General features: G+C 51.9%; 1 protein-coding gene and 2 long non-coding RNA genes across 9 annotated transcripts in view; 1 reads left to right on the forward strand and 2 right to left on the reverse strand.

The window, feature by feature from the left end:
- Positions 1 to 13,319: 13,319 nt before the first annotated feature.
- LOC117796324 lies at positions 13,320 to 44,765 on the reverse strand. 5 transcript variants are annotated; one of them, XR_004620719.1, is made up of 4 exons: positions 26,052 to 26,186; positions 25,701 to 25,845; positions 22,494 to 25,307; positions 13,320 to 13,369 (listed from the first exon to the last, which is right to left on the reverse strand). It is a non-coding gene; the product is annotated as an uncharacterized LOC117796324 (long non-coding RNA). The 5 variants fall into 5 exon arrangements; XR_004620716.1 differs by lacking the exon at positions 13,320 to 13,369 and adding an exon at positions 16,445 to 19,535; XR_004620718.1 differs by lacking the exons at positions 13,320 to 13,369; positions 26,052 to 26,186 and adding exons at positions 30,363 to 30,593; positions 44,265 to 44,765 and having other exon boundaries at positions 22,047 to 25,307.
- On the forward strand, positions 28,675 to 37,196 carry LOC117796325. Its single transcript, XR_004620720.1, has 3 exons — positions 28,675 to 28,899; positions 35,649 to 35,793; positions 36,871 to 37,196. It is a non-coding gene; the product is annotated as an uncharacterized LOC117796325 (long non-coding RNA).
- Positions 44,766 to 64,646: 19,881 nt separating the features above from the next.
- Positions 64,647 to 70,385, reverse strand: part of TXN2 (thioredoxin 2) — an 11,829-nt gene continuing 6,090 nt past the window's right edge. The window contains exons 4-5 of one of the 3 annotated variants that reach the window (XM_034643730.1): positions 65,372 to 65,492; positions 64,647 to 64,893 (exon numbers count right to left, since the gene is read on the reverse strand). In XM_034643730.1, the coding sequence (XP_034499621.1) occupies positions 65,379 to 65,492 (114 nt within the window). In that variant the 3' untranslated portion in view covers positions 64,647 to 64,893; positions 65,372 to 65,378. Of the gene's footprint in view, positions 65,493 to 70,385 lie in introns of all 3 variants that reach the window. The other 2 variants (XM_034643729.1, XM_011218802.3) reach the window with 2 other exon arrangements.

The raw sequence follows: 70,385 nt of genomic DNA on the forward strand, positions 1-70,385 counted from the left end.
CATTTATTTTTGTGCAATGTTTATGTGTCTGACTGGGGGGTGTGTGTACATACGTGTATGTCTCAGAGAGACAGAAAATGAAATTTAAAAAGCTTATATTAAAGTGTAAATAAGGTTTATGTCTCGGTAGAAGATTTGTGACTGATTTTTTTCTTTTGCTTATCTGTGTTTCTGACACAAATATCACTTTGCATAATTTTATCAAAAGTAGAAGAAAATTACTCACTTCTATGTCACCTCTTCTAAAATGTCTTCCCTGACCCTGCAGGCCAGGTAGGTGCCTGTCCTTTGGACAATCACATCACCTTTCCTTTATCTCCCTCACTGCATGCTAGATTTTAACCCTCCATCCCCTGGCTATTTCCTCTGCCCAGGCTGGGAGCTGCCTGAAGACACATAGGGAGGGGGTGTCTGTGCCTTATTTTTCTCTGTGGACCTGGAACTAACACAAGGCCTGGCATAAAACAGTCCTCAGTGAATACTTGAGCAGGACTCAGCATGTTTTCTTATCTGTAAAATGGGTATAATCGCTGGCTCTCTTAGCCCCAAGGACTGTCGGGAAGAACACAAGAGACCCAGACCTCAAGTTGTTTTGTAAACCATTAAGTAGGTGCGCCAGGGTGCTCAGTTGGTGAAAGCATCTAACTCTAGATTTTGGGGGCGCCTGGGTGGCTCAGTCGTTAAGCGTCTGCCTTCCGCTCAGGGCGTGATCCCAGCGTTCTGGGATCGAGCCCCGCATCAGGCTCCTCCACTATGAGCCTGCTTCTTCCTCTCCCCCTCCCCCTCCTTGTGTTCCCCCTCTCGCTGGCTGTCTCTCTCTCTGTCAAATAAATAAAATCTTTAGGGGCGCCTGGGTAGCAGTCATTAAGTGTCTGCCTTCGGCTCAGGGCGTGATCCGGCGTTCTGGGATCGAGTCCCATGTCAGGCTCCTCTGCTGGCAGCCTGCTTCTTCCTCTCCCACTCCCCTGCTGTGTTCCCTCTCTCGCTGGCTGTCTCTCTGTCACATAAATAAATAAAATCTTAAAAACAAAATCTTTAAAAAAATAAATAACTCTAGATTTTGGCTCAGGTCATGATCTCAGGATCCTGAAATCGAGTCCCGCGTCAGGCTCCGTGCTGGCTGTGGAGTCTGCTTAAGATTCTCTCTCTCCCTCTCCCTCTTCCCCTCCCACCCTCCCTCTCTAAAAAAATAAAATCAAATCAATAAACAGCTAAGTAGTTTATTGTTGATAGTGTTCATTTCCATTTTCCTCATATCCCCAGCCTCCTGGCTCCACCCTTTCTAGGGAACTGAGGTTGCTAAGAAGATGGAAGGTCTCTGTTGGCCAGGCGCTCAATCTCTCCTCCCCATCCACTAGCCTAGATGCTTCTCTAACTCAGGAACCCCCCCCCCACCTGCTATCCAGCCCGGTAACCCCTCCTGTATCTCCCAAGAACCTGTATCCTTGACAGTGTCTACTTTTGAAAAATTTTAGGAAAATATTTCATCTATTTTGTCTGAGAATTAAAATAATATTATGGTTGGTATAGAAAATACTAAAAAGAGAGAAAATTTACATCACCCATAAACTTAACCACCACAATATTGCAACTATTTACAAACGTTGTTGTTTCCTTCAAATCTGTATACACACACATACATATTTGAATAAAATTGAATATATACATGGTCACCTGATATATGACAAAGGTGCCACTGAAATAAGTGAAGAAAAGATGATCTTTTTAATAAATGGTGCTAGGTCAATTGCATATCTACATGAACCGAGAATCTTGACCCCTACCCTCACACCATTTATGGAAATTGTTCAGAATGGATCAGAGTCCTAAATATGAAAAGCAGACAACAAAACTTCTAAAAGAAAGCATAGGAGAATTTCTCCATGACCTTGAAATAGGCAAAAATTTCTTTTTTTTTTTAAGATTTTATTTATTTATTTGACAGAGAGAGACAGCTAGCGAGAGAGGGAACACAAGCAGGGGGATTGGGAGAGGAAGAAGCAGGCTGCCAACAGAGGAGCCTGATGTGGGGCTCGATCCCAGAACGCCAGGATCACGCCCTGAGCCAAAGGCAGACGCTTAACGACTGCGCCACCCAGGCACCCCAGGCAAAAATTTCTTAAGACACAAAAAGTATAAACTATAAGAAGGGACTGTTAAATAGAACTTAATTAAAATTCAGAACTTCTGTTCATCAAAAGACACATTTAAAAAAGTGAAAAATTGGGGCACCTGGGTGGCTCAGTTCGTTAAGTGACTGCCTTCGGTCCGTGTCATGATCCGGGGGTCCTGGGATCAAGCCCCACATAGCGCTCCCTGCTCCGAGGAGGAACCTGCTTCTCCCTCTCCATCTGCCTACTGCTCCCCCTGCTTGTGCTCTCTCTCTGTAAAATAAATAAAAGCTTTAAAAAATGAAAATAAAAATAAATAAGTGAAAAATCAAACCACAGACTGGGAGAAAACAATCACAATACATATATATCAAAGGACCTGTATTCCGAATTTATCAAGAACATCTATGTTAAGAAAAAGACACGGGGCACCTGGGTGGCTCAGTCGGTTGTCTGCCTTTGGCTCAGGTCATGATCCCGGGGTCCTGGGATCGAGCACCCGTGTCGGGCTCTATGCTCAGTGGGGAGCCTGCTTCTCCCTCTCCCTCTGCCTGCTTCTCTGCTCTCTCTCTGTCAAACAAATATATAAAATCTTAAAAAAAAAAAAAAAGAGAGAGAGAGAAAGAAAAGAAAAGAAAAGACAAGACAGACAAGGTGCCTAGTGGGCTCAGTTGGTAGAGCATGTGACTCTTGATCTTGGGGTTGTGAGTTCAAGCCCCACATTGAGGGTAGAGTTTACTTAAAAATAAGAAGGAGAAGAAGAAAGAGAAGACAGCCAACCCATTTTTTTTTAAATGGGCAAATTTGTATGGGCACTTATAAAAGAGGATATCTAATTACCCAGGAAGTCATAAAAAGTTGCTAAACACCATTAGTTATCACAGAATGCAAATTAAAACCACAAAGAGGTACTGCTGTCCCCAACCAGCATGATTAAAATGAGATACGAAATGTTGGCAAGAATGGGAGCTACTGGAACTCTCATAAATGACTTGAGGGAGTGAGTGTAAGTTTCTACAACCACTCTGGGAAAGCGTTCGATCGTATCTACTCAAGTTGAATATACGTGTATACCCTACGACCCAGCAAGTTCACTCCTAAGTATATACCCAACAGAAACAAGTGCTTAGGCCCAACCACAGTATGTACAGAAACGTTCATAGCAGCTTAAAAAAGCCAAAAGCAGGAGGAGAAAATTATATCAACAGTAAAAAGAATATATGGAGCATGTTCATACAATGGACTAACATACAGAAAGGAAAAAGAACAAAGTAGACTTAACATGTGAAGAAATGAGATGTGGGGCACCTGGGTGGCTCGGTCCGTTAAGTCAGCTCAGGTCATGATCCCAAGGTCCTGGGATCGAGTCTCTCATCAGGCTTCCTGCTTAGCGGGGAGCCTGCTTCTCCCTCTCCCTCTGCCGCTCCCCCTGCCTGTACTCTGTCTCTCTCTCTCTGTGTCAGTTAAATAAGTAAAATCTTTAAAAAAAAATAGGAAGATGTAAATGTCCGTGAACCGATGAATGAATGAACAAAATGTGGCATCATCATACGGTGGAATATTAGTCAGCTAAAAAAAGGAATGGAGCCCTGATGCCAGCTACAACACAGATGAGCTTAAAAACACAATGTTGAGTGAAAGTAGCCAGTCACGAAAGAGCACATATTGTCTAATTTCATGTATATGAAATGTCCAGAAGAGGCAAATCTATAGAGACAGAAAACAGATTAGTGGTTGTCAGAGGCTGGGGAGGAAGAAATGAGAAGTTACTGCTTCTAGCTTCTAGCTAATGGCTAGCAGGGTTGAGTTTCTCAGGGGGTTTTTTTTGTTTGTGTCTTTGTTTTTTTGAGGCAATGAAAATCTTCCGAAATTGGATTGTGGTGATGGTTACACACTCTGTGACTATGCTAAAAGCCTACCGAATTGTATCCTGGAAAGAGTTGGCTTTGTTTACTTTTTTTTTTTTTTAGACAGAGAGAGAGCGAGCGAGCAGGGGAGGAGCAGAGGGAGAGGGAGATAATCTCCAGCAGATTCAACACTGAGCCCAGAGCCCAACACGGGGCTTGATCCCAGGACCTCGAGATCATGACCTGGGCCAAAACTGGGAGTCAGATGCTCAACTGACTGAGCCACCTGGGTGCCCCTCAATTGTATACTTTATTTACTTATGTATTTTTTTTAAGATTTTAAATTTATTCATTTGTGAGAGAGAGACAGAGAGAGCACACAAGCAGGGGGAGAGCAGAGGGAGAGGGAGAAGCAGACTCCCCGCTGAGCCAACCGGAAGACTGACGTGCGGCTGGATCCCAGGACCTGAAGATCATGACCCGAGCGGAAAGCAGACACCCAACCATCTGAGCCACCCAGGCGCCCCCTCTATTTATTTTTAAGTAGGCTCTACACCCAACGTGGGTCTTGAACTCACAGCCCTGAGACCAGGAGTCACAGTCTCTACCAGCTGAGGCTGGTACCAGTCAGGCTCCCTCTTCCCCTCTCTTTTTTTAAATTGAATACTTTATTTATTTATTTTTTAAAGATTGTGTTTATTTGACAGAGAGAGACACAGCAAGAGAGGGAACACAAGCAGGGGGAGTGGGAGAGGGAGAAGCAGTCTTCCCGCTGAGCAGGGGCCTGATGTGGGCCTCGATCCCAGGACCCTGGGAAGGCAGACGCTTAGGCACCCAGGCGCCCCTAAATTGTATATTTTAAAAGGATAAACACTATGGTATGTGACATATCTCAATTAAGCTGCTGTTTTGTTGTTTTGAATGAATGAAACTCACAGACATACTGTTGAGTAAGAGTTTGGATACAAAAAAAAAGTAGCTACTGTATGAGTCCATTTATGTGACGTTCTAAAACAGGCAAAATCAGGGTCTACTGACAGAAGCCAGAATGGAGGTTCCCTCCGAAGAGTTTGTGAATGGGAGGGGCCCACAGGAGCCTTCTGGAGTACTGGAATGTTCTAGATCTTGATCCGGTTGGTGGTTACTCTGGGTCTACACATGCAAAATTTATTGCTTTGTGGACTTAAGACTTGTGTGCTATGCTGACTGTAAATTATATGTCAATGGAAAGGAAAGTAATAAAATAAAATTGGAGCAAAATATAAATAATTGGTAAAGATGAATAAAGACCATAAGAGTCCTTTGTACTATTCTTGCAATTTTCCATAATTTTTTAATTCCTTTTTTTTTTTAAGTAGGCTCCATGCCCAGCTTGGAGCTGAAGGTGGGGCTTGAACTCTCAACCCTGAGATCAAGACCTGAGCTGAGGGGCGCCTGGGTGGCACAGCGGTTAAGCGTCTGCCTTCGGCCCAGGGCGTGATCCCGGCATTCTGGGATCGAGCCCCACCATCAGGCTCCTCTGCTAGGAGCCTGCTTCTTCCTCTCCCACTCCCCCTGCGTGTTCCCTCTCTCGCTGGCTGTCTCTATCTCTGTCAAATAAATAAATAAAATCTTTAAAAAAAAAAAAAAAGACCTGAGCTGAGATCAAGAGTCAAACGCTCAACTGACTGAGCCAACCAGTGCCCCTTGTTCGGCGTTTTCAATCTCAACTCCACCGGAGCTCACATTTATTGAGTGTTTTACCGTGTGGCAGGCACTCTGCTAAATGCTTCATTTAATCATTATCTCCGCTAATCCTCACAATCACTGTGAGGGTAGATACAAATATCATCCCCGTGTTACAGATGAGGAAGCGGAGGCTCAGGGAAGTTGAGTGGCTTACCAAATTCACGAATTCATGCATCTACTAAGTGGCAGAGCCCGGCAGCAGCCTGCGTCCGTGGAATTTCAGCTCTCCTCCTCTCCTCCCTTCTTGGTCTGTGCCCTCTCTCCTGAGCTTCCAACCCATTCCCCCACTTTGAGATATTATCTCCATGGGAATGACTTCCAAATCCGTATCTCCCACCTCAGCCTCATCCTGATGTTGGGTCTATTTTTTTTAATTTGTTTTTATTGTCGTATAATACATACATAATATAAAATTTACCACCTTAACCATTTTTGAGTCCACCATCCATCTCCAAAACTCTTGTTATCTCACAAAACTGAAACTCTGCACCCACTGAGTAGTAACTCCCATCCCCTACCACCTCGTCCCAACTCCTGGAAAACCACAATTCCACCTTCTGTCTGTCTGATTTTTGACTCCTCTAGGTACCCTCGAATCATATAGTATTTGTCTTTTTGTATCTGGCTTATCTCACTGAGCGTCATGTCCTCAAGGTTCATCCATGTCGTGGCACGGGTTAGAATTCCTTCTTTATTAATGCTGGATTATATGCCGTTGTATGTATACACCACATTGTGCTTCTCCGTTCATTCATTGATGGACATTTGGGTCACTTCCGTATTTTAGCTACCGCGAATAATACCACTATAAACACGGCTATACAAATCTCTCTTCTGTTTTGAATACTGTGGGGTATATACTCAGCAGAATTGCTTGATCACACGGTAATTCTATTTCTATTTATTTATTTGTTCGTTTGTTTATTTACTTACTTACTTATTTATTTATTTATTTATTTTTAGGACTTGCCATACTGTTTTCCATAGTGGCTGTACCACCTGACCTTCCCACCAACAGTGCGCAAGGGGTTCGGTTTCTCCACGTCCTCCCAACACTTATTTCCTGGTATCTTTTCCCTTAAAAAAAATGTACTGTCAACAAAGGATATACGTACAACAGGAAAATAGGTGACATTTTTTCTGGCTTTTTGACAGTAGCCATCCTAATCGACGTGAGGTGGTACCTCATTGGAGCTTGGATTGGCGTCTCCCCGATGACGAGCGACACTGAGCATCACTTCATGGGTTTTTGGCCATTTATATGTCTTCTTTGGAGAAACGTCTACTCATGTCCTTAGCCCATTTTTGAATTGGGGGGTTTGTTTTTTGGTGTTGAGTTTTCAGAGTTGTCTACGTGTTCTAGATATTAATCCCATATCAGATATATGATTTTCTCTCAGTCTATGGGTTGCCTTTTTACTCTATTGATAGTAGATTCTGATGCAGAAGGTTTTTTGATTTTCAAGTTTAATTTGCCTATGTTTTTGTTGCAACTGTTTTCAGTCTTTTTCTCTTAATCAACATTATTTTTTAATGCTAGAACAATACACCCTAGACTAGACAGAATGCCTTGGGAAGGATGTACAAGAAGTGAGTGACATGGGGGTTTTTCTTAGAACTGGTAGGAAATTGGGGTGGGAGAATTTTCACTGAAAAACACTTTAATATCTCTTACATTTAGACTCATCTGAATGTATTATCTATTTATAAATCAAATTTAAATATGAAAATATATCTACACATTAAAATATACATATTATAGGGACACCTGGGTTAAGTGTCCTGGGATTGAGCCCAAATCAGGCTCCCTGCTCAGTGGGAAGTTTGCTTCTCCCTCCCCCTTCTCTTGGCGCTCTCACTCACTCTCTCTCTCAATCACCCTCCTCAAATAAATAAATAAAATCTTAAAAAAAATAAAATATACATATAAAATAATATGAACTCATTATTTAAGTTACAAAATATTTTTTTAAGATTTTTTATTTATTTATTTGACAGAGATAGAGACAGCCAGCGAGAGAGGGAACACAAGCAGGGGGAGTGGGAGAGGAAGAAGAAGGCACATAGCAGAAGAGCCTGATGTGGGGCTCAATCCCACAACACCGGGATCACGCCCTGAGCCGAAGGCAGATGCTTAACTGCTGTGCCACCCAGGCGCCCCTACAAAATATTTTTTAAAAAAACAGAAAAATATCTAAATTACCTACAGTTCTCTTTCCCAAGATTCTCTATGTGTTTCCCTATTGTTCAGTGTCTAAATGATGAACTCCCACCATCCTGGTTCTTTCCAAACCCGTCTGTGCGCCTGACTTCCAGCTCTGCTCACATTTCCAGCCTCTCCATGCCAACCAGACTCAAACCCAGAGGACTCCGTCATCCTCCCTCCTCCCTGAGAGCCTTCAGCCTTCCCAACACCATCTCACCCAGGCTTCCTTTCCTTCTCTCTGGACTCTCACTGCCTTCTCTCACTTGCCCTTCCCTCCTCCCCTCCAGACAATGACCTTAGTGCCCAAGTTCTCCTCCCTCTTCCCCCCTCCCCAGTATCTTCCACATCCTGAGTCGCTTGCCCTGAAACACAGATCTAAGCATCAGCCCAGCCCAGATTTACTGAGCTCTTCTGTGCAGGCCTGGTGCTAAGGACTTGGCACAGAGATTGCCTTACATCCTCATCTCGGTCCTTTGATTTGGTTACTCTTATTCTCCACCATTTCCCAGATGAGAAAACCAAGGCACAGAGGAGTCAAATAATGTGCCTGAGACCACATTGGATCTCTCAGATTCTAATATAATTATGATTATGATTTGTTCATTACTCTCAACAACCCAATTTTTTTTAAAGATTTTATTGATTTATTTGACAGAGAGAGAGACAGTGAGAGAGGGAACACAAGCAGGGGGAGTGGGAGAGGGAGAAGCAGGCTCCCAGCGGAGGAGCCTGATGTGGGGCTCAATTCCAGGACCCTGGGATCATGACCTGAGTCAAAGGCAGACGCTTAACGACTGAGCCACCCAGGCGCCCCCAAAACAACCCAATTGTTATTATGACTTTTTTCCTCCTCCTTTTCACAGAGGAGAAAACTGGAGCACGGGATGTTAGGTAACCTGATCAAGTCTTTGGGCTCATAGGTGGCCAGGCTGGGATTTGAACCCAGATATTCTGGTTGCACAAAATCCAAAACCTCTCACCTGGCAGACTGCCCTGGCCTTCAGTGACCCTAGAGCACCTCCCCCTTTACACCAGCCAAAGAACCTTTCTAGTGCTTTCGGTGCAGCCTGGTAGCCACGGTGGGGGGGCGGGGGGCGTGCAATTGTCTCCAACCTCCTGGTAAGCCCTGTCTCTCCCTGGTTCTCTGCAGGGTCCTATACCCCAAGCAGCAGCCATTCCCTGAACCGTGAACCTGCCCATTGTACAGACGGGCCCTGCTGCCACACCTCGCCTTTCATGCCTTTTCTGCCAATTCTGCCCCCTGAAGCCCCCACCCACCGGCAAGACCCCATCCCCCACCAGAAGGTGGCTTCTCCCTTCGCTGGACCTACAGCAGGTTTTCAGCCCTCTCAGGGTGCCTCTTCCTTTCTGTCCCTTCTGTCTTGGGCCGTCAGGGTCAGAATCCAGGCTCCGCTCCTTCCTGCACCTGTCTGTGCCTCAGTGTCCTCATTTGTCAAATGAAGACGATGCCGGTCATTGCAAAGTTGGCTGGTTGGGACCATGAAGACAATTGGGGTCAAACACCCACCACGCAGTCCAGTCTGAGGGAGTAAGCCCCAGCAGGGTTTGCTGTTGTGATGAGGAATGCATGTTGTCTTATCTCCTCCAGGGGTGAGCCCCTGAGGGCTTAGGGCTTGCCCCACCCTGTGGCAGGGTTGGTGGCTGACCACCTGCAGTCTCTGCTCTTGCGGGGCACACACTAATAGGACGGCCTATAGGATGACACCTCAGGGGCCTGGAAGGGCAAAGGGCGGCACCTGGGGGAGGGGTAGGAGTTCATTCCAGTCCGAAAAACTGGGCCCAAGGCCCAGTGGGGAGAAGACGCACACGGTGCGGGACTCCGAGCAGCCCAGTGTCGGGGTGGGAAGAGCCAAGGGGCAGGAGGGGTTGGCAGGGCCGAGGGCCTGCTGCAGAAAGTGGGGTCCTGGCACCTGGGAGCTTCTTAAATGCAGGGTCTCCCTACCTAGCCCAGACCCACCGGAACCCAAAGCTGTATGGTAACACGCCCCCTCACCCTGGGGTGTTTCACATCATATTCAAGTGTGACGAACACCGGGCTCCATCAGGGGGTGTCCTGTGGTCATGCTGAGGGCTCTCCACGCCATCCCATATTAGAATCGCTGGCGAGATTTTAATGAAATCAGAGTCTCGGGACATGCATCTTGAGGACCTGTATTTTATAAATCCATTATTCGTTCGTCAAACAATTACTGAGCCCCACATGTACTCTATCACTGGGACCATGCCTTCTCTTTCCCTGGAACGGCATTCAAGGCTCTGCCTCCAGCGTGTGCCCAGGGAACCTAGTGCAATGTCTCCCATGCCCAACTGACATCTTCTGTCCGGGCGCACCCGGCCTCCAGGCCTCCACTCAAAGATCTCCACGTCCCCCTTCCTCTTGAGTCTTTGAGTGTGATGAGTCCCTCAGGAGCCTCTCAAACCCTCCCCGGGAGGCGGGGGGCAGAAGTCCTCCCCTGTGCTCCCACTGCACCCTGGGCTTGCGTCAGTCACGGGCCCCTCACGCCCTGAGCTTACCGGCCTCCGAACAAGGAGGCCAGGCGCTTCTGAAGGCCAGCGCATGGCTTTATTCTTACTGATATCCCCAGGACCTGGCCTGGTTAAATGTTTGTGGAGCAAATGAACAAATAAATAAGCTAATAAAATATGAATAGGGGCTCCTGGGTGGCTCAGCTGGTGAAGCGTCTGCCTTCAGCTCAGGTCATGATCTCAGGGTCCTGGGATCAAGCCCCACGTTGGACTCCCTGCTGAGTAAGGTGTTGGCTTCTCCCTCTCCCTCTGCCCCTCTCTTTCCCCCACCCCCTCTGCTCATGCTCTGTCTCTGGCTTTCTCTCTCCCAAATAAATAAAATCTTTAAAAAAATAAAATAAGAATATATGGGAAACCGATACATGAAAACTAAGGAATACAATTATCCATTCATGGGTGCCCTATGGTCTCTTACCACAGACGGGTGCTGGCGAATAAATAAACATATGCTTCTGGGTTTGGGGGGGTTTTTTTGGACAGCTTTATTGAGATATAATTCACATACCATACATTTTACTCATTTAAAGTATATAGCTAGTTCGGTGGTTTTTCGTACATTCACAGGGTTGTGCAACCATCACCACTCTTTAATTCCAGAACACTTTCATCCCTCCAAAGAAACCCCATATCCATTAGCAGTCAGTCCCCATCACCCCCCTACCTTCTCCCCCAGCCCTAGGCAGCCACTCATCTACCGTCTGTCTGTCTTTGCCTATTCTGCACATTTCACAGAAATGGAATCATGCAGTCTGTGGTCTTTTGTGTCTGCACGAGTCTTCAAGGGTCGTGCCTGCTGCAGTCCGCATCCGGGCTTCATTCCTTCCTATTGGTCAGCGACACCCCATACCGCGTTTCCCCCACTCGGCCGATGACAGTGCCCGAGCTTCATGCAGATACGCAGCCTTTAGCTTCTGCAGCAACATTTTCAGCCCATGTCACTGCGTCCTGACGTCTACTGCTGGAGGAGGGTGGTGTTTATCCCCATTTTGCGGATGAGTCAAGTGAGGCCAGACAGAGCAGTTGCGACTTTGCCGGAGACCACAGGCTGTTCAATGGCAGTCGTAGCTTGAAGCCCTTTTTCTCTGTCTCCCTCCCCAATCCAGTGTATATCACGTGTCTCTTTTTCCCTCATAAGCGCACTGCTCAGGGCGTCCACGGTGCCCTACGGCCACCAGGCCTTGGGCACACAGACATTTGGGCGTGTGCTCAAGGTTTCAAGCCTTTATCTTTCTTGTCTGGGTTTACGAGCCAAAGGTCTGCCCTCCCGCCTGCCTCAGAGCACACAGGCCATTTCCACGACCTGGGTGTGGGTGGAGAGGGCGTAGCCAGAGGAGACCATGCTCCAGGAGTCCTCGGCCTCACCGTCCACCCTGAGCGAGAGGGGCTTCTTGCACCTGCCCCAGGGTCACCCAGGCCTTCCAATGGCCACTGCCTTCTGCTTGCCATATCCCTTCCTCCCCAACCAGAGAACCTTCACAGCACTCCGCACACGGATACAATGTGTTTCACGTCTGCTCCCCCAAACCTGTGGGCTCCAGACATGAAGGGTCCTAATCATCTCTGAATCATAGAAAGTGACGCTTCATAGGAACTCGGCCAGTGCTGGTGGAATGGATGGATCTTCCCATACTTTAATAGTAGCCTACAAGGGGTGCCTGGTTGGTTCAGTCAGTACAGCGTGAGATTTTTGATCTTGGACTGCTGAGTTTGAGCCCACGTGGGGTGTAGAGATTACTTAAAAAAAAAAAAAGTAATAATAATAGTGCCTACCATCTATTGCATGTTTACCACAAGACATTTTATCCTGACAGCAACCCTCGGATGTGGTATCTATCTCCTTTCCACAGACAAGGTAAAGTTGACAGGCCCAAGGTCATAGACAGCAAGAGATAGACCTGGGAAATAAATCTAGACCTATTTAGGGAGCCCGGGGGGCGCGGTCGGTTAAGCATGCGACCCTTGATCTCAGCTCGGGACATGATCTCAGGGTCCCGGAGTTGGGCTCAGGTCCGCACTCAGCAGGAAGTCTGCTTAAGATTCTCTCTCTCCCTCTCCCTCTGCCCTTCACCCCTGTGCTCGCTCTCTCACTCTCTCTCTCTCAAATAAATAAATAAATCTTTTAAAAAAATCTAGACCTATTTGTTTCCAAGTATGCGGCTCTTCACCACCAGTGGGTCCCCTCGAAGGGCAAGTGGGAATTTAAGCCTTTGGGAGTGGATGATTTATTTTGTTTACTTATGTATTTACTTACTTACTTAAAGATTTATGTATTCACTTGAGAGAGAAAGAGAGAGTGAGCACTTGAGCATGGGGGAGGGAGGAGAGAAGCAGACTCCCTGCTGAGCTTGGAGCCTGAGACTCAGGCTGGATCCCAGGACCTGACCAGAGTCAAAATCAAGAGTCCCTTGCCCAACAGATTGAGCCAGGCAGGCGCCCCCAGGAATGGATGATCTGGGGGAAAAAAAAGAAAAAGGAGGGCAAGGTTACCCAAAGCTTCTCAAATTCTACTCACCTGTGGTCTCTACTATGAGATTGTACTTAGGGTCTCAAGAGAGAAACCAGCTCAGAGAGGTTACGTGACTACCAAAAACACACAGCCTCAGTGGGAGGACCCGCCCTCAAGGCCAGACCCACCTGCTTTAAAGGGCCGGCTGGCTTCAGTCCTCCACCGTCACTGAACAGTTAGTCCACCTGGCGCAGCTCAGACGAAGTCTCGGTTTCCACTGAGCAGAGTTAGAAGTAAATGAATAGGGGCGCCTGGGTGGTTCAGTCGTTGGGCATCTGTCTTCGGCTCAGGGCGTGATCCCAGGGTCCTGGGATCGAGCCCCGCATCGGGCTCCTGCTTGGCGGGAAGCCTGCTTCTCCTTCTCCCACTCACCCTGCTTGTGTTCCCTCTCTCGCTATGTCTCTCTCTGTCAAATAAATAAAATCTTAAAAAAAAAAAAGAAGTAAATTAATAAATTCAAATCACGGAGAAATCAGAACCCTCGTCCCTTGCTGGTGGGATTGTAAGAAGGTGCAGCCACTTTGCAGGAAGTGCGGCAGTTCCTCATACTAGTAAACAGTTACCATCTGATCTAGAAATGCCACTCCTAGGTATCTAGCCAGGAGAAATGGAAACATATGTCCACACCATCACTTGTCACAGCAGCATTATTCATAAGAGCAAAAAAAAAGAAAAGAAAGAAAGAAGAAAGGAAACAACTCAAATGTCCACGAATTGATGAATGGATAAGCAAAATGTGGCCTGCCCATAGAATGGAATGTTATTTAACAATAAAAAGGAATGAAATTCTGACACATGTTACAACATGGAGGAACCCTTCCTTCCTTTAAGTGAAGGACGCCAGTCACAAAAGACCACATATTGTGAATCCCATTGATATGGAATGTCCAGAAGAGGCAAATCTATGGAGTCAGAAAGTCGATGAGTGGTTGCCAGGGGCTGAGAGGAGGATGGAACAGGGAGTGACTGCTAATGGGTACGGAGTTTTTTTGGGGGGGGATGATGAAACTGTTCTGGAATTTGAGAGTGGTGATGGTTGCACAACTCTGTGACTACCCTAAAATCCACCGAACTGTATACTTTAAAAGGGTGAATTTTATGGTGTGTGATAAACTATATATCAATAAAGCTGTTATAAAAAGAATACGAATAAATAAAAATGAAGTGACCTTTGTCTCTCCCAGTTCCGTGGAAACAAGTATTTGAAGGTGAGAACCACCAGCAGGTGCACCCATCCCACACCCATGCTGTGACAAAGCGCGGCCTCCTCTGAGCACCACGCACGTTCCCTGCAGCCAACCTTGGCATGTTTGACTAGCGGGAGTGTCTCTCAGCCTCTCCTCCCTTGGAGGGTGCATTTTTAACATTTGGCCCTATTTTATTTCTGTGTGGCAAAGGACTTCATGGGCCTGGTGTGTCCCTTGCCGGTGAGTCAGGCCATGCTATATGACGTCCATTCCAAGATGGGGCGCCATCTTGGCAGCCCAGCCTAGCTGGGTGGCGATGGACTCAGGGTGATGTCACAGGATTTTAGCCATTCGGAGTCAAAGCAACCTGGACCCCTGGTGCCAAAGCAACTGGAACAGAAAGACAAACGCACAGGATCTGACAGACAACCAGACATCTGAGCTTGAATCTCTGCTCTCCCACCTACTAGCTGGGTGGTCTTGAGCTTTCTCTTAACCGCCTGGAGCCTCCAGCTACTCACCTGAAAAAATAAGGGTGATGATTTCAACCTCACAGGACACTGAAAGGGTCCTGGCTATCCACACTGTGTAGTCCATTGAGCCCAGTGGCCTCAGCATCCCCTGGGAGATGGCTAGAAATGCAGACTCTTGGGGCGCCTGGGTGGCTCAGTCGGTGAAGCGTCTGCCTTCGGCTCAGGTCATGATCTCAGGGTCTTGGGATCGAGCCCCACATTGGGCTCCCTGCTCAGCTGCTTCTCCCTCTCCCTGTGCCCCTCCCCCCAGCTTGTGCAGGTGTGTGTGTGCTCTCCCTCAAATAAAATATTTATTTAAGGAAAAAAAAAAAATCTTGGGCCCCAGCCTCGACCCCTGAAACTAGAATCTACATGGTAACATCGGGCCCAGGGGATTCGTAGGAAGGCAAAACCTGAGAAGCACTCGAGAGAATTAAATGAGACTAGGCAACACCTGGCCCACGCTGGTGCCACCCACACGGATGTTACGGTGTTTTATTGTTATTTAGAAAGAGGGCTGGACTGAGGTGCCAGCCCTGCCACTTCCTCGCTGTGTGACCCTAAGCCAGTCACTTGACCACTCTGGGCCTTAGTGTTTCCATGCCCCTTCTCCCAAGATTGGTTTCCTGAAGTTCATCAGATAAAATGCGTGGGAAGGTGCTTTAAAAATGCGAGGGCTGTCTGTGCATACAGTTAGCTTGGCCAATGTGGAGACAGAGTGACTTGCAAGATTCTGGATATAAGAGAAGGTTTGAAGCAATGCCCAGGCACCAGCCAGAGGGGCAGAGACCCCAGCAAACAGACAGGAGTGACTGGGGAAGCGCTGTCTGGCCCACCGGGACCCTGTCTACCTTGAAGTCCTTTCGCCCAAGGAAATGGGGACAAAACCACAGAGTGCTGTCGGGCAAGACAGGGAGGTAGCGGCCAGGGTGAGGCGCGGGCTCAGAGCTGGGGGCCTCCTTGTAAACTGGGCAAAGGGCTCACGCTGGGGAAATGTGAGTGCCGAGGCCAGAGGCAGCCCTCCCGGTAAATGTCAATGTCACATTTAGTGGGTCTGCAGGGGGCTGGGCATTCCTCCTCCGCTTACCCACAGCTTCTCCCCAGCTGGTCCACGGGATGGGCCAGGATGTGTTTGCTCAGAACATTTCTACAAACTCACTGCCCAAATGCTCACAGCAGCCCTAGAGGTAGGTCTCTTGCAATTCCAAATGGTACAAATGGGGCCACAGCAGCACAGAGAGGTTGAGGGACTCGCCTAACACCACAGAATTAATAAGGGGTGGAGCCAGGCTTCAAGCCCAGGACCTCTGGCGCCTGGGCCCCTTTCTGAGCAACGCTTCAACTGCATTGAATAATAAAGAAAAATAAATAAAATTTTAAAAAATAGGGGCGCCTGGGTGGCACAGCGGTTAAGCGTCTGCCTTCGGCTCAGGGCGTGATCCCGGCGTTATGGGATCGAGCCCCACATCAGGTCCCTCTGCTGTGAGCCTGCTTCTTCCTCTCCCACTCCCCCTGCTTGTGTTCCCTCTCTCACTGCCTGTCTCTCTCTGTCAAATAAATAAATAAAATCTTTTAAAAAAATTTAAAAAATAATTTAAAAAATAAGACTATTTTTTATTTTTATTTTTTAAAATTTATTTTTTTAAAGATTTATTTTGACAGAGAAAGAGAGTGAGAGAGAGAACGAGTGACGGGGAGGGAAGAGGGAGTGAAAGAAGAAGACTCCCCGCAGAGCAGGGAGCCCAATGCAGGGCTGGATCCCAGGACCCTGAGATCATGACCTGAGCCAAAGGCAGACACTTAACCGACTGAGCTACCCAGGCGGCCCAAAAAGACTTTATTTTTTAGAGCAGTTTTAGGTTCACAGAAAAAGTGGCGATACCCCCATATATCCCCCACCTGCGCATAGTCTCCCCATCATTAACACCTCCCACCCGGACTGGCGGTGATGTTGTTATTTATAAAAAACAAATATAGCTTGACATTCAGAGAACACAATGTTATTTCCCACATTTGCTCTCGGTCAAGGTTCCAGGCTCACATCCCAAGCCCTTGGAATTTCCTAAATGTTGACAGCCACAAAAGCATCCTTTGTTACGTTAATGAGGCGACTTCTGGAAAGCACCTGAGGATGGGGGCTGGTTGCCAGTGGAACCAACCAAGTGCAGAGAGGGTTGGAATTTTCAGTCCCACCCGGCAACCTCCATGGGGAGGAGGGGCACAGGAGGTTGAAACCAGGGGCTAATGGCTGGTGATTTAATCAGTGGTGCCTTTGGAATGAAGCCTCCATAAAAACCCAAGACGAAGAGGTTCAAAGAACTTCCAGTTGGTGAACACAGGAAGATTCCAAGAATGATACGGAAGTTCCATACCCTGTCCCCACACCTTGCCCTATGCCTCTCTTCCCTCTGGCTATGCTTGAGTTACAGCCTTTCATAAAAAACCAGTGATCTAGTGAATAAACAGGTTTCCTGAGTTTTAGGAACAGCTTTAGCAAATTAATGGGACCCAAGATTGGTGGGGGGGTCTTTGGAACCTCTGATCTATATCTTGTGGGTCAGAGGCACAGGTGACAACCTGGACTTGTGACTGGCATCTGAAGTGGAGGTGGGGGTGGGGGAGGGGCAGTCTGGAGGACTGAGCCCTTCACCCATGGGATCTGACCGGTCTCCAGGTAGAAGTGACAGAATTGAGCTGAATTGTAGGGCACTCAGCTGGTGTCTGGGGCTTTGCTTGTTGGTATGGGGACCTTCTTCCCCCACCCGCCCCACACATACTGGAACTGGTGATCAGAACCCTTATTAGTGGGTTTGTTTTTGCTTGTTTGTTACAAGTGATGAACTTACATTGACACGTCCTCATCACCCAGAGTCCACGGTTTACATTATGGTTCACTCTGGGGGTCGTACGATCTGAGGGTTTGGACAAATGTGTAACAACAGGAATCCATCATTATACTACCATACAGAGTTTTTTCATTGCCTTAAAAACCCTGCGTACTCTGCCTATTTCGCCTCTACCCCTACGCCTGCAACCACTGATTTTTTTTTTTTACTGTATCCACAGTTTAGCCTTTTCCAGTTGTCATATAGTTGGAATCATACAGTATGTATGTGGCCTCTTTAGATTGGCTTCTTTCACTTAATTATATGCATTTAAAGTTCCTCCATGTCTTTTCATGGCTTGATAGCACATTTCTTTTTAGTGCTAAATAACAGACCATTATCTGGATCTATCACAGTGTATCCATTCACCCACCAAAGGACGTCTTGGTTGCTTCCAAGTTTTGGCAATTATGAATAAAGCTGCTGTGAACATCCGTGTGCTGAATTTTGTTTGGACAAAAAGTTTTCACTTTTACTGTTTTTTAGCCTGGAGTTGGAGATGGTTGGTTGGAGGCTGGCCTGAGAGCCATGCAGCGGAGAGAACAGGGTTAGATGTGGTCTTCTAGGACCAGAAGAAGAAGGAGAAGACAGAGGAGGAGAAAAAGAAAGAGGAGGAGGAGAAGTATTAATCCAGTAGTCCTGTCCATAGCATCGGGCCAGCACAGAGGTCTGACGAATCAGAGTCACTGAGCAATTTCAGGTCTGCTGCCTGGTTAGTTACATTCCAATTACAGCCCCATAGCAAAGCAGTACACGCAGGTCTCTACCCATGGCAGTGTCCAAAACAGCGTTCTTAAAGTTTTTGTTTCTTTACCTTCAAACCACCATATATTGGAGGAATATATCTTATCATACAAATACACTCACATAAATGAAACACATTTCCCCCCAGTACTATGGTATCTTCTAATCTATTTCATTGTTTAAAATGCTGGTCATGACATTGACTTCATGGCACATTAATGGATTTTATTGACAGTGTAGCTTTTGGTAAGTTCCTGAACCTCTGTAAGCCACCAGGCATACCTCAGAATGTTGTTCTGAGTAGTAAGGGAGATAAGGAATGTGAAAAATTTAATACAGGATCTGTAACACAGATAAGGGCCCAAACCAGGGTTGAACCCCGAGCCAGGTTCTCCATGCTGCCTCTCTAGAGAAGCCAAACTTGCTGGGTATGGCTTCCAAAGGTTGTGCTACTGGTTATAGCTTTCATTTGGGTAGAGGCCAGGGTCACCACTCCTGGAGAATATAAGAAGCTGTCCTCATGCTCTCCTGGACCAGTGACCATCTTCTCTCCCCGCTCCATTGTACTATCTTATTTATTTTTTTATTATTTTTAAGTAATCTCTACACCCAACATGAGGCTCGAACCCACAGCCCCAAAATCAAGAGTCACATGCTCCACCAACCGAGCCAGCCAGGTGCTCCTCCATCATCCAGTTTAATTCAACATCCATTTGCTGGGCATACACTGGCCACGACTATTCCGCCTTTCCCTTCCTCAGCCTGGAACTCTCCAGATAACTGCACGATGCCCTCCTCACTTCATCAGATTGCTGCTAAAATGTCACCCCCACACAACCACCCCTAAATCAAACGAGAATCACTGTCCCTGTCTAGGATAGCCCCTTTCCCTGCTTTAGTTGATTCCAAGCGTTTGTCACCACCTAACAAACGGTATACTGTGTCGGTCTATCCATGAACACTTCGTCTTCACTAAAACATGAAGTCCAGGAGAGAAGAACTTAGAGTTGGTTCCCTGATCTATCACCGAGCAGGTGCTCAATAAATGTTTGTCGAATCAATAAATGACCTTGGGCCAAAGCTGGGGAGGTGGGCTGATGAAACAATGGGGACCGTGGGGGGTGTGTGGCTGTCGGACATTTTGACAAGTGTGATCAAACAAGTATAAACCAAGTGCCTGGAACCACAGAGGAGGCAGAGATCAACTCTTAAGTGTCGATCAGGGAGGAGGCTCAGTGATCCCAGAGGCTTCGAAGACGGAGCTGTAAGGAAAGAGAGTGTCAGTGTCGAGGGAAAGACAAGGACAAGGTCGGGGCAAAGTCGGGACAGAAAGGTGACTGGGCACAGAGACCAATCTGTGGGACTGTAGCTTTGGGTTCAGGGTTAATGGGCAGCTGGGAAAAGGCTATAGGGCAGGCTGTAGAGGGCTTTGAATGCCAGGCTAAAAAGTTCTCTGACAGTGTCCTAAGAAGATGTCTCCAGGGGCACCTGGGTGGCTCAGTTGGTTAAGCGTGGGATTCTTGATCTCAGCTCAGGTCTTGCTTTCAGGGTCGTGAGGTCCAACCCCATGTTGTGCTCCAGGCTGCGGGTGGAGCCTACTTAATAAGAAAAATCTATCCATCTCTCTGTATCTATATCTATGTATGTATGTCCGTGCACATATATGTGGACCACATATATGTACACACGAGAAACTATAAAAACATACAATTTAAATACATATTTTAAGTTAAGTATACATTTTTAAATAATATATTTTTTAAATTTTATTTTTAAAAAAATTTTGGGTTTTTTAAAATTACATTTTTAATGTAATCTCTACCCCCAAAGTGGGGCTGGAACTACAACCGGGAGATCAAGAGTCTCATGATCTACCGACTGAGGCAGCCAGCCCCCCCAATAATATATACATTTTTTAAAGTTTGTTTTAATAAACTCCCAAGGTTCAGTTTGAGCATAAAAGGCTTTACGTTGAAAATCTCCCTCCCACTGCTGCCCTCCCCTGCCACATCTCCTCCCCAAGGAAGTCCCGCAGAAGTAACCGAGGTTACCGTGTTTTGTGCCCCTCCAGCAGATGCACGTTTACAGGGGGCCGCACTTGGGAAGCGGCTGTGTGGGGTGTAGGCGGTCGATGCCGCTGACCCACCAATAGGACGCAGGGCCTCATTCACCGCGGCCAGGTGGCCCTTCCACTTCTGCGCAGAAGTCCTGCGCGCTCCACCCTCTGACAGGTAGATTTAATTGGGCCCGCCCACTCCGGTTGCATGAGCCAATCGAGCACGTTATGCAAATTTGAATCGAACTCCGCTCCCAATGGTCGCGAGGTGCAACAACAGGTCAGCCGGGTTCCCCTTTACTACCGGGGCGCTGAAAAGTCTGGAAAATTTCTGCCAGGGGCAAGAACTTGGAAACCGCGGGAGCTGGAGAATTGGGGGAGGGGACGTAAAGGGGACTGACATTGAGGTTTGAAGGACAGCTAGAGGTCATTTCGCCTGTACTGGGGGCTGACTCTCTCCCTCCCTCCGCGTTCTTCCTGCCAGGTGCTCACATAATCTTCGGTGAAATCACTACCTGCAGACGTGGCCCAGCTGATGTGAAAGCCGGACGTGGCTTCATCGGAAGCAGGTCCAAGGTCTGGCTACTGGGTGTGGGGGAAAAGCCCCAGAGAGAATCAGAAGCAGGCTCAAATCCTGCCTCTGCCGCTTGTTAGCTGTGTGCCTGCCTTCAGGGCAGGCAATCCCTGACATCTTGCTAAGGCCTCAGCTTCCTCACCTGGAAAATGGGAGTAGTATCACTACCCTCCTGGCTCCAATGTTAGGATGGATGGACTAGTCAAATGAAAACACAGATTTTGATCTCTGCAAGCCATAATGCTTGACAATTAGAAGAGTATCACTTTGAGGTTAGACAGACCAGGTGATCCACTCCTGGTTTTCCCATTTATTTGCCGTGTGACCTTAGGCAGGTCACTTTACCTCTCTTGCTTTCTTCAACACTAAAGTAAAAAATTCCAAGGGCTGTCATTAGGATTAAATGAATTCAGTTTATAAGGCACTTGGCACTGGGCCAAGCCCTGTGATCCTAGAACCATAGGTCCTCCTGGAACCTGTTTCATTACCTGTACTCTGGATACAATGATACTATCTTCCCTGTCTGCCCCACAAGTTAGTCGTGAGCCTTAAATGTGTTATGACACAGTTTATAAATAGGAAAACATTATACCAATGTCAATTAGTGATATTACAGGCAGCCAGCACACTGGAAAAAAGCGTTGGCCCTGTCTCTGCCTTTTATTCTGGGTGACCTTGGGCATGTTATTTTATCTGTCCAAAGGTCAGTTTCCTCTCCTGGATTATACCAAGTTTATAGGGTCATTGTAGACATTGGGAAAATGGTGTGTGGAGAGCGCCCGCTATATGCCCAACACGCAACAAATTTTAGTAAACGGTACCTATTATTACCAGCAAGTTTTTCTTTCGTTTTGTTTAGAGGCAGGGAGGGGGAGAGGGAGAGAGAGAACCGTAATATATTATTTTTAAAAAAGATTTTATCTATTTATTTTTGCGAGGGGGGAGGGACAGAGGGAGAAGCAGACTCCCCACTGAGGAGGGAACCCGATGCAGGACTGGATCGCAGGACCCTGGGATCATGACCTGAGCCGAAGGCAGACGCCAAACCAAATGAGCCACCCAGGCGTCAGAAATGTATTATTTTTTTTAAAAAAATAAATAAAATTTAAATAAAAAATGGAAATACAACTAATTATATAAATATAATGAATAATAAAAATCAAAACGTAATGAATTAAAAATTTAAAACTGATTTTTAATCTCATGAGTAGAGGCCTTGTCTGGGGTAAGAAGAAGCCCACATGGAAAGAATAACCTCGTGTCCACAAATGCCAGAGTTCACCATGAAACGGCAGAGTCATGATTTTTTTCCCTAAGACCCATGGGAAAATTTCCAAACCCGAACAAAGGGTCACCTCTGAAAGGAGTGACCATCCATTGGTGTCAACACTCTCGAACCCACTCTGAAGTCATGATCTATGGAAGGAGATGACCTGGATAAGGCAGCCTTTGGACTGGATTTCCCTGGGCATCTGAGATATTCAGGACTCAGGGTGAGTCACTCCTCCCCGCTGGGCTTGCCCTCCAACCCAGATAAGGATGAATACCTCATTATGGAGTATTAGTGTTCCCCCAACCCTAGTGCCTTACATGGGTATCGATGAGCCATGGGATGTCCAGCCAATCCACGCCCACACTTCTCCAACGGTCCTGGGATGCCTCTGGCCTTTGGACGACCTTCCTGTTCTTCCTCCTCTCGAGGCCACGGTCCAAACTGACTACCACCACTCTACCCTGGAGGTTTCCATTCAGCCGGAAGAAGGCAGGAAGGAAGAACATCAAGGCCCCAGCCCACTTGCCCTCCTGTGTCCACTGTCACATCTTTACTGTGTGTGACAGTCACCCTGAAATTCAGGTTTTGTTCACGAATTATTCATCAAGGCGGTGGGGAGCACATGAACTTTCACCTGCCTCCTCCTGGAAGGGACATGTGCCCTTTTCACTCACATCTCATTGGCCTGAACCATCGTGGGCCCCGCCCAAGTGGAAGGGTGTGGGCCAGTGCTGGGGAGGGACTGGCGTATTTGGTGAGCATTGCTGAGTCTGCCACCATCTCTCTGCTCAGCCTTTGACCCACATTAATTCACTTTAGAACCAGAGGAGATTAGGGAGTCATCCAGAGGGAGGGGCCTCAGGAGTCATCTCATCCAGTGACTTCTGAAAGTCGAAACACATCAGAATCTTTGGGTTGTGGTCAAAAATGCAGAGTCCTTGGTCCTCCCCCAGAACTCCTGACTCAGAACAGTGTAAGATGGCACCAGGCAATCTACATTTTTAAAAGCTTACCAGGTAATTCTAGCAGCAGCCAAGTTTGTGACCCACTGATGGAGTCTATCCCTCTTTTACAGATGAGGGAACAGGCTCAGAAAGGGACAGTGACTTTCTCAAGGCCACGCAGAGAGTGAATGACAGAACTTGGACCAGAGTCTAGGCTTCCTGTCCAGGGCTCTGAAAACCTGTCCCTGCCTGCCCCCGCTTCTGATAACAGCACCTCAATTCTCCTTCAGGGAGCCACCGGTCACCCTTTCTTAGTCCCCATGGTGGACGTGGGGCTAGAGTAGGCCTGTGACTCAGACTGACCAACCAGAAGCCCAGGATATGTTCTGAGACGGTTTGGGGATCAAGTCTGGGAGGTGGGAGGCAGCCCCGGGATGTCTGCTGCAACTACTTAGAGAAAGCAGCTCTCTTTCCACTGAGGTTGCTAACTGGCTTGATGTGAGACTGGAGAGCTGGTGCCTGTCTGCTGTCCCGTAGTGAGAGCCCACCTGAAAATAAGCCCTGACTGCAGAAAAGCAGGGCTAAGGGACGGAGAGAGGGACCTGTTCACAGCATCCCATCCCTGCATCCAGGTGTGTGTGAGCCAATAAATTCCCTCTCGGTTCCAAGGTTGGCATCTGCCCTGCGAACGGCTGGGAGACAGAGCCCTGGGGTCCAGTAGCACCATTGGTCAGATGATGCGTGTCTTCGGAGGGACATCTATTGAGGGTCAAGTGCGAGATGCTGAGCCTGCCCCTCATGAGCTGGGGACAAAGGACCCACACAGAGCAAGTGGGGCCTGGGACAGGTTCTAGAAGGGCTTCAGAGACATTCGGGTCTCATTTGATCTCCTCCCTGGGAGTCGAGCAGGGGCGGCCCAACCATCTCTGAATGACGAAGAGAGCTAAGCTCAGAGAGAGAAGGTCACTTGCCCAAAGTCACACAGGAAGTGATAGAGCTGAGACTTAGCCCCGGTGTTTTGAGGGTCAGCCCTGGAGTGCTCGGCCTCCCGGGGGCTGCTCCTCGTGGGTTCTGCCCTGCCCGGATGTATAGCAGACGTGTGCTGAGTGAGTGCCTGCCACGGGCCCGGGGCCGTTCTGAGCACTTCTGGGGTTTGCTCACAGGTTCCGTACACAAGGTACTGAGAGGGGGTGCTGGGGATGCCGACCCCATGTTACAGTTGACCAAATAAGGCACAGGGTGGCTCAGGAACTTCGCCGGGGCCGTAAGGCTGGATAGCATCAAGGTCAGATTCGGGCCCAGAGAGCCTGACTCCTGAGCGGATTGTGGCTGGAAGGTTCCTTCACCGCATGTCACGCCACATCAAGGCAGACAGGAGCTTCTCAAGCTGAGGAGAGCAGCTGAAAAGAAACCAGGCTCTGTGGGGGGCACAGGGGGAAGGACAGGAGCCCCTTCTGTGATCACATGGGCTTCCCTGGAATGGCCCTTGGCCTGAGTCTCCCTGCAAGGAGGCCTCACAGGACAGCCTGAGAAGCCAGTGGGGTTTCTGCTAAGAGGCAGGAAAGGTGGTGAAGCGTGCTCTCTGGACTTCTGTGCGTCCCACGGAACTGAAAGCAGGGTCTCGAAGAGCTAGTTGCACATCCCTGTTTCTAGCGGCCTTGTTCCCATTAGCCAAGAGGCAGAGGCACCCAAACAAGGTATGGTACACACACACACAGTGGAATCTTGCTCAGCCTCCAAGACAAGACAGCTCTGACCCAGGCCACAGCGCGGATGAACCTGGAAGACGTTCTACTTAGTGAAATGAGCCAGTCACAGAAGGACAAAGACCTTCTGATTCCACTTCGGTGAGGTACCTAGAGGAGTCAGCTTCGCAGAGACAGAGAATAAAATGCCACATGGGCGCATGGGGGGCTCCATGGAGGAGGCATCTGACGCTTGATCTCAGCTCAAGTCTTGATCTCAGGGTCTTGGGTTCAAGCCCCGCACTGGGCTCCATGCTGGGTGTGGAGCCTAATTGGAAAAAAAAAAAAATGCCCCTTCCCCGGACTGCAGGGAAGGGCAGATGGGGAGTCAGCGTTCAATGGGGACACAGTTCATTTTGCAAGTGGAAAAAAGTTCTGGCGGTGGACAGTGGTGATGGTCGTCCAACAGTGTGAACGCGCTTTGTGCCCGTGAACTATTCACCTACAGACGGTGAAGATGGGAAATTTTATGTTATGTTTGTTTCACCAGCATTAAACATTGATTGATTGATTGATTAAAAAGAGTGCTCTAGGGGCCCCTGGGTGGCTCAGTTGGTTGAGTGTCCGACTCATGATTTTGGCTCAGGTCACAATCTCAGATCATGAGATCCAGCCCCACGTCCAGCTTCTGTGCTCAGGGCACGTCTGCATCTCTCCTTCTCCCTCTCCCTCTGCCCCTCCCCCTGCTTGCATGCACTTGCTCTCTCTCTCAACTAAATAAAAATAAATAAAAGTGAGTGTTTTTGTTTTTTTTTAAGTGACAGCTTCATTGCAAATCCTAGCTCTGCCAGGCATGGGCAAGTTTCTTTCCCTTTCTGTGGCTCAGTTTCCTTACCTGTGAAATGAGAATAGTACGGGCACCTACGTCAGTAGAAGGATGCTGAGGTTTTGATGCCTCCGTCCCGGCGAAGCGCTCAGAACAGTGACTGGACCCACATGAGCGCTCAGCGGTGTTGGCCAGCATTATTTCATGCCAGTCCCTGGAGTCAGAAAAGGAAAATAATGAGTCTTTCCTCTCTAGCTTCTCAGTTACTTTCCCTAAGTTCCACCAACCTAAAGACACGGAACTCCACGCTTCAAGCCGCGGGGTGGGCTCGTGGGGAAGACGGGTATCACAGTCACTCAGTGCGAGGCTTCAGCTCCGCCCCACCTCGTGCTGCTGTGCAAATCTGGCCAGCTCACTTACCTCTCTGTGCCAGATTTTCCTCACCCGAGAAACCGGTGAACTACTCCCTCTCTCACCGGTGGAAGTGAGGATTAAGAGACGGAACGGAAGTGTATGGGGCTCCCCCCCACCCAGTAGGCACCCGTCACATCTCCACGCCTTTCTTCTCCCTCTAAGCCAAGGCCAGGACCCAGGGCAGTGTGTTCCTTCACTTCCCAGGCTGTTGCTGGTTTGTAAAGGACCAGAGAAGTGTGGTCTCCAAGGACTTCAGTCCGTGTGACCAGGATGAGAGTCATTCACAAAGGGCCACCAGCCCTCCAAGGCTTTCCAAAGAGCTTTTGTCTTCCTTTTAGGGCCTTGGGTGGGGGTCAAGAAAATGCCCAGGGCGATAAATAAAGAGGAAGCAAAAACAAAACTAACAAAACTTGACTCAGAGATGAAAGCGCATTGCTAAACACTAACCACAAGGTCTTGTGTACAGAAACCACATGTTGGGGATGCTCTCGAATGTCACAAGCTACAGTGGCAAGAAAGGCAGGCTGAGCTGGGCCCCAGGGGGCAGGAGCAGGACCCGACCCTTGGCAGCCCTCTTGGGGACCCTGGCACCTTCACGTCCCAGGTTCCATGAGCTCTCACACCCGAGTTCCCACAGCCTGAGCCACCCGTACCCCTCCCTCTGTGACCACCCCCTCCTCTATATAGGGGCCCCTCTGCCCATCTGGAGCGCCTTTGCCCCCCACTCTCCTTAGTCTCACTAACCCCAACTCATCCTTCAAAACTGTGTTTAGACACTACCTCTGCTGGGAACCCTTTGCTGACCCCACCGCACCCCCAGACCCTCGTAACCCCTATACTCATCTCTACAGCTACAACGCTATAGGGCACATCAGTTATCCGTGTCCTGGCTTCTCTTCCCTACGAAGCTGCAAGCACTTAAGGGCAGCAGAATGTTGAGGATGTGGCTTTGGAGCCGGACTGCCATGGTTTGAATCCTGGCCTCCAGCCATGGGACCTTGGGAGAGTGAAGGACTCTCCCATGCTTCAGCATTCCTGTCTGTAAGTTGGGGACGGCAGCAGCGTCTGCATTATGGGGACTCTGCCAGCTGCTGAGGGGGTCTATTCCAATCACACATTCTAGCACTGGGGAATTAACCACAGGATGGGTTTGGGGGCCCATCTGGCCAAGTGTGAGACAGAGCTGAGCTGACACTCCATGGATCACCTGATCTCCCCAAAAGCCCCTTGCTGATGTTCTGGGTCTCCTGGGATTCCCATCAGTTCAGAGCCAGAAAGGTCTGATTACCTCCTTTCCCGAATGCGCAGTCACCCTGGTAAAGGGCTGGAAGTGCCTTTGGGGAAGATTGGGAGAAAGCTCTAGAGTGTAAATTCTTTTTTTTTTTTTTTTAGATCTGTCTCTTTTCTCACTGAGCTCTGTTAGAAATTCTCAGCCTCAGTTACTTTATTTCTTTTTTACTTTCCATTTGATATATGCATGTAGCACCCATTTTTCTTTTCAGTCCTAAATCAGCTCCATTTTTTTGCCCTGCCAGAGATATGGCAAGGCCAATTTCAATGGCTCACACTGCTTTTTTTTTTTTTACATTGATCTTTTCTGTTAATTATTTTATTTTTTTAATTTTAATTCCAGTAGAGTTACCATACAGTGTTGTATTAGTTTCAGGTGTACACTGTAGTGGTTCAACACCTCCACATATCACCCGGTGCTCTTCATGATAAGTGTGCTCTTAATCCCCTTCGTCTATTCCCCCCCTCACCTCCCTTCTGGTGACCAGCAGTTTGTTCTCTATAGTTAAGAGTCTGTTTTTTAGTTTGTCTCTTTTTTTCTTTGTACGTTTGCTTTGTTTCTTAAACTCCACATATGAGTGAAATCAGATGGTATCTGTCTTCTCTATTTTGCTTAGCATGATACTGTCTTCTAGCTCCATCCACTGTCATTGCAAATGGCAAGATTTCAGTCTTTTGACGGCTAATAGTGCATTGTATAACATATACCGCATCTTTATCCATTCATCAGTCGATGGACACTTGGGCTGCTTCCACAGTTTGGCTCTTGTAGATAACGCTGCTATAAACATGGGGGTGAAGAGGGGAACTTTCTGGCGGTGTAGTGTGGTCCCTCCTCAAGGGGAGCCAGTTTCCCTTTATTCGAGGTGTCTGGGGACATAAACTGGTTCAAGTCCAAGAACTGACTAAGGGCATTGACTTTTGTTTTGGTCACTCTGTTCACATGATGGAGAATTCGTCCACTTCCGTAGACCAAGTAAGAATTCAGCAGACCCTCCGTCCATTTCTTTTCTAGGGACACCAGGATCGACCAGCCAACGTCATCAATCTCTGTGCGTGTAGATGGATTCGGGGGGTTGCTGTTCACGAGGCACTAGAATGAAGCTTTCTATGCTATATGTAGAGGGGCTTTTGTTTCTTTTAAGATTTATTTATTTATTTTGGAGAGACAGCAGGGGGAGGAGCAGAGGGAGAGGGAGAGAGAATCTCAAGCAGACTCCACGCTGAGCCCAGAGTCCGATGTGGGGCTTGATCCCACAACCCCAAGGTCACGACCCGAACCGAAACCAAGAGTCGGATGCTTAACCAACTGTGTCATCCAGGCACCCCAATAGAGGGCCTTTCACCACCGTCGTTCCTCTTTGTGTTCCTGTGCCCCACAGCAAGCAGGCACTCGATAAATGATTACAAAATGGGGCCACGAAGGGGTCCATGATCTAGGTCTCCTCTTGAGACATAAGCGGTGTTCACCTGTGATTTGGGTAAGACTGGAGGTCCTGGGGCATCCAACATGGGCTTCTCTGCGTGGGGCTGAGGAGACTTCCCAGAAAGAACTCACTGGAAGGTAAAGGAGAGTCCAACATGGAGGGTTGCTTTGAGGGTTGGCCAACGCCAGAGGGGAGTGTTTTGAACATAGAGCAGAGCAGCCTGAGATGTGACCCTCAGCTTACCTCCCCTAGGCTTAGTTGTTTACGAGTGTAGTTAAGTAGACATACTTTCAGGGGATAGCTACGATCTTTGGTACTTTAAGCAAGATCCTTTTCTTATTTACTTTATGCTTTCCTTCTTCCTTGGTTCCCATTCGTCTTTCCCACACATGCGTGAATCTTGTGAATTTTCTTTTAAGGGTTCCTCGCGTGTGGTGTTGTTGGGTTTCTTTGCCTTGCATGTGCTTTCATTTTCGAAAAATTACATCTCACTCTGGGGAGCCTGCATGGTACAGTCAGTCAAGCATCCAACTCTTAAAGATTTTATTTATTTATTTGACAGAGATAGAGACAGCCAGCGAGAGAGGGAACACAAGCAGGGGAGTGGGAGAGGAAGAAGCAGGCTCCCAGCAGAGGAGCCTGACATGGGGCTTGATCCCGTAACGCCGGGATCATGCCCTGAGCCGAAGGCAGACGCTTAACTGCTGTGCCACCCAGGCGCCCCTAGCATCCAACTCTTGGTTTCAGCTCAGGCCTTGATCTCAGGGTCCTGGGATTGAGCCCCATGTCAGGTTCTGCATTGAGCACGGAGTCTGATTTCTGGGCCTCTCCCCGATGCCTGCACGCACACACCCTCTCTCTCTCTCTCAACTAATTAAGTAAATCTTTTTTTTTTAAGGTTTTCTTTTTATTTATTTGACAGAGAGAGAGCACAAGCAGGGGGAGCAGCAGAGGGAGAGGGAGAAGCAGGCTCACTGAGCAGGGAGCCCGATGCGGGGCTCTATCCCAGGATCCCGAAGACAGACGCCCAACGACTGAGCCACCCAGGTGCCCCTAAGTAAATCTTTTTTAAAAAGTTAAATCTCTTGGGGCACCTGGGTGGCTCAGTTGGTTGGATGTCTGCCTTTGGCTCGGGTCATGGTCTCAAGGTCCTGGGATTGAGCCCCACGTCGGGCTCCCTGCTCAGTGAGCCTGCTTCTCCCTCTCCCTCTGCTGCTCCCCCTGCTTGTGCTCTCTCGCTCTTTCTCTCTGTCAAATAAATACATAAAATCTTTAGAGAAAAAAAGAAAGTTAAGTCTCACTCCGTTTACTGCTTTGAGACCCCCTGTGTTGCGGTATGCACACCCTGCTCTTCTCGCTGCTCTAACTTCCCTAGAGCAGATCTGCCGCGTTTTACCACTAGCAGCGCAACAGTGAATATCTCAGCCCAGATTCTCCGAGGGATTTTGATGACAGTTTCTCCAGGATGATTACCCAGGAGTGGGATTTCTGGGTTATGGGGCCTTTGATCTTGCCAGGTACGGCCTGGTTGCTCTCCAGAAGGGCTGTGCTTGAGACCACCCACCACCCCACGTCGTCGCCAACCCTTGCGAGTACCGACCTTTCTAAGTCGTGATGGGCATGAAGTGGCATCTCACTGTTTCAGTCATTGTCCACGGCTGTCTTCCCTGCTGGATTGTAATCTGTGAGGATGGGGCAGGTCCAGACAGAAGGTACATCTGTGTCCTTAACATTCTGCTCAGCACCTGCCACGCCAGGTGCTTCCATATGTACCGTTGAAGGGATAAACTCTTACTCTCGTGAGCCCCCCTCCTGAGCTCAAGCTTGACTCCTGGGGAGGAGAGACAGGGCCGCAAGTGAGCAAAAAGGAAGAGCTGATCCGCTCAAGCCTCCGAAAGCTATCGGCCAAGGGAAGTTCCCTAGGGACTCCCAGACACAGCTGGAGGGAATGTAAAGGAATGGACGTTCCCACAGAGCCAGGGAAAGCCACTGGGTTGTAGACTGGTGTCTGTATTCATCTAGAAAAAAAGGCCCTGCTGAGATCAGGGAGGCCTGGCCGGAGGCACCAGGCAGAATCCCCACAGGCAGACTTGAATATCGAAGGAGAAGAGAACAGTGGCTGCCAGGTGATTGGACCAAATGGCCCTGGTTCACATGTAATTATAATGATGATTAAAATTTGAGATAAAAGGGTGCCTGGGTGGCTCAGTCGGTTAAGCATTTGACTCTTGAATTTTGGCTCAGGTTGTGATCTTAGGGTTGTGGGATTGAGCCCCGCATGGGGCTCCATGCTCAGTGGGGAGTCTTGTTGGGATAAAATGAAAGCCACATGCCTCTGAACTATTCCGACCAGAAGTCTCCCCTTGGAGTTGCACAAAAGCACTGGCTGTCAAGGGGCTGAGACCTGCTTTTCTGCTGGTAGCTTCAGTTTCTCACTTGTACAGTGAGGACAATAAGGGTGCCCGCCTCACTGCCCAGCATGCAGAAAGCACTCAGCAAACACTGGCCTTGACAGACCTTCTCACAGGCTTGGCACTAATGAGGGCCAGCACCTGGTCAGGGAGAGGCAACCCGGCCTTCCTCTGACCTCCCTTTTCTGGCTTCTGTGGGACCTGCTTGGACTTGAGTACATATATACGCTCACTCATTCCATCAGCAAACTCCTAAGGGAGCACCAACGATACAGCCCCGACCCTCAAGGGCGCTGCAGACACTGGCCAGAGCCGTGAGGCTGTGATGAGGGAAAAACCAGACCTCCACGGGAGCAGAGCAGAACCCCCCCACACATCCTCTCCTGCTGCCTCTTCCAGATCTGCTTGAGCCTCACTTTTCTCCCCTGCAAAGTGAGACTCGCAGGGTTGTTTTCATGTTCAATCGAGAAGCGGGTTGGATGGGAAAGAACTTTCTAGACTGCCAAGTGCATCTAAACAGATGGCCAAGACTATATTAGGAAAGTAGAGACCTCCTTACAGAATGGTGTTGATGGTCAGTGGGCTATTTCTTCAGGGCAGTTTAAAAACCTATGGTTTCAAGAAGCTTTCAAATAAAGGAACGATGCGCTTAGCCCATCCTTTGAGGAGGGAGAGGGATGGGGGCAGTTGGTAGGGGAAGAATGGGGCTGAAATTTGGTTGCTCATCCTGCTTTCTAGACTGCCAGGACCTATCTGAATGATGGGAGGGTCAGGAGCAGAAGCAGATGGAATCCAACCACTGTCTTCCCCGGGCCTAGCCTCCCAGAGGTCAAGGAGCCAAGGGGGTGGGGACACAAAGCTCACTGCTGCAGCAAAGGGACAGTATTGGTTAGAGGGCAGACCAGGCTGCTGTCACAGAGTGGCAAACATCAGAGACAGAGATGTCCAGGGTGGTGGTGCAGGGCCAGCATGGCACTCAGCAGGGCTGGGCACCCAGGCTCCTTCTATTTTGTAGCTCAGCCATCCCTCTAGGGTCGCCCTTATTCACATGCCTTCAGCCACAAAACTGCAATTCATCTGTCATTCCAGGCAGAGGGAGAAGAGGGAGAGAGAGGGGCTGACACATTCCTTTCCTATTAAGGACACATGGTAGCCAGCCTTCAAGACTGTCCCCGGTGACCCCTGCCCCCCTGTGTTGTCCTTTCCCACACTGAGTAGGGATGGCTGTGTAACCAATAGGATATTCTGGAACAGACAGAGGGTGCCTTCCGAGGCTAGGTCATAAAAGACGTTGCAGCTTCCTCCTCGTTCTCCCTTGTCGCTCGCACTGGGGGAGGCCGGCTGCCATGTCCTGAGAACACTCATGGCCTGTGGAAAGGTCCACACGGTGGGGACTGAGGCCTCCCACCAGCAGCCAGTGAGAACCTGCCCTGCCATGAGAAGGAGCGCCTTAGAGGAGGCTTTTCCCACTACAGTGCTGCTGGAGGTAACTGCGGACCCAGCCGACATCTTGACAACAACTTCCTGACAGTCACTGAGTCACTCAGCTAGGCCATCCCGAAATTCCTGACCCCGTGGAACTGTGTGAGATACTACATGTCTATTGTCGTTTTAAGCTGCTAAGTTGTGGGAAAACACGTTACTCAATGCTAGGTAACTCATACAAGTCAGCACTTAGAAGGCACACACGTCAGACTCATTCACATCTATTGGCCTCAACCCAGCCTCATGGCTGCATGTAGCTGCAGGGGAGTCTGGGAAATGTAGTCTTCAGTTGGGCAGCTATATGCCCAACTGAAACTTCAGTGACCCAGGTCTTTAACTTAATCACATCTGCAAAGTCTCTTTTGGGTGTAGTTTCGGGTTGGGTGTACAGCTTACTTTTTAAAAAAAGTAAAAAAAAAAAAAAATTATGCTGGACTCCCAGACTGGAGACCTGGCTTCTGGGTTCCAGTTCTGGTTCTTTCCTCACCATCTGCAGCAAATTGCTGGCCATCTCTAGGACTCTATCAGTCTACCTGTGAAATGGGGGTTTGGGCTTATGTCACAGGTTTTCAAAGTTTTATGTCTAACAGGGAAACCTTTTGTTTGGACATAGACATTGTTAGCACCCAGTACTGGGATCCCACATGGGACTTACTTCTGCCAGCCCTGGTATCACCTCCCTGGGGGGCTCTAGCTGAGCTCAGGGGAGGCTGGAAGTGCTGAGAGAGGAATGTCCTCTGCCGGGAGCTGGTATGAAGTGTCCCTTTGGGAGGGATGATGGGGTGGTGCAGGCTGTGCGCTGGCTCCCAGAGGGGCCCTGGCCTGTGGTGGAGACTGGCTTGACGGCAGCTGCTCTGTCTCTCGTCCTGCCTTCCTTGTCTCACTGTCCCCTCTCCCTTACCTACAGTGCCTGGGAGTGTGATCCAAACAAATGACTTGTATTCAAATCCTTGTCTCAGGATCCGCTCTGCTTCCAACCAAGTTAGAGTCCCAAAATGCAAACAGATCGTGGTCCCAGGAGGCAGGTAGGTCAGTGAGGGCTGTGCCATGTGGGGGGCCACTCTGGAGCCATAGTATATTTTGATAAGGAAGGGAGTAAATAGGGACGCACAGCTGGAGAGGAAACCTCATGAACCAATACACCAGGAGGAACCCTGAGACGATAATTTGCTGTCCCCATCCTCCAGGCTGACCAAGTCACTCGGTGGTAGTTCTTTCCATATCTTTCGTTTTCACTCCAGACCATGTTCCTCTTTTGACCAAGAGACTGACCCAAAAAGGATTGTGGTCACTTTCTTATCGGGCCTGTGGTGGGGGCGGGGCACACACGTCAGTCCCTTCCCCAGCTCCTGTGGCCCCAAGCAACTTCTCCAGGGAGGACACTGCAGCCCCACTGGAGGCCACCACTGGGCACCTCCCAAACTCTGAGCCAGAAAGGAACCCCAGGCAATGTCCTGAGGGTAGGGCCCAGCAGAAGCCAGGTAGCATGGTCCTAGGAGAGAGCACTAGGGAGGAAGTCCTAGGAGAGAGCACTGGAGAGGGAGTCCAGCAGCTGCCCTTATAGAGTACTTATCCTTCTGAACTTCAGTCTCTTCAACAGCATCCACACACCAGGATCCTGGGCAGGGGAGGTGAAAAATCCCCATAGGCCACAAACTGTAACCAATTGTACCGTTCAGCTGCTAGTTACCCTTCCAGAGAGGGCAAAGCCCTTGTTCCACATTGTGTCCCGGCACCAGGCACAGGGCCTGACACATGGGAGGGGCTCAGTAAATGCTGGCTGAATTAATGAGCTGGTGAATGAATGAATGAGAGCTTGGATAGGCCATCCAGTGTGACAATTTAATCCAACCAAGTATCCCTAATGGGCCTTCTATGTGCCAGGGTCTGGGCAGGGCACTGAGGAAAATCATAAATAATAAAATGGGATTTCTTCCCCTTAAGAGCTGATGGCATAAGAGGGGAGCAGCCTGTGTGGAGGCCTGTGTGTGTATTCCTGGGTATCCTCTGCCCATCTAACTGGAATCTCAACCCTGGGTCACTGCTCAGGCTGTCTGTGGTGGCTGAACTCTAAGGCAGCCCCGCGATCCCTCTTCCTGGTGTTCACACCCTTGTGTAATCCCCTCCCCTCGAGTGTGGATAGGGCTACAGTTTGCTTCTAACCAACCGAATGTGGCCAACATGATAGGGGGAGCATGACCACATGTGGGTGACCCCATTACTCCCACTCTTCTTGTGAGGGAGCTCTGTCTCCCTTGCTGGCTTTGATGAGGCCCAGAGCCATGTTGGGGGGGCCCAGGTGGCAAGGAACTGAGGGAGGCTTCCCACTGATAACCAGCAGGGAAACGAGGCCCTCGGTCTGACAACAGCAAGGAACTGGATTTTACCGACGACTGTGGCAACTCGGGAGTAGACTCTTCCCCAGTCAAGCCTCAGATGAGACTGTAGCCCCAGCCAGCACTTTGTCACCTTGTGAGACCTCGAGCTGGTAATTAAGCCGTGCCCATATTCCTGATCCGCAGAAGCGGAAAGATCATAGATGTGTGTTGTCGCAAGCCTCTGAAATTCTGCTTATTTATGAGACAGCAAGAGACAACTCATACATCCTTCCTTCTGCCTGACATGTCCTCTTCCCTATTCACCACCTGCTTTGTCTTTGGGCGTGAAGGCGCAGGTTGCATTTTGCCTTCCCAGAATCCCATTCTTCCTCCTCTGATAACACAGCCCAGCTCCCATGTGGGGCACTACCTCTGTCCCACTGTTGGTCGGTCCATTTCGTTCACATGGGGCTGGCTCCGCTCTCTAGCTCCAGATTTGGACACATGACTCGCAATCCTCCAGGTCAGAATTCTCCATTTACATGCCCATACATGATAGGTTCAAGGTTGAGCATGTGTTCTAAGCTGGTGCATTCAGAGGTAAGTCTGGACTGTTCCTGAGTTTGCCACACTGATACTTTAGCTTTGTGGGCAATTGCTGGCATCTTGCAGAACGAACCCACTTCAGAATGGAGCCAACAGGAGGAAAACAGAGGTAGATGTGGATGGAGACAAAGCCTTTATAATATTGCTCACTTGAGTACCTGGATCCAGCCATGCCTGAAACCGGTAATCTATCCTTGGACATTCCACTCATGTGAGTCAATAAATTTTATTGTTTCTTTAACCCAATTAAGTCAGGTTCCTGTCACTAGGAAAAGAGAGAGTTTTGACTAATACACTCATCTCTACAGGTATAATTCAATAACCACCCTCCTCAAGAAAGCCTTCCCTATTCACACCGATGGGCTTCTGGCGACTATACCACTCTCCCAACTTAGCCTTTGGTTTTATCCTCTCCTGTTTTTTTTTTTTCCTAAGATTTTATTTATTTATTTGAGAGAGAGAAAGGGAGAGAGAGTATTAGTGGGGGGGAGGCAGGGGGAGAAGCAGACTCCCTGTTGAGCAGGGAGCCCAATGCAGGGCTGTATCCCAGGACCCCGAGATCATGACCTGAGCCCAACCTACTGAGCCACCCAGGCGCCCCTCGTCTGTTGTTGTTTAGTATCTCGAGTGTGAGTTCTGATGCTCCAGAGAGATTTGAAGCCCTTTTTTTTTTTAAGATCTTATTTATTTGATAGAGAGAGACACAGCGAGAGAGGGAACACAAGCAGGGGGAGTGGGAGAGGAAGAAGCAGGCTCCCAGGGGAGGAGCCTGATGTGGGGCTCGATCCGAGGTCCCTGGGATCACGCCCTGAGCAGAAGGCAGACGCTTAACAACTGAGCCACCCAGGCGCCCCTTGAAGCACTTTCTAAAAGCCTTTCTCTTGTGCCAGGCACGTAGTACGCACCAAAACAAAACTAAACCAATCCAAACCAAAAAATACCTTTTGGATCAAAATGCAACGGTGTAAAGAGGTGGCTAAATGGACTGAGGGTCCCTACCCCGCACTGGGCACCTGTGGGCTGTCCCAGGAATCCCCCAGAGCTCTCGAGGTAGCTGTTCGGTTAGGGGCCTTGGGTTGAGCAAACAGTAGAATTCATGCTGTCTTGACACTAGAAAGGGAAAACAGTGGTTCTCAAACTTGACCACACATAAGAATCCCCTGGAGGGCTTGTTAAAACACAGACTGCTAGGCCCCCCTCCAGGTTCTGACCCAGGAGTTCTGAGGTGGGCCCAAGAATTTGAATATCTAATAGATTCCCAGTATTGCTGACAAGTTTCTAACTACAGGTCCCGGGACCACACTTCGAGAACCTCTGAACAAAATGCTCTTAAGAGGATTACAGAGCCAGTGAGAGAAACTGAGTCAGGCCTGGAAGCTACACAGAGAGAGGCGAGCCCACACCACACTACGGGACAGCTTCAGAGAAGAAGAGCCACGGTACGGTTGTCACCGCTAACACCAGGCACTGGGCACCTGCCACCACTGTGGCCCCCCGGAAGGCTGCCGCCTCCCCCATCACCCCCAGCGTCTGCAACCGAAGTCTCCTGGGGGTTGCACACCTGATTCTAGCTGCAAGAGAGGCCAGGAAACAGAGGTGAGAATTCTAATATGGAAATTCTCCCAAACATAAGACAGGTTTTCCCAAAACGTCAGGTGGCCACAAAGCACAATAAATGCTGATTTAGTGCACCTGTTTGATGTGGGACAGGAAAAGTGGTTTGTGATGGGAAAACTTTTTTTTTTTTTTTAAGGTTTTAAAGGGCGCCTGGGTGGCTCAGTCGGTGAAGTAACTCTTGATTTCATCTCAGGTCATGATCCTGGGGTCCTGGGATCAAGCCCCATGTTGGGCTCCCTGCTCAGCAGGGAGTCTGCTTTTCCCTCTGCCTCTGCCCCTCCCCCTAGCCCCGTGCGTGCTCTCTCTCTCAAATAAATAAATAAAATCTTTAAAAAAGAGAGAGAGATTTTAAGTCATCTCTGCACCCAATGTGGGGCTCGAACTGACACACACGCAGAAAACCCAAAGAAAGCCTGTGGGTCCAGCAAGCACCATGTTCTCTCTGGGCCTCAACTGCCCAGTCTGTTTCTCTTTGTCTAGGCCTCTTTCTCGAACTCTGTCACTCACCATTTTGTCTCTGGGTGTCTAACTCATTCTCTCTCTCCTGTTCCTCAGGACTCTCTTCTCTTGCTTCTTCCTCTATGCATCTGACCCTCTCTCTTCTGTTACCTTCTGCCTCTGGCTCTCTCCCAACTCCCTCTGCCTCCCTCCCCTCTGCCCTGTCCTTCTTCCTCTCCCTGCCTCCCTTCCTCTCTCCTCTCTTTCCTCCTCCCTTCCCTGCCCTCTGTCCCCCTGGAGTTCAAGCAGAGACCCAGCAGGCCTCTAGGAGACACCAGGCTCCCCAGGGGCCCAGCAGGAAGTGCAGTTTGCCCTCTGACCCGTCAGCTGGCTGTGGGGGACGCAGCTTCCCTCCCACTCTGTCCTCTGGGGCAGCCTGGGCGGCCTCCCTGGGGCTCGGGATGGATCTTCTTGCTTTTGAGGAGGACAGCCTTTACTGGGAGGGCAGAGGGTAGGGGGCTGGGCTCTGGCCCCATGAGCAGGGGAGGGGAGCCCCATGTTCACTGAGCACCTCCTGGGGGTTACAGCACGGGTTGCTGGGGGGGAGGGAGAGAGGGGGACTGTCAGAGGCCACAGTTGGGATCCCTTCCTGGAAGACAGAACACAAAGGGCAAGGAGCTGGGGGACGGGGGGTTGGCAAGAACCAAAGTTTGAGGGGCGAGAGGGGTTTCTGCGGAGGCAGGGGCTTCCTGGCCCGCCCGGGTTGTGATAAAAACCACACCCACGGGGGCATCTGGGTGGCTCAGTCTGTTAAGCGTCTGCCTTCAGCTCAGGTCATGATCTCAGGGTCCTGGGATCAGCCAAGCAACAGGCTCCCTGCTCAGTGGGGAGCCTGCTTCTCCCTCTCCCTCTCCTGCCCTCCCCCCACCCGCCCCTGCTCATGCTTGCTCTCACTCTCTCAAATAAATACATGAAATCTTAAAAAAAATAAAAAAAAAATGTAAATACATCTTAAAAAAAAAAAAAAGAACCACCTCCATGAATTTGCACAGCCAAGAGGCCTGGTGTCTGACTCCATTTTCGCCTTGCCGCATGAGTGACCTTGGACATGCCACATAACCTCTCCCAGCCTGTTTCTTCATGTATGAAATGGGTGTAAAAGGCCTGCTCATTGCCACGGTGTAGAGCGGATGGGGGGCTAAAGACACAGGAGAGGGGAAGGAAGGAGCAATGGACCAGGAACCTGGCTTAGAAACACACGCACTGAGGATCCCAGGGCTGCTGAGGTCGGAAGCCCAGCCTCTGGTCTCCCTGCACATCAAGGCTTTGGCAGGGCTCCATTCCTTCTGCAGGCTCTGAGGGTCTGCGTTCCTCTGCCCCTTGCCAGCTTCCAGAGGCTGCCCATGTTGCTTGGCTCCACCCCCTCGGACCATTCTGCTGGAACCACAGCTTTCTCTCCCCTGTTTAAGGACCCACCCAGGTAATCCAGGATCATCTCCCAGTTTTAAGGTCAACTAATTAACAACCTTTTTTTTTTTTTAAGATTTTATGTATTTATTTGAGAGAGAGAGAGCACGCAACAGAGAGAGCACAAGCAGGGGGAGGGGCAGAAGGAGAGGGAGAAGCAGACTGCCCGCCAAGTGGGGAGCCAGACAGGGGACTCGAGGACCCTGGGATCATGATCTGAGCCGAAGGCAGACGCTTAACCCACTGAGCCACCCAGGTGCCCAGCTAGCAACCTTAATTACAGCTTGAAGTCCCCTGTGCATGGAACCTAACTGTTCATGGGTTCCAGGGATTAGAACGTCCTAATGACCATCTTGGGGGTCACTTTTCCATTTGCCACATCCTGGAAGGGGGGAGGTTTCACATGCCCCACCTCATTTTAATCTCCCTAACAACCCTGGGTGGGGGGTAATGTCGGTAACCCCATTTCACATATGCGGAGATTGAGGTCACGATCACACCAACTTAAGTTACTGCTCTGGAGGCTATGCGGAGGATTTAGATGTGAGCTCTGCCTTCCTAGGAATTTACAACCTGGGGGAGGAGTGGAGGAGGCAGGGTCAGAAGCAGAGAGGAGAGGGGTGGGGAGGGAGGGTCAGGGGTGGGAGGAATGGCTTCTTGGTGTCCGGTGAGGACCCCGATGTGCCAGGGTCCTTGCTGCCGGGAGGGCTTTGGCAGTGGGCTAATCCTGTACTTTTCAACGTATTTCTTAGCAGCAAACCACTTCTGCAAGGGCACCTCCCTGGAAGGGCCATAGACAGGGCAGACGGAAGTGGAAGCTCCTCACTCCGGCCTCTGAGGCCCCCCCTGACCTGCCCCTGCAGACCCGTCCAGCCTCCTGTCTCCCATGCTCCACCCATACCCACCACGGCAGCCCCACAGCGGTGGGAGACAGAACTTGTTTTCCTAAGCTCTTCTGTTCACTCCCCCTTCTGGGCCTTTACTTCTCCTCCTCCCTCCCCTGAGGTCGTGTGCCTAGTGTTGAGGAGCAGGGACACCCAAGTCCCAATACCCGCCCCTGCACTTATCTGCTGTGTGTCGTTGGACGAGTTACTTACCCTCTCTGGGCTTCGGTGAGGAGTAAATACAAGATCACATAGCTGGCCCCCAGGGCACACTCTCCAAGCTCACTATGTACTTTAGGTCACACCCACAGGTGTGGCCCCTCACAGAGGCCTTCTCAGATAGCCCACGTTTCACTGCCCTGCCCTGCTCTCCCGCCCCCAACAATAAACGCTATGGAGAATCCCCTCCGTGCCAGGCTGGGCTGGGCATCATGGGGAGACTCACAGGAATCAGGCAAGGCCCTCCTCTGGGGAGCCCAGCCTCTAGGGCGGGAAGCCCCAGGAATCTGTTCTCCAACTTTCCTGCTCCGGGGCCACAGGAGCAGGGCCTCAGCCCCCCCACCCCCCCCCGGGCCCCCAGATGGCTCAGTGCAGACCTCAGGGGGCTCAGCAGCCGCAGGAGCTGGGAGCCTGGGAGGGGTGTCGGGGCTCAGACTGAATTTTGCACCTCTGTCTCTGCCCCTGTGCTAAGGGAGAAGAATGGCCCCTGGTCTCTTGACTCAGGAATGCGAAGCATTTCTTTTTTTTTTTTTTTTTTTTTTTTTTTTTTAAAGATTTTTTTTTTTTTTTTTAGACAGAGATAGAGACAGCCAGCGAGAGAGGGAACACAAGCAGGGGGAGTGGGAGAGGAAGAAGCAGGCTCACAGCTGAGGAGCCTGACGTGGGGCTCGATCCTATAACGCCGGGATCACGCCCTGAGCCGAAGGCAGACGCTTAACCGCTGTGCCACCCAGGCGCCCCATTGACTCAGGAATGCGAAGCATTTCTTAGCACCACTAAGAAGGAAGGGGTCGAGGCCTCCTATGCCAAGCTCTAGAAGGATCCAAATTGTTTGCTAAAACCACAGCCCAGGAGAGGTCTGAGGGGAAATGGAGGTCTGGAGGGGCGGGGCGGAGATCCTGGCTCTCATTACCCTGTGGGGAGGAGGGGCCTGTCCTTAAAAAGGAAAGTTACCCAAGGGGGAGTGGATGGATGAAGGGAGGCAGGAACAGGACTCGCCCTCCCACGGCCACACTGGCTCCCCAGGGTGTGGGCGAAGGTGTGGGTGGGTTGTCCCTCCCCCCTCGAAGGTCCCCCACCTCCCAGCCTGGCCCCCATTCCCTCCTTTTCTCTGTCCTCAGATCTTCTTTGTCAAATGCCTCATCTCCTGGCCCCTGTTGGCCAGGCCCAGTCTCCTATAATTCTTTTTTTTTAAGATTTTATTTATTTATTTGAGAGAGTGAGAGTGAGAGAGTGGCAGAGGGAGAGAGAGAAACAGACTGCCCGTTGAGCAGGGAGCCCAATGTAGGACTCCCAGGACCCCGGGACCATGACCTGAGCTGAAGGCAGACGCTTCACTGACTGAGCCACCCAGGCGCCCCCAGTGTCCTGTAAGTCGTGCAGTGACTATTATGTGCCAGACACCACACTCACTAGACAGCCCCGTGAGGGGCAGGACGCCCCAGGAGAGCAGGGGCTGCTCCTTCTCTTTGGCACAGTCTGGCCTTGCTTTTCCAGCACCTATAGGCCTGCTAGATCCCCAAAGGGCCCCCCCGCCCCCCGCAAACCCAGGCCTTGCTCTTCACTACCACCTGGCCCATCCCAGCTCTACTCTCCACCCCTTCCAATTCCTGTGTTTGCTCAGTGGCCTGCAGGGACTGCACTCCTTTCCACCCCCTCCCTGGAGACCTGGCCCCGACACAGATCCTAGCTGAGGGGCCCTGACCTTCTAGACTCTTCTTGAGCCAGCTCTCCTCTGCCCACCATGACCCCATTCTGAGCGGTCTCCCAAATACAGACCCCCGAGGCCAATTTCCCTTGGCTCCTGTTGGGCTCAGGCTTCAACCAGAGAAAGAGAAACAGTAGGATACATATATATTGAATGACTGATTGATTGATTGACAGAAAGGCATGCCGCGGTGGGAGCTGGTGAGGCAAGTCCAAAATCTGTAAGGCAGGCCATCGGGAAGGGCGGGCGGGATTTTCCACCTCCAGAGCCTTAACTCACCCACACCTGCAAAGTTCTTTTTGCCATATAAGGTAACATATTCACAGGTGTCCAGGATTAGGATTTATTTTTATTTATTTTAGAGAGAGCGAGCGAGCGCATGAGAGCGTGACAGGGGAGTGGGGGCGGCAGAGGGACAGAAACTCAAGCACACTAAGGCCGGAGCCCGACCTAGGGTTCCATCCCAGGACCCTAAGATCACTGCCTGAGCCAAAAATCAAGAGCCCGTTGCTCAAGCAACTGAACCATCCAGCCACCCCCGGTGCCTGGGATTAGGACGTGGCCATCTTTGGGAGGCCAACATTCTGCCCACCAAACCCCTCCCCGTCGCCACAGGCCACCACCCTGCCCATTCCTTCACCATCTCAGTTTTCCACACGGTCCCCATACGGCCTGAGCCTGTGCAGGGGCGGAGGGGGTGCTGGGGGCACAGAATGAGGTAGACTGTGGTCCTTTCCTCCAGGGAGGCCACCGTCAGAGGCCAAGGCAGCCACCGAAGCAGATGGCTGTGACATAGAGTGATTTTGGTGACACGTAGGGGTCAGATCTGAGAAGGGGGGAAGGGAACACTGGCTTGTCCTCAGGGACAGGAGCGTCTCGTGGGGCCTCTCATCCTGGGGCCCTCCCCGCAGGGGTCGGTGTGGCTAGAAATCAGAGCTCTCTGCAGTTGGATTTACTGCGACCCTTTATGGCGGGCAGGAGGAGAGGGGATCACGTTATATTAAAACAAACACAGATTTGCTAGGGAGTGGAATGCAAAATTCACCAGGTTCCTTAAGAAAACAGTGGAGACCTGAAGGTGAGGGGGCTTCTAGTTCTGTTCTTTGATCCACCTTCCCTTTCTTCCACCTGCCCCCCCCCCAACCCGCCTGGAAGACGCTGGGTTTGGGAAGCTGGCAGGGCAGGGCTGGGCTGGCAGGGACTAGGAACACCGGGCTCTGTCACTCCTCCCACACACCTACCTGGGAGGAGAGAGGCCCAGCCTTCAGCTCGGCTCCAGGCCAGGCGCACACCTGAGCACGGGGCGGGGTCGGGTGGGGGCCTCGGACCCTCCTTCTCCCTCTCCTCCTCGGCTCCCAGTCTCACCTTCCTGAGCTCTCTCTGGCTGATAAGTGCTAGGGACACAGGAGAGAGCCAGGTGGCCTGTGAAAGCAGACCCCTGGGGACCAAGCTGGGCTCCAACCCCTGAAGCCGAGTGGACAGGGGCAAGTCTCCTTTCCTCTTCTGTCAGATTAGGGTAACTCCCCACCCTCGCCCTCGTTCCTGGCCAAAGGCCACAGGCCTGGGAAAAATCCTGCCTTGACAAAGCCACAGTTACTTAACCCGCTGCTGCAACCAACCACATCTGCAGCCCTTCGAGAAAAATCTCCAGGAAAGCAGCGACTGGATCTTCTGCCTGTTCACCATCCCCAGTGTCTCTTCCAGGGTCTAGCACACAGTGAGGGACACAATAAGTACCCCCCTTTCTTCCTTCCTTCTTTCCAAAAATGCCTACAAATCAGTCTACGTGCGGTGGGCAGATACTAGGCTGAGACTTAGGCATACCTGTCTTCACTTGACAGCTGAGGAAAGGGAGACTCAGAGAGGTTAAGTGATTTGCCCAAGGTCACACAGCAGGCAACTCCTAGTAAGTGAACCACCCCGTTCTTCTACTGGGCTTTTCCCGCTTGACTGAATCATCAGTGTGGAGGTACGGTGGAAAGGAAGGGGGTGGCCCGCTGGGAAGGTAGCCAGAACAGCTGGGCTAGGCTGGAGAAATGGGCCGGGGACAGGCTCATGGTGATCATCGAAGGTCAAGGGAGGGACCAGGCAAAGTTTAGTTTTCATCCTGTGGGCCACAGAGACCAGAAGTTTGTTCCTGCTTTGGGCCCTTGTAAAACCAAAGTGGCCCCAGGAGAGGGCTTGTCACAAGTACTCCGTTTTCTCACCTGAAAGAATGGCGCCAATCTATTGATAAGCTTTCGTAATCCCAGTGTAAAGGGTTTGAGCCTTGGAGTCAAACATATCTGGGTTGAAACCCCAGAGCTGCCACTTCACAGTTGGGGGATCTTGGCAAATGAAATCACTTACCTTTCCTGAGTCTTAGTGTCCAGCTGGGGAAACGGGACGGACCCTCCTCATCACGAAGGGCCACCGGGAGACTCACAAGGGCCAAGCTGGGGAAGAACCCGGCACAGTGTAAGTAGCTGAGACTGGTAGCTGCGATTATTATTAATATTAATGTATTTTTATTATTATTACTATCAGCCAGGCATTGGGGGATCAGACCCAGCACTGAAAGTCCCCTAGCCAGGGAGCAGGGCTCCCCGTGTTCTGTGGGCCCACCTCTCCCCACAGAACTTGGAGCCCTTTTGTTTCTGGCTTCCCAAGTGTCTGTACATGTTCCAAAAGTTTAGGCTTACGACTCATGACCCCCATGAACAGATCACACTAAGCAGCATGAGAAAAAAGCTGGCTGGAGACAGGAGACCCAGGGCTGAGACCCAATCTGCCCCGACTGGCCGTGTGATCCTGGGTGAGTCATTCGCCGCTCTGGGCCACAGACGGGGGAGGGGGACCAGATGACTGGAAGGGCCTTTACTTTTCTTTTTAAATTGATTTTTTTGAGAGAGAGAGAGGGAGAGAGAGAGAGAGACAGAGAGAGACAGAGAGAGCACAGGCAAATGGTGGGGAGGAGCTGAGGGAGAGAGGGAATCTCATGCAGAGCCCACAATTCTGAGATCACCACCTGAGCCGAAATCAAAGGTCGGACACACAACCAACTGAGCGATTCAGGTGCCCCGAGCCTTTCATTTCTTATCTTAGTAACGGGGGTCTAGAGATGGAAATCCAGCACTGGCCCCAAAGCGTGGTGCCTGCAAGGTCCGAGTCAGAATAAGGCCAGGGAGTGGATGCCCACCAGGTCCCAGGTGTCCAATTCCTGAAGCCTCCAAAGACTTGATTATAAGGAATTCCCATGAGGGGCACACCTGGCTGGCTCAGTCAGTGGAGCTCGTGACTATTGATCTCAGGGTTGTGAGTTCAAGTCCCACATTAGTGTAGAGATTACTTAAAAATAAAATCTTAAAAAAAAGGGGGGGGAGTTCCCATGAAATACAGTAGAAGGGGCCAGATTTGGCAAATGAAATTATGGGCTGCCTGGTTACATTTGAATTTCAGATTACAAATCAAATAACGTTTCTTTTAGTATCAGTATGTCCCAAATATTGCATGAAACAAACTTATACTAAAAAGTCATTTGTTCTTTTTATTTATTTATTTATTTATTTATTTATTTATTTATTTATTTATTTGACAGAGAAAGAGAGAGAGCACAAGCAGGGGCAGGGGGAGAAGTAGGCTCTCTGCGGATCAGGGAGCCCAACGCGGGGCTCAATCTCAGGACCCCGGGATCATGACCTGAGTCAAAGTCAAGGGTCAGACGTTCAACTGACTGAGCCACCCAGGCACCCCAAGCCATTTGTACTTTCTCTGAGGTTCAAATAACTCAAATTTAACCGAGCATCCTGCATTTTATCTGGCAACCCTAAACACAGACAAATTAAAAAAATGAGGAAGCTCTGTATGTGCCAACATGAAATGCTCTCAAGAACAAGTTCAGGGAAAAAGTGAAGTGAAGAATAGCTGATAGGCGGCTCTGGGCTAGCAAGGGAGGAAAAGAATACCGAAATTTGCATGCAGAAGCCACTGGAAACGCAGGCCTTCTGGGGACAGGTTGGGGGGTGGGAATGGGAGGATGAAAGACTTCACTGAGTCCCCTTTGTAACTTCTGGATTTTGTATGATGTGAATTTTTTATCCAGGCAAAAATACATAAATAAATGAGTAACATAATCAGGCCGTTTTGCCCTGACCCTGCTCCCTGCACCCTTAACCTCCTGCATTCTAGAAATACTCCAGGGCTTGTGTTATCCTTATCAAAATTCCTTTAGGCCTTTGGACTCGTCGCAGCCTGTCTGCAGCATCCCCCGGCCTGCAGGAGTGGGGTGAGTCATAGCCACCCCCGGCCAGCTGTTTGCCATCTGCAGACCTTCTTGGGGAAGAGCCCCTTCCTGCTGTGGTCCCCATCCCCGCAAAGAAGCTGGGGTTCCTTTCATCTCTCTCTTTCTCTCCCCTTAGACTATAATTCAAGTGAATTCAACTCCCATTTATTGGGTGTGCCGGGCACTGTTCTAGGAAAGAATTTGAAAGGGAGGGATGACCAGAGCCAGGGGGAGAGGTGCGGCGGTGGGAGAAGCAATTCTGTGTGTGTATTGCAGGGAGGTGGCATCTGGGAAGGCTTCCTGGAGGAGATGGCACCTTGAATGAAAAGTGCTCTCCTGGGCACAGACAAGGTCTTTGGGAATTCATCAGCAGGTCTTTTTTGAGCACGACGATGCATGGAGCTCAGTGCTAAGTGCAAGGTTGAAGGCCGAATGAGGAGGTACAAACACAGGGCCCTTCCCTCGAAGAACTTAGTGGCTCAGGGCAGAAAATAGCACATGTCATAGGAGGCTGTGGGCACCACCAAGCGGGATGTGCTTCATTGCCATATCCAGGAGGACAGGCAGCGCTGCTAAGGGGTCCAGGGGATGGTTATGAAGCTAGAGTGGGGAGGGAATTCACACATCCCTACATCTCACTCATCTTTCAGGCAAGGCCTCAGGCCCAGAGAGGGGCAGGGAATTGTGCAGCTCACACAGCAAGTCAGCTGCAGAGCCAGGACCAGCCCCCGCGCTCCTGACTCCCAGCCCAGGGCTCTCTTCGCAGCTCCCACTGCCTCCCGCAGAGCTGGGAGCTCAGGCTGGCATTAGAGAAGGCTGCCAGAAGGAGGGATGCTAGCTAGGCGCTCTGACCCCGGCCATTCCTTTGGCAGATGGCACAGATGGGAGGCACGAGGTGTAGTACCAGGAAGGGACCTGCCCACTTTGTAACCTGGGGTGACTCTGCCCCGGTCGGGCTCCGCTCACAGCCACCCGCTCACAGCCACCCGTCAGAGCAATCTAGAGAGGAAAGGCTGTGGGCCTGATAAAAACCGCCTGATAAAGGTTATCTTGTGTAACCCACCCTGTGGGACTCCGTGTAGGAATCATGCCTGTTTCCAGGGGAGCAAATGAAGGCTTAGGGCAATGAAGTGACTTGCCCAAGGTCGCTCAGCAGTAATGACCATGACCCAGCCATAAACAGTGCCCTGCGCTGTTTCCACAAGACCATTCTGTCTGCATTTAGGAAGTCCATAGCCCTCCCACCAAGACACACACGCGGTTCCTCCGGACATGCCTGACAAGGAGCTGAAACCCCACCGGGAATGTTCTTTCTTCCTGGTTACCGCAGGCACCCCCTTAAAAGGAGCAGGTAACCCCCGAAGGCCCTATCAGCCTTTTATACTTGAGTGTCAGTTATCAGACTCTGAGACTGGAGCTGAATGCAGGGCCCTGCCCCAAATGACACACGAGAGGTCCCTGGGCTTGGGCTGCGCCCTGGGAGTGGCAGGGTGGAGCTTCCCCTGAAGCCCCTGGGTGCTGGGCACCGTGTCCAGGTGGCACCGTGAAGGGAGGCGCCCAAGGGCGGAGGCACACGGTGATGTGGAAACAACACTAGCTTTGCTCAGGTTCCAACCTGTGCCGTCTGAGGCCAGCCCCTCACCTCCCTGGGCAGTGGGGAGCCTTCTTGCAGGTGGGGTGCTTGAAAAGGGGCTCCCCCCAGGGGTCTCGAACTTGAGGGAGCACTGGCATCCCCTGGAGGGCTCCCAAAACCCCAGACTGCAGGGCCCCACCCCAGAGTTTCTGCTTCAGTTAGTCTGGGGAGGGACCTAACTAACTAAGTGCCCTAACAAGATCCCACATAGCTCTGAGGCTGCTTGTGCTGTACCCCTTCTCTATAAAAACCAGGTGATTGCTATGAATGCCTAGAGATTGCAGGGGTGGGTGCAGGGGGTGGACAGAGCAGAGCCTAGAAAAACCTTAGGTACAAACTTGACATTTGGCGGGGATTTCACATCCCCATCACCTCGGTTGGACCGAGGGTGCCCAGGAGGAAGAGAGGAGGTGGCACGCAAGGCCACGGTCAGGGGTCAGGATGCCGAGCTCTCTGCAACGACTGCCCCTGTGAAAATCTCCCACTAAGCGCACGGTGGCAGGTGATTCTTTCTATGCCAGGCACTCTGCCCAGGGCTTCTCGCGGATTGTCTCTCATAATCTTGCCCACGAGTCTGTGCAGTAGGTTATCACCACCCCATTTCACAGGTAAGGAACCTGTGGCAGGCAGAATGATGGCCCCCAAAGGTGTCCATGTTCTAAGCCCCAGAACCTATGAATGTCACCTCACATGGCAGGAAGGGCTTTGTAGATGTGATTTTGATACGATCTCTGGATGGGAAGATGATTCTGAATTATCCAAGTCAGCCTGAAGTAATCCCAGAGGCCCTCATCACAGGGAGGCAAAAGGTCAATGTCTTAGGCCATTCAGGCTGCTAGAACAAAACACAGCACTGGCTGCATGGCTTACAAACGACAGACATTTATTTCTCACAGTTCTGAAGGTTGAAAGTCCAAGTTCAAGGTGCCAGCACAATCACTTTCTCCTGAAGTTCCTCCTCCCTGTTCACAGATGACACCTGCTCGCTATGTCCTCACCTGGTGGATGGGGAGAGGGAGCTCGCTGGAGCCTTTTTTTTTTTTTTAAAGATTTTATTGATTTATTTGACAGAGAGAGAGCCCAAGCAGGGGGAGCAACAGGCAGAGGGAGAGGGAGAAGCAGGCTCCCCACTGAGCAGAGAGCCCTATGTGGGGCTCGATCCCAGGACCCCAAGCCCTTATAAAAGAGGGAAGGGCTCTGCCTTCCTAACCTACACACCTCCCAAAGGCCCCACATCCAAATACCATCATCTTTGGGGGTGAGCATTTCAACGTATGACTTTGAGGGGGACAGAAACCAGAAACATTCAGACCACAGCAGTCAGGGCGGTTGGAGGTTGGAGACATGAAGTGTGGGGCTGCCAGCCCAGGCGTGTGGAGGGCCTCTACGAGCCAGACAAGGCAAGGAAGGATTCTGACCTGGGGCCTCTAGAAAAACCTCAACCCAGCTGACACTCTGATTTTAGCTCCGTCAGATTCATTCTCGACTTCTGGCCTCCATAATAATCAGATAAAAAAATGTGTCTTGTTTTATGCCAATACATTTGTGGTAATTTGTTCTAAGAATCATGGAAAATTCATTCCAAACCAGAGGCTCAGAAGGACGCAATGATAAGACTCAAATGTAGTCTTTCTGTCTACAGGAACTGTGTTCAGACTCCTAACCACAAAGTTGACTCAACAGCCAACCAGGGTCAAGAATTGAAGGCACCAATGCCATCCGCCCCACCGCCCCCCGCAGAGTAGAAATGACCCTGAGGGTGAGCATGGGGGAATTCTGCTGTTGTTAAATGTCAGAAGAATTATTATGGGACCGAGGGATGCTTTTGGCCAGGCGCAGCAAAGAGTTTCCATATTTGGGAACTCCAGCTGATCAGAACTGGCTGCCTGGGGCTCTGCACAGAGCAGTATCTTGAGGCTGAGCCCAGGCTCCCAGGGAAAGGGTGCTGTGGTCGATTGGTAATGCCTGACTTGGCCTTGCCGCGGTACAACAGGTGTGTATGCTGATCTGGATTAGATAAGTTTCCTTGGGTTGGCCCTGGGTCTGACTCATCTTTTTATTCCCGGGCCTAGCAATGTGCCCAAAACAAAGCAAACACTCAATAAATGTTGGGAGGAGGGAAGGAAAAAGGCAAGAAGGGGGAAGGAAAGCAGGGAAGGAGAAATGTGTTTTCAGGAGGCCGGGATGAAGGCCAGTGGGTAGAATCCCAGGGTGGAGAGCTTCTGATTCTTCCGCCTTGTTCTGTGCGTAGCAATACCTTCCTTTGGGGGGACCCCCCTCTGGGCCTCATTCTGTCTGGTTACGGCAGGGCTGCCAATCACAAGGTCCTGCCCCTCCCCTCCTCGGGCAGGTCTGTGACTCAACCCAGGCAACAGGGCTCTGGTTCCCAGAAGCAGAACCTTGGTGAGAGACACCGGGGGACAGTGCGTCTGACGGCCACATCCTGGAAAGGGGGTCCATAAACTCAGCCAGTAAAGAGGAAGTGGTAACTGGGCCAGAACCCTGGTCTGTGAGACTCCTGAGACTGAGATCAGATGCTTTTAACCTTAAAGTCATCTCTTGTAGGACTGCCAGCCGAAGGCACAGAAGCCCCCCCAGGGAGGTGTGGGCATCCAGCCTTTCCTGCAGTGGCATGGCCAACGTGTTCCAAGAAATCCTGCCACCTTCATTTTTATTCTGCTTAGTTATGGAGTCAGTTTCTGTGGTCTGAAACTGAAGAACCCCAACCTTGTACAGTCTTTCTAGAAGGAGGAGTGGGCCAATCATCAGAGCTCTTCCACTTGGGAAACGCTCTTTAGTTGAAGACTTGAGCAGAGAGAGGTTTGCATTCCCCCAGATTCATGGGTTGAGGCCCTCATGGGTCGGAATGGGAGTTAGAGGTGGGGCCTCCGGGAGGTGAAGCCCCCATGATGGGATTAGTGCCCTCCGAGCAAGAGGGCACTGGTGAGCACACAAGAAGACAGCGTGTATGAACCAGGAAGAGGCCCTCACCAGGGACCCAACCTTGCTGGCACCCTGATCGTGGCCTGCCAGCCTCCCAGTCTGTGGTACGCTGGTGTAGCAGCCTGCCCTGAGACACGGCGGCTGGGGGTCCATCCGTTGTGAACGCTGTGGAGTCAGTCTGGGAATGAATGGGAGGGAGGGTCCAGAGCCCCGCGGCCAGTGAGCTTGAGTTAGACTCCCTCCCTTCTGGCGTCCGGCCTGACCAAGTCCTTTGCTCCTAGAGCCTCAAGGAGGCCATGGATATTATTTATCTCATCGGGTCCCTGTGAGACACAGAGAGATAATGTAGGTGAAGCCCTTAGCACATTTCCAGGCTTCTCTCCTCTCCGGGGTGCTCACACCATGCAGAGTAACACTACGTTAACAGACACAACAGACGCGTGCAGCATTAGTGAGTGCCTGCGGGGTGTGCCCCACCCCCGCAATCCCCCAACCTACCGGCAGGCCAGCAGGGGGCTGGGGCTTGAACCTGGGCACTTTCCATCAAGAGCCCCTGATCTTAACCAGTATTCTTGCTGCCTCCCCTAGGGAGAGGCCCAAATCCTTCCCACAGTAAGAGCCCTTGATTGCAGACATCGGCTCTCAAATCCTGCCCCAAGAAGCATGTGGTCCAGTTAGAGAGGAGGTTCCCACGTGGAAAAGGAAGGTGAACTGAGAAGGCAGATTGTGCATGGCGAGAGCCCAAGGAGCCAGGAAGCCCAGCAGGAGGAGGGCCCCTCTGCCTGGATTTCAGGCCATATCCAGTGTCTCCAGAAAGAAAGGACTAGAAGCCACCACCCTAATCCTGAGGCCCCCGGGGAAGCAGCAAGTTCCTGGAAGAAGACAGGTTCCCACAGGCTTTACCCTCCTCTGTCACTCTTCCAGGCAGCTCAGGCCTGGGGAGAGGAGGGAGAGGGTCTTCTCTTAGCTCAAGGTGGGGGAGGCTCCAAGACGGGAGAGGAGAAGGCAGGCAGCTCAGGCTCAGAGCCGGAAGGGCTCCGGGACCTCACCTGGTCCTGACCCCTCATTCTGCAGCCCAGACAGGACAGTGACTCGGGTGGGGCCACAGAAAGGGGGTGGCGGAAGTACAGTGAGGACGCAGGTCTCCCAGGCTGGGGGCCTTGCAAGCACACGGCCCAGCTGCTCCCAGACAGACATTTCTCCAAGCCCCTTCCTGAGCCCCCTTTCCCTTTCCACAGACCCTCAACATGCAACAGTGAAAAGAAAGAGCCCTGGATTTGGAGCCAGGAGACCTGAGTCTCCAGGCCTCACTCTGAGACTAACTTCTGTGTAAACGGGTGAGTTCCCTCCCCTCTCTGGACCTCAGTTTCCACAAAAATAAAATGAGGAGGTTGGACTCCAGTTTGAAGCTTCCTTGGGTCCGGTGTTCTGAGGGCCAAGGGTTATGAGTTGGGGCTGCCTCCCTGCCACAAGTTTCCCCCAGCTCTCGAAAGGCCTCAGAGATCCCAGATGGAAGAGGAATTTAGCCAGAAGCTTGGATGGGGGAGGGGCTGTAGCCCTCATATAAACCGTCTACTAAGCCAAAGTGCTGGCCGGCAGACAAGGTGGTTGGTACAGGCTAGAGAACAGAGGGGGAGAACTGAGCCCAGCTGCGGCCTCCACCACCCCCTTCTCCCCGCCCCACCCCTGGGGCCAGTGGCATCCCAGGCCAGCCTGGCAGGGGAACTAGATGCCAAGTGGAGAACAAGGAGGGGAGGGCAGTGTGTGCTGGGAGGGTGTGCTGGATGGGGGGGAAAGGTGCTGGGGTTGTTCTCCTTCTTCTCATTTGGATCTTGGACCCCCCTGGGCACTCCACCTGGGAGCACCCTGCAGCCATGGGATCCTGATGGGGGGGAGTGGGCACCCAGACATGGGGGAGGCTGGGGGACCCGCCCCGCCCTCTGGGGCTGCTTTCCTAGTGAAAGTAGCTGCGGCATGAAGGATAGCCTCTCAGGATGCTAAGAGTTTAGATTTATGAACAAAAAGGACCTCCCAGCCACTACTAGACCCTTTGGAAGGACGCTTGGATCCATGTTTGTCAACACGCAGGTCAAAGAGCAGGATTTGGTGAGTCACACTCAGAATTTCACGATGATGATGATGACGATAAAAAAAATGAAGAGAAAACATCAGAGTGAGTCTTGGGTAGTAAGTACACAGTCTCCTGAGATGCCTGTTTCAATTTGGCGAGCTGCCCCAGGTTGACGTGATATGGATCCTACCGCGGGTCTCTGGTCGCAGTCGGGAAACCTTGAAAAGCCACTGCCTTAGATGATGCGCCCTTTGTTCACCAGCAGTGGAGGAAAAGTGAGCTGGCATGTGGGGCCCTTCCTCTCCGGGCCCCAACCTCCCTGCCTCAGCTCCTTGCTCACATACCCGACCAAAGGCTCCGGCCACACCCACCTGGGGCCCCACCCCAGCAACTGCACAGTGCTCACACCTCTCTGCTTCCTTCGAAGTCTCTCCTCCTTCAGCCCTACACCCAATCCTGCCTTCACTCAAGGAGGCCCTGTTGAAAGGACACTGCCTCTGGCAGTTGTCCCACAGGGGGCCAGGCAGGATGACCCCCAGTGTGCTGCGGCACAGAGCTCACCCTCTGTCAATCAACTGGCCACATGAGGGGCTTGGCGCACTCTGATTTCATGGAGGAAGGAAATTGTTCATTTAAAATGAATGAATGAATGAATGCATGCATGCTTGCCTGAAGACTGAATTGCTCTGGGGTGCGGGTGTCGGTGCCGAGGCTTGCTGTTAGAATAGTCATCAGACGATTGTTGTGCACCTGCTAGGCACCATGCACCCAAGCTAATGGGGACACCAGGCCAACCAGACCAAGGACTTTCCTTGAGGAGCTCATCGTCCAATGTGAGAGACAGGCATGTAAATTACCACCCCAATATGATATGATAAGGGGACCCCATGTTGCTGGTGGCACTATCAGCAAAGACTAAAAGAAGGGCAGGGTGGGGTGAGGGGGGATCTTCCTGGCAAAAGGCAAAAACTCTCTTGGTACTTGGTAAGTCCTTTAGAGCACATGACACTTTAAAAATTTTTTTCATACTTATTTATCTAATTCCCCCACTAGCGGGTGAATGCCCAGAGAGTCGCTGGACCATGCCCGCTGAGCTCCTCACCACTGCTGAGCTCTGTTTCTGGTGCCGCATCAAATATTTACTTAATGAATATTCAGGAAGCTGCAAACGGCTGGGGTTGACCTGAGAGTGAAGTGGAAGGAAGGAGTGCTAGGAAAAGGCGCTGAGAGGTCTGTGGGCCCCAGACCGCGGAAGGCACATCAGCTCTGCTAAGGTCTAGTCTTTCTCCTGTGGGCACTGGGGAGCCATGGAGTGGTTTCAGTGGTCTAGAAAATTCCTTTGGCTCTAGTGTGCAGGGCAGGTGCCTGCGGCCCAGGTGGGCAGTGGAGAAAGCAAATACAGAAATAACCCAGGCGAGGAGACTTGAGTCTAGAGGCAGCCGGCTGCGGCGCACTGGCCCGGAATTTGCCTGCTGCAGGTGCGCGCTAGGATACCGCGAGCTGGGCTCGGAGATCTGGCCACCTCCTGCTACCGGTGGAAGGGAGAGCCCCCCTCCCTTTCCCTCGTGGGGCACAATGCAGCCACTGGCGGTCCCTGCCGAATTTCAGGCACTGTTAGCCTGCTCAGAAGCTTTGCCTTTGCGGTCTTGGCACTCTTATTCTTTCTACAAATCAGCTTCTATTTTAACGCATTTATTTGTGAACATTAGATGAATATGTGAAAGATCATCGTATTATCATTCTCTATGCCCTTGTGTATTTCTGCACATTTTCATACTAAAAACATTAAGTGAATATTATGTCACTACCCTGTATGGAAAGCCAAGTGCCATAAACAGTAATTCTAAACTCTTCGAGGGAAACTCTGAAATCACCAAAACAAAGTCATATTATTAAATTTACCCAGCTCCTATCTCCTGCCCCGGGCTCTCAGTCTGAGGACTGTCTCTCCTTTGCTAAAATTGGAATCTGCTAAGGGGGTGTTCCAAACACTCCCCTAACAAGGATTTGCTGAAATGTGAACACTAAGTACCTTGGTGTTTTTAAAGACTGCTCCTATGCCCCCTAACACTGGCAAACAAGACCAGGATTGGGGCTGAACTCCTGGGGGTAAGGGTCTCACTTCTGACCCTTCGGAGCTCAATTATTTATCAACTTTACCAAACACTGCTGAAAACCACTAAGATTAACGCATTTAGTGCTCAACCCAACGCAGAGGAATAAGCCATTATAACCCCATTATAACCCCATACAGATGAGAAACCTGAGGCACAGACCAACTGCTTGACTTGCCCTTAGTCCACAAAGCCAGTAAGCAACCTCGCTAAATCGAACCCGAGCGGTGTGGTTGCAGAGTCTTGGCTCTTACTAAGCCGTACCACGCACGTTGGCAGGGCGATTAGCTTTGTAGAAGCTGCCTGGCATGTACCAGGCACCCGTGGGCTGGGCGGGGGTGTCCCGAAGAGAGGCTGATTTTCCTCCCACCCCCACCCCAGCTTGCGGCTTCCTCCCTTTTCGGGCCCACATCCCGGGCCCGATGACTGCGCGGAGACCTGCTCCGGGGCAGCTAGAAGGGAGGAGGAGCGCAGGTGCGCTGCCCGGCCGGCTCGGGGGCAGCACTTCCCAGCAGGAAGGCGCGGGGCGGCGCGGCCCTGGAGGGGTGCCGCTGGCGGGCGGGCCCCGGGGCGGAGCGGGCGGACGCAGGTGACGACAGGAGCCCCAGGCGGGAGCTCAGCGCTGCTCTCACCTTATAAGGGCAGGCGCTGCACGGCGGGGTGCGGCGGGGCCGGGCGCGGCAGGGGCGGGGCATCCCAGCCCGGTGGCCTCGCCCCGAGGCCCGACAACCTCAGGCTAGACTTTTCTTGCCAGGGCGGGGCCCCTCCAGTGAAGCCCCTAGGTCCCCCGAGGCCTTTTGGGGCTCCCCCCCGCCGCGCCCCTCTTGGCTGAGACCGCGCCGGGCCCCGCCCTGCTGGGGCTGAACTTGACCGACTCGCCTTGTGGCTGTGGGCGGGTTTCTTCCTTCACCCCAGCGCTGGCAGCAGGTCCACAGAGGGTAGCTGGGGGAGGAGGGCCTTTAGTGACCGTATGTTAGAGCACTCAGTTACCGAGCCTTGCGGTCAGAGGGTGGACTTCCTGGGGCCGGTGTGCCCCAAGTGGGCGCCTTTTCTAACTGGCACTTAAAAGAGTTTCTGTAGCCCCAAGCTCAGCCCAGGACCTGGCTAAACATTAGCCATTGATCCATCGGAGGTGCATGGTTGACTGAACCCTTCTTGGAGCCACAAGACTTTAAAACAAATAGGAAGTGTCCCGCATGAATCAGCCCCTGGTCACCTGGCCGCCACTCTTCTCCCTACCATCTCTCCTTACAGCTCAGATCCTTTTAAAACACAATGTGTCCAATTGCCTTTCTTTGACCTCCGCTGGACTTCACAACCGCCCAGTCACCTACAGGATAAGTATGAACCCTTAACTCAGTGCACAGGCCTCTGCGAACTTGCGGTTCCCTGGAGACATCATGCTGTTCCATGCTTCCCAACCTTTGCCCCTGCTTCTTCCTCCTGGAAAGCCCCTTCCTTGCACACTTGGAGGCGTATGTTCATCCTTCAAACAGATGCCTCTTAATGCCCTCTCCCCGACTTTTCTATTGATTAGTCTTTCTGAGCCTCAGTTTCTTCATATGCAAAATGGGGATAAAATAATCTTCACCTGACCGTGTTATTGTGAGGGTCCAATGAATTAATGTCCACACAGTGTTCAAGACAACACTTGGCACACAGTAGCTGCTCATGAAAATTTGTTGCTGAACAAATTAATCTTACTGTGCTCTAATCACCCACGCCGCGTGCTCTGAGATACGTGAGGGCTGGGCTCTTCCTTTTCCAGCCTTGCAGACCAGGTGCCTGGCATATAGTAGGTGCTGATTAGTGCTCGGCAGAAAATGAGTGAATAATAGGCAGTGGGAGGTGGGGGGGGGAGATCCTTCACCAGAAGGGCCACCACTAATGGTGAGAAAATAACCCTCATATCTGCTGGGATGTAATACATTCTAACTTTCCCTCTGCAGTCTTCTGGGAACTTCGTGAGACAGATGTTGGATGGCTACTGACCCCATTTCCCAGATTCACTTCTGAGGCATGCAGAGGGGAAGTGTCCTACCCATGGTTACCCAGTGGGTGGCAGAGTCAAGACTTGGCCCACTTTAACCTCTCAAATCCCATAAGTGCTGGCAACCTCCTTAAGTCGCAGGCAAACCAGGATGATTGGTCACCTCAGATCCAATTCCAAACCCTAGTCTCTTGAGGGCCCCCATCCTCTGCTCTCCCATGAGACTACCCCATTGTCCCCATGCTTTTTAGTGAATTTCTTGAAGATACAATGTTCTCCAGCCAGAAGTTCTGGGCAGCTAAAAAAAGAATCGCTCTCTTACTTCCCAAAATCACTCACAACACCATGGGGGTGGGGAACTAGAACATCTGAAGGACCCAGACCGGGGGCTAGGAGTTTGGTGCATTTTGACACAGAAGAGAAGGCCGGCCCCACCCTCTAGGGCTTGTGCTCTTGCTGGGGAGACAGTGTGAGGACACATGGCAACAGTCTGGCTTTGGAGAGCTGGAGAAGGGAGGGATGCCTCCGTGGGGTTTCTGAACACACCTCCGGACTTAGCCACTCTCCAGCTGGCCTCAGCGCCGCCCTGACCTCCTCCTCTGGCTGGGCCTGGCTTCCTCTGTAAACCCAGGGATGGAGACTGGTCTCTGGGGGCTTTGGGCCCTGAGGTTCATGACTTGGGGAGAGCAGAGTTCTGGGAAACGCGGCCTCCAGAGAGGAGCCATCAGAGGCCAAGCACGCCTCCGAGCGAGTGAGGGCTCGAGCCTGGGCCTCACGGACACAAACAGCTTCATCTTCCCAGGCTGCCCCTGCCCCACCCGCCTCATCCTCCTGGGCCACTGGCCAGAGAAGCCAGTTCTCTGCCTGGTCCCTAGGGACCACAGAGACCAGCACCAGGACAGGGAGGGCCTGGGCCTGGCCCGGGGGGGCCTGCCCTCCCTCCTTTTGCTGGGGAGGAAACTTGCTCTTGTGGCCTGAGCACTGCAGCCCTGAAGTTGGCCCAGCTACGTCTCAGTGGTCAGGGCCAAGTGGTGAGCGAACACCAGGCCCGCTGGGCAGCCAGTCCCACCTCGGCCACTGCTCTGCGGAGTCATCCCTGGGCCATGTGGGGTGCTGAGCTGGGCAAACAAATGCTGGCAGGGAAGGGAGGGTCTTTCCTGGCTCCAGGGACTCCAAGGGATGCCTGGGGACCAGTTCCTGCCCCTAACACCTCCTTTAGAAATCATCTCTCCTCCCCCACCTCTCTGCCAGCCTCCAAAGAGAGCAACCCCAGGATTGGCTACGGAAACCCAGAGCCACCTCTGGATTCTCTCTTCTTGCTTGCTGGTTGACCCCAGGCAAGGCCTCTACCCTCTCTGGGCTTCCATTTCCCTCTCCTCATCCAGACTTGGTAGCCTTCTTCCCTTCTCTCCACATCACCGGGAGCCCATTAGATGGAAAACAAATGTGGGAAAGAACGTGGGAATCACGAACACTCTCGTTTCATGGGGAGGGAGGACACGGTGGCTCAGAGACTCAGAGCAATGCCCAAAGTCACCTGGAAAGTGCCAGAGGTGCTGAGGCCCAGCTAGGCTTCCTTGGTGAGGAGCGAGAGGCCTCGGCAGTGGGGTCTGGGCTGTGGGATAAGGGTGGGGACCAGACCAGCAACAGGGCCTGGTGGAGAACAGCTCCTTGGTGGGGTCAGACACTTGACTGACCCATTCATGTTGCAGATTCCTGTGTTCCTCCTCTGTGCCTGGACCCACGGGCAGGTAGGGCCATGGAAGGCAGCTCAAGGAACAGGTGCAGCAGGATGGACTTGGAGAGGGTTCTGGTCCCAGGAAGGGCATTTTCTCCAAGTCCAGGATCATCTGCATCCGAATCACTGGGGCCTTAGAAATGCACATTCTCAGGTCCCACGCCAGACCCAGGACCCATCCCAGATGCATAACCACAACCAGACCCTTACGTGAATGCTTGCTTTGGACTCCAGTTCTCAGAAATGCCAGGATTGGGGGGCCTGGAAGTTTCTTTCTTATTGTTCTTCTTTAAATTGAAGTGTAACTGACTGGGGCCTGGAACTTTCTAAGATAGAGGTGGCCCGGACAAAAAGGTGGCTGGAGGTGGGGCAGGTCTGATGACATTCCTGCCGGGCAGCCTTCCCTCCCCCAAAGTAAACCAGCAGGTGGGAGGTGCAGGAGCTGGGAGAGAACCTAGCTCAGGTTTCAGGCCCTTCCAGGCTCTCGGCGACCATAAAATGCTCCCTTTGCCCTGAGAATCCCGCATCTATAAAATCCAAAAGAAGAAAGGAGGTCTATGTCCAGACATGTTCATTCTGGTCTCATTTATAATGGACAGAGGGGGAAAGGCTAATGGTGTGACCCTCGCTGAGTGACTTCCCTGGTCTGGGACGTGGGGGAGGCTGTAGGAATGCCATGAATTGCTGCTCGGAGGTCATGGTAAGGCTCTAGGGGAGGGTGAAGAGCAGGGCACGGGTCAGACTTGGGGGTTTTCATCCTGGCTTTGCACCTTCCTAGCTGTGTGACCTGGGGTCATAACTAAACCCTCGGTGCCTCAATTTCCCCATTCATAAACTGGAGCTGATACTAGAACCTACCTCCTAGGGTTATATGAGCATTGAAGGAGTTGGTATACAGTGTTTAAAACAGTGCCTGCAACCTCTGTGTGTTATCCAACAGGCTTTTATGGGCTGAATGTGTTCCCCCCGCCCCCAAATTCGCCTGTGGAAGCCCTAACCCCCAGGACCTCAGAATCTGATTGTATTTGGAGATGGGCTTTTACAGAGGGGATGAAGTTAACACAAGGCCATTAGGGTGGGCACCCCAATCCAATCAGACTGGTGTCCTTACAAGAGAAGGAAATTTGGACACGGAGACAGGAGGGTTCTATGGGCACAGAGGACAGACCCTGTGAGGACACAGCCAGAAGGGGACCATCGGCAAACCCAGGAGAGAGGCCCCAGAAGACATAAAGCCTGCTGACCCCTTGATGTCGGCCTTCCAGCCTCCAGAACTGTGACAAATACATTTCCGTGGTTTACTTCACCCAGTCTGTGGTGCTTGCTTCGTTATGGCGCCCCCCCACCAAACCCATGCCAGGGGGACTTTCAACTGAACCACCCAGAAGTCCCTATCCTCCCATTTCAGAGATGAAGAAAGCTGAGGCTTGGCTAAGGAGGGGAGGGCTAGAATTGGAGCGGGGTCTATGTGATTTCAAGGCTTCTTTCAGGGCCCCACCAGCCCCCTGGATCCCAGCCTCCCTTCTAGGACAGATCATGTGCTTTCCCACCCCTGTGCCTTTGCACCTGCTCTCCCCTCTGCCTGGAATCCTCTTCCCACTCCTTGCTCTTCAAGCTAACTTCCCTACAGTTTTTCGAAACAAAACCTGTCTGACTGTCCCTTGCAGATCTGCACCCCTCTTGAGGACTCACAACCATTCCGCATTTTATCTTCATGATGTGCGTGTTCTGTGGCATTCCTGCCAGGCTGAGAGAGAGGCACTCACAGACACCAGCTGGCTGAGGCTAGGGGTGAGGTTGCCCTGTGGGGGCTGGAGAGAAGATTCCAGCCTTAGGAGTAGATCCTGAGGAAAAGGAGTCCTGCCTCTGGCCAGTGGTTGGCGATGGAGAAGGTAGATAAGAGAGGCCCAAAGTCCCCACGCTTGGCATAAGAAGAGGGATCCTTTGACCTTCCTGGGGACAGCAGTGTGGTGGGGGGGGGGAGGGAATTGAGTCAGGCCACCCTGGGCCCATTTCCCAGGGTATGTCTTAGGCACAGTACACCACCTCTCTGGGCCTCAGTTTCCTTGTACATGAAATGGGAACAATAATGGCTCCCTTGAGGGGGGTGTTGGGAGGGTTGAAAGTGGGTGGAGCACCTGGCAGTGTGGGGCGCCAGGGATCAATGCTGGATTGCTTCTCTGCTGGGAGGCAGTGGACCAGAGAGAGACAGCTACTTGCCTACCGTTTCCCAGTAAGCTGACCAAAGGCAGGGGACCAGCTTGCCCCCAATTAATAACTAGCAGCTGTGCAGCGGGGGAGGGAGTCCTAGCTCACAAGAGGTGCTCCCACCAGTGGCTGCGTGTGACCTACTGGTTCAGGGGCTGGAGCGAAAGGGCAATCAGATGGGAGGGAGTCAGGCCGGGAGGCGTGGAGAACAGAGGACCAGACTCAGGGTGAATTCCAGTGGGCATTCTCCAAGAGTGAGGTCACCACCTCTAGCTCTCCCTGGGGCTGCCCGAGCCACAGGCACCTCTAGAGCAGGAGGGGGTGGTGGCAGGGGTCAGGGCCAGGGCAGGGAGCCCAATGTAAGGCCCAGGGCCTAATACAAGGACGGCCCTGCCCATGGTGAGGTCCAGGTCCTTATCTCAGGAAACCTGGTGCTTCCTGTTGAAGATGTCACTGGGGGAAAGGGAAAGCATAGCCATGGAAACTTTCGGAGCTCCAGCTAGGTACCAGAATGCTTCCGCACGCCTCGCCATGTCGTCCCCACCGTGACCTCATGAGGAGTGGGTGTTACTGGCCCAGCGTGCAGATGGTGCCACTGAGGCTCCAAATGGTGAAAAGCCTTGCCTGGGCGGGAGAGCAGTGCAGCTGCCAGGTACGGACGCAGAGACAGAGTCAGACACACCCAAGTTCAGGGCCCAAGTGCTCTGGGCCTCAGTTTCCTCACCAGTAAAGCAGCGACGGCAGTCCCTGCCTCTCGGCCTTATTGAGAAGGCTCAGTGAGAGGACACCCGGAGCGCACTCCGCGAGAGCTAGCCTGCATCACCCCATTTTACGGATGTCACCACCGAGCTTCAGCATGGGGAAGCAGCATGCCCAAGGCCACACTAGCAGGTGATACAGTCAGGACTTAAACCCACATCTCATTCTTCCTGCCCTCCTTACGCCACTGTGGAGGGGCTGTGAATGGTCCTGGGCTTCTAGAAGGCCATTGGGAGGTGGCTGGAGAGGTGGCTCCTCGGCAGCCAGCCCCCCAGGCCCAGGGTTCAGGGTCACGCCCGCAGCCGGTGTGCCAGGCAGCGGAGAGGAACTGCAGCAGCATGCCTGGAAGCCTCGCGGGTCGCACAGCGTCCTGCCGGACACCCAGGCCCCAACATTGTTCTCTGGGCCCTCCCAGGCCAGGGCCCACACATTAGGGATTTCCGGCAGCCCTGCCAGAGCTGCCTTCGCTTTCCGGAGAAAGTTTCCCCAGGCGTCTGGGGCAGGGGCTGAGGGCCCCCCTTCCCCAGCCCCTTGTCCTGGGCAGGGACTGCTGGGAAGGGCATTGGCAGCACGGTCAACATCCTCTTGACCCAACAGGTCCTGGCCCCGGAGCCTGGCCTCCTCAGACACGGAGTCCTCTTCACCTCTCCTGGAGCCCAGGGAAGAAAAGGCCATGTGAGTCAGGGCCCAGGACCTCGAGTCCCCATCACAAGTATGCCGTGACCCTGGCAAGTCACGCCGCCAGTGCCCTTAGGAGGGAGACGGGATGACACGCGAGGTCCTCTCATACCCTGACATTGCCTCCGGAGTGGCCCGCAGCCCCTGGCTCTGCCTCATGGGGAGGGCACGGTCAGTCCCTGCCCCATCCCAGTGCTCCTAAGGCCTGCAGGCACCCTTTGTTGGTGAGCGCTCCGCTTTGCTGCGCATCTCAGCCATTTCACGGACGTCACCCCGCCTCAGTCTCCTCCCCTGAAAAACGGGGAGAACTCCCACCCAGCGGGGAGCGGCGGGGATCACGGTGGAGAACAGACATACAGCACAAAGAATGTGAGCTTCCATCCCTGACTCCCATCTTCGGGCCCATTGGGAGACCTCGATATCAGGAGAATACGTGCACAGACACCACCCCTGGGAGGTCTTGGGGCCATACCCCCCTTCCTGGAGGGTGTCTGTGCTTCTGAGGGGCTGGCGCTGGGACCACCAGGTCCTGCAGCGGCCCTGCTGACCCTTCCTCCACAGGCCGGGAGCCCGAGGAGGCACCCAGAGGCCAGCAGCAGAGCCCCCATGCAGAGCCAGCAACGTCCCGGTGAGGTCAGAGCCATACAATTAGGCAAATGGGATCACCCCAAGGGTTCTGTGCTCCCAGCCAGTGACTCATGCCACGAACAGCCGCGCGGGCAGAGACTGCCAGCCTGGGCCGGCGGAGGCCACCAGCTGCCCTCACCCCAGAGCACACCTTTTAAGGACAGGGAGCTCGGGGCGGTGCAGAGGCCCTGCCTCTGGCCCCAAGGCCCTTTAGCAGCCCTTCACACCTGCCAGTGGTGGAGAGGCCAGACCCCCACCTGGGTTTACATCTGGCATCATCGCTTTTTAGACGTGACCTTGGGTAAGTCAATTTCTCCAAACCGGTTTTTTCACTTGTAACATGGAAATATTACTTGCCTCACGAGACAGGAATTAAATGAGGTAATGCGTGTAGAAAGTGCTTGGCTAAGGGCACCTTTTAAGGAGTGGCAGCAGGGTACCGTGGCCGGGCCCCGGCTCGGGCGTCACAGTACCCCGACCTTGAACTCTGGCCCACTCCTTACTTGCCAGGAGTCTCTGAAAGTTACTCAACCTCCGCATCAACATCTCTTCTGTCAAGCGAGCCAGGGCTGCCTGCTGTGCTAGCTGCCGTGGGACTAAGATCACACACTACATTTTGTACCGTGACAAGAGAGGTGCGGGAACAGGCCAGCCTGCCTGGCCTCGAACCCCCGCTCAGGGCTCTGTGGGCTCCATGATCTTGGACAAGACCCTCAACCTCGGAGTGGGTCTCATGTGTAAAAGGGAACGAGGATGAGGACGCTGACCTCATGAGGTCGGGTGGCACCCAGTTAGTGCCCTCGGGGCGCCGGCTGCTGTGGTCCACCCTCCCAGAGCCCTCGGCCTCCCTCTGCTAATGCCAGCTGCTGGCTCATCTCCCCTCTGTATGCCCATGACGGGTCCTGGGTCTGAGGTCTTTCAGGTGCTGCTTCTGAGGCAGCGCCGCTCTCCGGCATCAAAGCGGTGCCGGCGTGGACCCCTCCTAGACCCTGGTGTGACTCAGGCACTTTCAACAGCAACCCGAGAGCCACTGAGGACCATGCACCCAGGAGACACGGCACCCCAGGGCCCAGGGCAAGGGTGCCAGGATACCCCTGCTGTCAAGCCCCCATGGTTCCCAAGAAGCTGGCACCTCGGCAAGGCAACTGAGCCAAAGGGCAGCTCGGCACCAAGAGGGAGATGGAGGGCAGGCTCTTCTGGCTGGCAAGCCTGGTGGCCTGGCACTTTCCTCCATGGGCAACGGGGAGCTGGGAACAAGGGACAGACAGCCTGGCCCTGAGGCTGAGGAGTTCCTATGGCATACACAGGAAAAATGGCCCAGCTCCCTAGGGGGCCAGGCTTTCCAGAGGAGTGGCCAAGTGCCGGTCAGTGGAGAAGGCAGGCCCAGAAGCATCAAGGGAATCAGGCGTAGAAGCCCAGGCTTCAGAGGCAACCATGTCTGCGTACAAACCCTGGCTTTGTACCCCATGAGCCTCAGTGTCCTTATCTGCATAATGGGGACAATAAGCAACCTCCTGGCTCACTTGCACGTGAAGACAGTGCCAGGACAACGGCCACCACTAACAACGGTGTTAGGAACGGGGCGGTGGGGGGTTGGGGGGCACTGGTCAAAGGCAAGAGCGTGGTGGAGTGAGAGGAAGCAGGGAAAGCAGCCCAGGCTGGCGAGGGGTTCCAAGTGCTTCCAGAGCCCAGACAGAACGGAAGCTGTCAACAGTGCAAACCCTAGCTTTATTGGTCCGGTTTGTTCACAGTGAGGCTTCCCAAGGCAGGGGTCTGAGGACTGCCCCCCTCCTCCTGCCCAGTGTGTGTGTTCTCTGCCTTGCGTCTGGGAAGAAGGGAGGGAGGTGAGGTGGCTCTTTGGGGGGTGGTGGCTACAGGGTAATTTAGTGTGGAGCCCAGGGTCTGTTCTTCAGAGCAGGAGGTAGAAGGGATCACATAAAGTTCTTTATTACAGACCTACAAAAAATGAGAGAATTATAGATTACTCTCACTTGTTTGGGTTTCTTTCTTCCTTCTTCCTTTTTACAAATCAGCAGCAGGAAAGAAAAATGCAGGAGGCAGACGGGCCAGGCACTGGGGCGCGGATCAGAGGGAACCAGGGAGATGTGGGCCGAGCGGTCATTGCCGCTGGCCTGGGGCTCTCTCCAGCATCCTGGAAGAAGGGAGACAAGCCCTAGTGGGAGCAGACAAAAGACAGCGGTGGGGGAAGGCGGCTGTCCCCAGATCAGCGGCAGCACCGTTCCTCTGGCACTTAGCCAGGTTGGAAGCACGCAAGGCCCCATATTTGGGGGTGTCGTCTCCAAAGCATGGGCCCACGGGGGCCGGACAGAAGGGAGGAGGCAGGAAAGGCCAACACAGAAGGGCTCTGAGTTCTATCGGGGGCCCTCCTGGAACCACAGGGGTCCAAGGGGGCAAGGGCAACCAGGCCTCTTCCCTGCTTGTCAGCCAATGAGCTTCTTCAGGAAAGCCTCCAGCTGGTCCTCGTCCTTGATGCCCACAAACTTGTCCACCACGTCCCCATTCTTGATGGCCAGCACAGTGGGCACAGCTGACACCTACGTGGAGGAGACGAAGGGAAGACCAGGTCACCCGGAGGCGAACTTTTCTCAGCGGCCATTACCCAGCCTTTATGGAGAAGGCTGGTGGTGTATGCAGAGTAGTGACTGCCCAAGTGGCAGGCGGGGCCCCTCCCCTTGGTGCAGGGGTGCTACAGGGCCTGGAGGTCCACCCGCTGGAAAGACTTTTCCACTGTGGGCTCCCGGCGGTCCCCTTCCTTCCCCAACCGCAGGACTGACTCACTGGCCCAGTGGTTTGGCTGCAATGACAGGAGGGATGAAAATAGTCCACACAGCTGCAGGCCAGGGCGGGGGGCGGGAGGCCCGNGAGAAGCTCCCCAAGGAGCAGCCTGGCTCGGGGTGGGCCGGGCGGGGGGGGAGGCCCGGAGACGTGAGAGTTTGAGTCCTGGCTCTGCCACTCACTAGCAGGACACACCACTTTCAGGACCTCGGCACCCTCTTTTGTAAAATGGGGGTGATAGGATCGACCTCGAAAGCTGGGTGGTTGGGAGCTCAGGCTCTGACAGTGGCTGACCCAATGTTAGGGGCCCCCAGTCCCTTCATCACTCCATCTCTTTGTTCCTATTCACAAAACGGAGCCACTGAGCGCACAGATAGCAGGTCTGGGGGCTGCACAAGGTAAGGCAAGCAGTCTCAGCACGGCGCCCCGCACCTGGCAGGGCCCTCAAGTGTCAGACCTGGCAGAGCACCTGGTATGCAGTGGCGCTCAACAAATGGTGGCTACAGAGAGCATGCCAGAAAAGTCTAATAGGCCCTGTGTGAGCCACGTCCGCTCGCTGCCACGAATGGCCAGCAGGGTCCAGAAAGTCACTGACTCATACTGGACAGTGTGAGAGGAAGGGCTCGGCCATATATGAGCTGATGTTTATTTATTGGGGGATGGAGGCAACATTCTTGGCCTATGAAGCATTTTCTCAAGTTCCCTCAGGGACCCGTACAGATTCCGTGTCACGTCCACGAGGCCCACTGCCCACTCTGGCATCGAGCACTTTCTGCGTCCTGGACTCCCTGCCTGACATTTGTAGACATTTTTAAAAAAATGGATAAACAGAACAAGATAAACATTCTTTTCTTACACATGTTAACTACAAAGTAACAACAGCAATTTACACAAACATACTGAGTCTTCACGGATTCTGAGTGCTGGCCTGCCCGTGAGTCATCCCGGCAGCCAGACTTGGGAGTTCGAACGTTAAAACGGCACACAGGTCAGTTACAAGAGAACTGTGGGCCACCCCGGCCCGCTTTCACACCTCGGGTGGCTGCCACCACGCCCCCTGACTTTACGTGGCAGGCCTTGCCCTCCTCCCCTAACAGGCTCTGGGTGGACAAACACGGCAGGGAAGATGACGCAGTCCCTGTTCGTATTAGTCCCTTTAGGCCCTTTCAAGGACTGCCCTGGGGCTGATGGGGGTGGCAGAGCGAATGTGCGGACAGACCCACGTAGCAGTGGGCTGACCATGCGTGTGCCATGGTTTGTGGTCCTACCCCTGGCTCCTGCCCTTGTTGTTCATGACTGTAGCACGGGAGGTGGCATGAAGGGCAAAGATCCAGCATGCGGCTCGCCGTCTCTGGGCACAGACCAGGGCTCAGAGATACTTGCTCCCGACCGTGGGGAGGACAAGTGGGGGAAACAGCAGAGGGAGTGGGAGAAGCAGGCTCCCTGCTTGAGCCTGATGAAGGGCTCGATCCCAGGACCCTGAGATCATGACCTGAACTGAAGGCAGACACTTAACCTACTTAGCCACCCAGGTACCCCAATAAATAAAATCTCAAAAAGTCACACACTCAGAATGGCCAGTCAGGTGCCCCTGGAGCTGTGTTCTTATGCGCCCTCTAGTGGCCTGTGAGGGCAGCTAGGGCTCCTGGAACCCAGCCATTCGGACTGAGGGTCAAGGCTGAAGCACCTACTGGATCCCATCCTGTTTCTTTAACTGCTATCAAAACTCCATGTTGTTGTATGAGAAGTGGTCTAATGGCTTTTACGTGTCCTCTAAGTAGGCCTACGTTCGCTGAGGTGGCTTGGGGTGGTGTCAGTTTTCAGAGACCAGACCCGTCCTGCCACAATCACATTTGTGCAAACTCACAAGCGTGCACACACACGCATGGCTACGCTACGCTACAGTCAGACGTACAACAGACACTGCAAGGTCTAGTCTTTACTGACCAAGGGCGTTCTTCGGAGGGTGAGTCTAAATCAGACGAGTGCACACAGCAACGGGCTTGCCAGAGGCTGGTTTTTCCAGGCCACTGCTGTAGTACCTGGGGTGGGATTGCATCCCCCCTCCCCCTGCAAGGAGGAGGACGTAGCTTTGCTGATCCCAGGTTTGGCTCACAAATCAGGAGGGGCTGGTGCTTGTAAACACTGCCTTAAATGGAAGCGCACAGGTCCCTGGCTCGTTCCTCTGGAATGTGATCTAAGTGGAAGAAGGGCCGCGGTACAGCACGAACGCCTGCTTCCCTCTCCGTTCTGGCAGCACTGAGCGGACGGAGCAGCTATGCTAAGAAGCTGTTCTCCTCCTCCTGCTCTGTGACGCCACCTGGAGCCTAGTGGGCTGAGCCCCAGACCCTGAGAACTCAGGGCAGGGTGGGTGGGGTGTGTGTGTGTGTGTGTGTGTGTGTATGTGTGTGTGGGTGTCTGTGTGTTCTGTTCCCACTGTCCTGCAGCCCACCGGCCGCACTGCCACGGAGCTCAATGATCCTGCTGCGTCGCCCCCCCAGTCTGAGAGAGACCACCAAGAGACAGGCACCGTGCCAGCTGTCACACAGGCAAGCGACCTCCTTCTTGGCTAACTGCAGAGCTAATGCAAAGGAAAAGATCACCGTCAGCCAGGCTGCTACGTACTGGGGGCTCCTCAAGTGTCAGGGTGACACTAACCCCTTACGGACGCGAGCTCATAAATTCATGCCTCAAGGTGGGGTCGCTTTACAGAGGAGAAGACTGAGGCCCGAGAGCTGAGGGCCTGAGTGCTAGAGCTGGGGTCTGACACGAGCTCTGTGTGACTCCATGACGTCTAACTGGGCCACACGCTGGCCTCAGAACTCCTGAGCCCTGGCAGGTTGAGCAAGCTCAGGTAGGGAACTGCCGAAAGGCCGACTCCACCCTTCAAATTAGAAGCTTCTGGACACAGGAGGATTCTTGGAAAAAACTATTATTATAATTATTACTTTTTTGGATTTTTTTTTTAAGTGATCACCACACCCAATGTGGGGCTTGAGCTCACAGCCCCGAGACTAAGAGTTGCACGTGCCACTGACAGTGTCAGCCAGGCACCCCAGAAAAAAACTATAATTAAAAAAATCAAATCCAACGGTGTCTGGGTGGCTTAGTCAGTTAAGTGTCTGACTCTTGATCTCAGCTCAGGCCTCGATCTGATCAGGACCATGAGTTCAAGCCCCACGCTGGGCTCTGAGCTGGGCATGGAGCCTTCTCAAAAAAAAAGAAAAACAAACAAACAATCAAAAAACCTCAAATCCAACTACATGACATTCTGGAAAAGGCAAAACTATGGAGACAGTAAAAAGATCCGTGGTTGCCAAGGGCATGAGGAGGGAGGAGAAAGTGGAGCACAGGGGATTTTTAAGATGGTGACTCTTCTGTACAAAACTGTAATGGTGGACGAATGTCACTGTACATTTGTCACAACCCATGAGATGGACACCACCAGGTGGTGAACCCTCGCACGCCCCCTAGAGGGTCAGCATAGGCCTTTGAGAAGCTTGTAGAAAAGCAGAATTTCAGGCTCTTCCTAGACCTACTGAACCGTAATCTGCTTTAAGCAATATCCCACATCATATGCATGTTTGTGACGCACTGATTTATAATACTTTTGAGGTAGGGGGATATGGTAATGATTGAAGTGCTATACTTTCCAGCTATGAAATATGATTATTCAGTGAACTATGAAGTTACATAAAACATTAAAAGGGAAAAAATTCAAATAAAAGTTGTGACAGTGATTGTGTTGGGACGGTAAGATGACAGGTGACTTTTCACCCTTATTCTTTCTTTTTTTTTTTTTTTTTAAAGATTTTATTTATTTGTTCGACAGAGACAGAGACAGCCAGCGAGAGAGGGAACACAAGCAGGGGGAGTGGGAGAGGAAGAAGCAGGCTCATAGCGGAGGAGCCTGATGTGGGGCTCGATCCCAGAACGCTGGGATCATGCCCTGAGCCGAAGGCAGGCGCTTAACTACTGAGCCACCCAGGGGCCCCCACCCTTATTGTTTCTTAGCTGGCTGTTTTTCTAATGCTTTTTAAAGGGCCTTCTCTATACAAGCAGAAAATAAAAAGATAGCAGCTCCAAGTGCGAGTCAGAAGAAGCCCTGGAGGAGAGCACAGACGCTCAAGCGTCCACGTCTGGATCTGCTCTTTGCCTCCAGCAGCTGGCAAGGTCTCAACGATCAGGGAATGCCCAGCCATCCAGTGGGGATGAGGAGCTGGGAGAACAGAGAGCTTTTTTTCAGCCAAGCCAGGGCAGTGCACAAATGGGGGGGGGCACTGAAACCCCAAGGCCCCCAGCCTTTTCCTTCCTTTTCCTTTGGGTGACAGTGGAGTTCTAGAGCGGGCAGCTGACCAAAACAGAAGTGTGGTGCAAGGAGAATTTGTGTGAGGAAGGACACTCACCCTGAGGGCATGTGCTGGGCATGGAGAGGGGGCGAGTTCAGGAAAGCTCGGGGAGAGGCACCAAATTCCCTGAATACAACTTAAAGCGGTTTCTCCCACATGTTCACGCAACACCTGGAAAAGGAGGAAGCTGGCTCAGGAGGTACTATGGCTCTCTCGGTTGAAACTTCTTCCTCGGGCTCTCTTCCAAAAGAATAGGTGTGAAGGAAGGAAGGAAAGGGCTAGGGGACGGGGTCAGGACCACCC

The sequence above is a fragment of the Ailuropoda melanoleuca genome, chromosome 15 (genome assembly GCF_002007445.2).
Source record: "Ailuropoda melanoleuca isolate Jingjing chromosome 15, ASM200744v2, whole genome shotgun sequence".
NCBI classification, from domain to species: Eukaryota; Metazoa; Chordata; class Mammalia; order Carnivora; family Ursidae; genus Ailuropoda; species Ailuropoda melanoleuca.